General features: G+C 38.6%; 1 protein-coding gene and 1 long non-coding RNA gene across 2 annotated transcripts; one reads left to right on the forward strand and one right to left on the reverse strand.

Moving 5' to 3' along the window:
- Positions 1 to 14,001: 14,001 nt before the first annotated feature.
- On the forward strand, positions 14,002 to 47,008 carry MRPS9 (mitochondrial ribosomal protein S9). The gene is made up of 11 exons (XM_010728066.4): positions 14,002 to 14,191; positions 19,915 to 20,094; positions 28,362 to 28,424; positions 28,524 to 28,554; positions 30,879 to 30,958; positions 37,149 to 37,231; positions 39,987 to 40,062; positions 42,676 to 42,844; positions 44,860 to 44,968; positions 45,799 to 45,968; positions 46,804 to 47,008. The coding sequence occupies exons 1-11, from the start codon at positions 14,108 to 14,110 to the stop codon at positions 46,893 to 46,895; spliced, it is 1,137 nt and encodes a 378-aa protein (XP_010726368.1). The 5' UTR covers positions 14,002 to 14,107; the 3' UTR covers positions 46,896 to 47,008.
- On the reverse strand, positions 46,970 to 57,849 carry LOC146545622 (uncharacterized). Its single transcript, XR_014880702.1, has 2 exons — positions 56,046 to 57,849; positions 46,970 to 53,925 (listed from the first exon to the last, which is right to left on the reverse strand). It is a non-coding gene; the product is annotated as an uncharacterized LOC146545622 (long non-coding RNA).
- Positions 57,850 to 63,258: the final 5,409 nt, after the last annotated feature.

Consider the following 63,258-nt stretch of genomic DNA (forward strand, 5'->3'; position numbering starts at 1 on the left):
TAGCTTGTTTCTTGAGTCTCTGAACAAGCACAGCATAACTGCCTTTCATGTCCAATATCTGCCATTGACTTTGCTTTCAAACATGAAGTTTCCTAGACACCAAAACAAAGCATACTGCACATGTTTAAGAGCTCTGCTTTCATACGTCACAAGCTAGGCAGTTAATTCCCACATATTTCAGTGCTCTGTTAATCCAGAAGAAAGCTACACTTGTCTAAGCCCAAAGGGACTCGTAATTTGTGATTCCTTTTTTTCCATGGGAGTTATGAATTGATCAGACTATAGATATTCAGCCATAGTGTACAAAGAAGTGCAACATACAAAGGGCCAGAAACAGAGAAGGATGAAGAAGGAATCTCATTCTGTCACCAGTGACAACAGGAATCCCACGGGCAGGTAGAGCAGCCATTACTTCTGTCTTCTGCCCTACCCCTGCACTTTATCCTCATTGTATGATACTTAATAGTCCCTGGGTTGCTGTGACAAAACCTTGACTACACCTTCAATTCTGACTTGGAAAAAGTGGGTCAGAATGCACGTGTAACAGATAATATATTGTAACTACAGAAGCAATAAAAAACGCAGAACACACTTGTGCAGTATAATCCCATTAATATATTGCCTCTAAAACCTTAACTTTGGAATTTCCTGCTGTTATTTTAACCATACGGTTTTAGCATTATATTAAAAGTCTTCTGTATAATGCCCAGGATGGGCTCAGCAAACACAGCAGGAACTGAAATATGGGTGTCCATGTTTAGTAGCTTTGACCTCTGCTGTCCAACACTACATATGTTGATCAGGGGAGATGCACTCCATTCCAGCAAGTGTTATATTAATATTTTTGTTGGTTATTTGCCGTAACTACCCTCCCACCCCCCCTTTCTTTCAGAGCATAAAAGGAAGATCAACAAGCCTGAATGATGGTGGATTTCAGTGTTCCTGGACTCAAACTTAAATCAAACTTAAGTGATAAGACCTATTTTGAGCATTAAGACACATATGCATCTGCAGAGGATGGGAGTGAGGTAAAGAAAATATATGCAGCACGGGTGTTAAGGAGAGAAAAACAGTCTCTGCTTTGCTGGTTAGTATTTGGTGCCCTCTTCTGCACTCATGCATATTTTTAAAGTTCTTTACAACTAGAGAGGAGCATCTGTCTGTCGTTCGCTTGTACATAGTTGTGCTTTGCTCATAGGTGCAAGGGGTCATCCTAGCAGATGTCAGCCATCACGGGGATGGGAAAAGTAGAATCTCTGTTTTAGGTGAGAGGTCTGAATTTGTTAATATTGTTGAAATGAAGAGGCTATGAATAGAAATTAAAAAATATTTAACTGAGATTTCTTTTATGACATCTAAATTATTATATTAATAAAAGTAAATGGTATTTTGATTGTGACTGAATAAGAAACATACCGTGTATATGTGGTATATAATCAGTTTAATCACATGCTGAATCCAGGACAATCTCATCCCAACATGTTGTGAAATTACAAATAACATATAGCGCACACAATTCTTCACAGTAATTTAAATGTCACTTTGCTAAATGAACTTGAAGACAGATTTGCACTTCTTGAATGTAGAATCATTTTAATATTAATTTCTATTTTTTCCATTACTGAAAGATAATGTTGTGCTAGAATTTCACATACTTAAATCCAAAAGGCTCACTAATTCTGCTCTCAGCTTTTGAATTTGAAAAGTACCAAAATCAATGGGAAAGCTTGCTAAATATCTTTATTTTTTCACCTTGAACCTCACTGTATCTGCAGATGCAGAAAGCTTTGCAAACATCTTACAGCAATGCCCTACCAGTATGCTACAGTTTGTGCAGCTCATGCTTTCTCTAGAAGTATTAATTTATTTTGAAAAGCGATGATATAAAGATTATCATCATGTCAGGTCATATCTCCTCTGCTGAGAACTGAAGAGAGCAGTATTTAAACCTTAGATGTTATGAACACAACAAGACTCAGCTCCCAGTATATCAGTACACCTGAGCCCCTGACAGAGGGCAGGGGGGCTCAGAAACATTGTCTGAGCAAGAAGCAGAGTAATGTGGTCTGGTTTTACTCTTACAGGTACGCCTGTGTTCCTTCTTACTGCTGGTTGACTTCATGAGAAGAAACCCATCTGACATTTTAAAATTTACTTCCTTGGATACATGGGTTTGAGCAGCTGCTGCTAACCTCCCCTACAGTTTTGAAGCCAGTTTGTTTTCAGTCAAGTTAAACCTTAGAGCCAAAACTGTCAAACTTGGGTGACTACATTCCACATAGAGACAGCAAAGCCTGATTCTTGAGGATGAAAAACATGCAGAATTTGCATCAACTCAGCACCTCCAAAACTCAGGCTGTCCATTTTAGTGAATAAAAAATGCATTCAGTTCCCCAAACATAGATTTCCATTAGAAAAGGCTGGCTAGTGCTTTTTGTTTAGTTTGGCAATGAACTGTCAGACTTACTGACCTGTTTTGCAAACTGAAATCTTCTTTTTTGTCTTTTTTTTCTTTTCACTCTGGGAAAAGAATGGTATGTGTTCAAAGTCATTGCTAGTGTATGTATGCCAGAGGATAAGTAGAGTGGGGAGCGCTTACAGCACTTTGTTTTTTGTAATGTGTTATACTTCTATATCATGTGGACCTGACCTTCCAGCAAAAGGACTTAGTCAGAAGGTCATTGAAATATGGAGTTGCCCTTTGCTTGTATTTGGATAACTCTGATGGATAAAACATTGTTCAGCATTATTCAGGAATGACATCAAATGTTCTGCGTCCATACGCAAAAAAAAAAAAAAAAAAAAAGCAGTCTAGACTGAGAGGAGGCTTTTGACATCTTGTCTTTGTTCTTAATTTTACCAAAAAAAAAAAAAAATCATAGTGAATTCATTATTAATGAAGGCATTTAAAAATGCTAAGCCAAAGCTGCAGTTAGAACTCAAACAACAATGAAGTAACCAGTGAAATGAGGAACATTTGCCTACTTTTACCACCTGACCTGCAGTTTTTGAAGGTGATTAACTGTTGTATGCTCTAATATTAAAAGGATTTTTAAAAGGCATTTTATTGAGAGGATTTCTGATTTAAAGAGGTGCTTCAGAAAGTAATCAGCTGTTTTACTATCCAGTTGAGATAGCTATTTCTCTTCCAGTGTAAGCTCAAGTAACGTTCATATCGGTATAAGCAATGTTATGGCATACAATCTCAGAATAAACTGTGTGGAAAGCAGCTTCTAACACTGCATCATCTACATAGTAAAAATATACACCACAAATAGAACATACAAAGAGAACAAACATATCACAAATAAACTCCCTGGGAGAAACAAGCTTTATCACTACATCATAATCATGTTTCTCTAACCTAATATAACTCAAATAACTCTGATGAGTCAGTTAAGATGATTGGAGAATGAAAACACTTTGGATGTCTTCTTCAGTGTCACACTCTCTGAACTCCAGACCAACTGCCTTGGCCTTTAAGCTGTTTGCCCACTGTCAGAGTGCATCAACTAAAAGGAGCAGAAGGACTTGAATCAGAAGTCACTTCTTTAAAGAGGAGTTGCCTGTCAGTAGGTGAATTTCAGAGGAGCTGGACTTGCCCTGTGCCCATTTGTTTATCGAGGCGTCTTTTAATTGAGTCCGCCCTTGCAGATTTAAGAAGTCTGAAAACAAGGTTCTGAAAAAGCCCTGTTTTATCTCTAACCATCACCTAACACAGCAAGCAGCCAGCAACGTCCTCAGTTCAGAGATCCTGATGAAGCCACTCCAATTTACTAACCTGGCTCAGCACTGAGCCATCAAAACACATCAGCTATACTGTTAAATTATTACACCACTAGAATAGCTCCTGGCACAGTTTTGGTCTGTGCCAACTAGGCCTCTGCCAAGCATAATTCAAGAATTAGCACAGCACTGGCACCACTTTCTGCAGATGTTTTGGATGTGATGGCTCTTTGCTGAACAGTGGAGACTCTACACAGTTGTAAAGCACTTTGTGACAGTTAGCCTCAGTACCAGAAAAGTCATGGGACGTTTGGCCTACCACTGCCAACAGAGTTGGATTCGATGATCCTTATAGGCCCCTTCTAACTGAGGTTATTCTGTGATTCTCTGATTCTGTATCACTGCTTAAGGATCTGCCAACTGAAGGTCTGCTTGGACTTTGCAGAAATTCAGGGTCAGGTGTGAGAAGCTGTTCACCAAAGGTCTGGAGACAGCGAGAAGGTGGGCGCAAGCCACACCATATTCCTTCCTTGCTCTAAGATAGCCAGGGGGCTTTGACATGCCCCTGGAGAACAATCCCAGGGTGCTGGTGTTATTCTGAATTATTTATTGATGAAAATAACATACGAGGTTTTTTTTTTTTTTTTTTTTTTTTTTTTGGTGGCTTCCAGAAATGCAAGGGAAAGCACCATGGAGCATGGGTTTGCAGGCAATATGGAAAACAAAAGGATCTTCCCACTAAGGTGCTCATTTCAGTAGTTGCAGTATTCTGCTGCTGTCTCAACTTCAGCTAAAGAAATATGTGTTTGATAACAAGCGTATACTGTGGCCCAAAGAAAGTAGAATTATGTGCATTAGTGCTATGCAATAAATCTCCTGGATTCATTGTATTTAATTAATCATTGCATAGGGAATTTTTTATTTTAACATCAAGCTACTCCTTAACTATTAGAGCTCGATCCCTGGAGAGAAATATCACTAATTATCCTAATTACCTTATAGTTCAGCTTCTGGAAATTTTGTATTATACATTTGACTTCTGGCATTATAAAATGTGAAGTGCAAAGTACAGTTGATGTGGCTTTCTGGACAACTTAACACTAACATAGTCTACTTCTTTACTTTGCACAATTTTTGTACTTGTAACATGGAATTACACAAACCCTACTCAATCTTCTCTGTTACCAGATGAAGGAAAAACATATGTTTGTTTCAAAAACACATACTTTAAATCATCCCTTTTGTATGGTAAACATCCCAAAACTGTATCCTCAATTTTAAGAAAAAATCCCAATGAAATTCCTGTGTTCATCATTAACATGTAATTTGGTGAACTCTTTTTTCAGGGCTGATGTGCAAAAACATCTCAAACAAAAGTCTTCTGTCTACAGAAACATTCAACTTGGCTAATTTTCTTGTTTATTTTTGAGAGGTAGGAGATATTTCTCTTACAATGGCACTGCCATACCAAGACGGCTCCCAGAAATAATAAGGTATTACATGCTTTCCAAGTAATAATGAGTTCTCTGCGACTGCTTAGTGATAGCCTACTTGGCAAATGAAATATTCAATAAATTCATTTTATGAGTATACTTATTTTCTTATGTTTCCTTCATAAGTTTTTCCAGATATTTACTTGAGGAAAGATAAGAAAAAATAATTGTTCAACATTTTAAGATAATTTTGCCACTTGGATTGCATTGCTGAATTAAATATAATTCCTCTGTATTTTGTATTTATGACATTAAGTTTTGAAACTCTGATTAAGCAACCATCTATGCATTCAAGAAGTTGTTTCCGTGCATTTATGAACAAGAGTTTTTCCTCTAAGTCTCATTTACTTACGTGTTTCAGATACACAGTAAATCTATGCCCACTTTTTGTCTTCTACCTATACGTTCTGATCCTTTGTAGTTTCCTTTCCTGCCATAGGCATCCGTGCTATCATCATCTCCATCCATATTTTGGAATTGTCACTTAAGAGAAAGCCTACTTTGTTAGCTTCCCGTTATACTTTATTCAGATCTGATTCTTTTCTTTGTGTATATTCAACTTCATTTCTTTCAATAACAAATGCTTTAAATATTAACTAAAAGACAGAAATCCTCATTGTTTTGTGTTGGAATTACTCGTAATGTACTATGTACATCACTGCAACAGAATAAATCTAAAAAACAGATTTTGATCTAAATCAAGAAAATCTACCATAAATAATATCATGACAGTTTGTTATCATAGAGTGAGAATATTGCTGTGTCACAAAAGATTCTAGATTTTTCCAAAGACAAATAAAACAGTAGTATTAAAAATAAGAGATGAAATATGGAAAAAGGTTCAAGAATTTGGATTCACTTTCAGCTACCCAAAATACCCAAAATATTCCAGCAATCTTGTATTCATAAAATCCGAAGTATAAAGAAAAGTTTATTTAGGGAAGGTGAATCATCTTCTTAAAAAACTCATTTTGATTCTTTAAAAACATTTGACTTCCATCTGATATAAATTAAGAAACCAGCACAGAATAGGTATAAAAGAGAGGATATTAATTTCAATTTTTATTCTTGTATTTGATTTATGGTTATAATCTTACTTGGGTTAGAATAAGCGAGCATTGAATATGTTGGTGTAAACAGCACATTTTTTAGTGGGATGTTTTCCAGAAAATAATAGAAAATACTATTCCAAACAAGACCATGAGTGCTGAACTTCTTATCACACATTTGAAGCAACCATAGTTTGTGTGGTTTTCTGTTAAACTTTCCATTCTAAGTGTGCATCCTAGGTCTTAACTGTATTCTTAATGAAGACATGTGCTTGTATTTTAAAATACTTTATCTAACCAATGGTAACACAGATAGAAAATGATTTGAAAATAAGCAATTAAAATAAAATGGATCAATTTTCAAACGTCAACCACTTCACTTTTTTTACTCATTTTGATTGTATAACTTGACTGCTAATGCTCTAAACCATAAATGGAAGATAAGACAGATTAGGCATATTGAGTACGAAATCTTGAATCCTTTTAGAAGTCATTTGTGAAGACACAGAAGATCTGATGATACAGGTAAAGGCAATGAATCCAAAGTACATCTTGAAAAATGAAACAGTGTCTTCCAAAGCCATGTAAACTAGTTTAAGCAACTCTACTGAGCTCATCAATGAGATCACCACTGGCTACAGAATCATAGAATCACAAGGTTGGAAAGGACTACAAGATCATCTAGTCCAACCATGCTACCACAAGCACTAAACCATATCTGGTAGCTCCTCATCCAGACGCCTCTTGAACACTGCCAGGGACGGCGACTCCAGCACCTCCCTGGGCAGGCCATTCCAGTGCCTGACCACTCTCTCTCTGAGAGAAAAGTTTTTCCTTATGTCTAATCTAAACCTCCTCTGGTACAACTTGTGGCCATTTCCTCGGGTCCTGTTTGTTGCCTGGGAGAAGAGGCCAAATCCCTCCTCATCACAGTATCCCTTTAGGAAGTTGTAGAGCGCAATGAGGTCTGCCCTGAGCCTCCTCTTCTCCAGACTAAACAGATTATGATGTGATGAATATTTAAGTGACAGGTGAAACACATTTTTCTCCTCTTGAATAAGGTTAAAGATTCTGAAAATATTTTCAAATTTACAACTTAAGCCCTCTGGGCTAATAGTGCTGTGCTGTCTTGTAGTGTATGCAATCTGAAAATGTAACTCAAAGATAACAGAAAAAGTTATGGTAACAAATAATGAAAGGTACTGTAAGGAAAGCTATTCTCTGGTGGCATTTTGGCACAGTAATAATAGCATCATAGTTAAATATAGGACTACAGCTCTGACTAGAGAACACTAAGGAAAACAGAGTTTTGAAAATATATGGTATATTCATATATGAGATAAATTAATAACTCTTTTTCAAGAGGAAGAAAAATTAGAAAAGGAAGAAAAAGAGGAAGAAGAATAAGTTAGACGTCGTATCTCTAAAAACACTACAGCTTTACACATTGGTTTTCCAGTCTTTAGATCTGCGTATCTGCTAACTTCTTTCAGCAGAAAAGTGTAAAAACCCATTTCAATAAATCTCCATAAATAATTAAGGTAACAATTAAACTATGTATCACTTGCAGAAATTTTCAAAGTCGATGTGGCAAAACCACATCTCGTTTTCCCAAGTCTGGTCTTCACTGTGAGGCTCCCTGCTCGAAAGTTACCAAAAGATGTCCAAAAAGTGACCACAGCACTATCCTGAGTGCAGAAATACTTTACCAAATAATTCCATATTTTCTTCCATGCTCTCCAGTGTATTGTCCACTGAAAGAAATAGAACTGGGACAAAGCCCATCACCAGAGAGTTTTCTAATTTATAAGTTAAGCTCAGAATTTCTAAACCGCAGCAAAAACTCCTGATGAAAGCCCTGTTTGCTTCTGTTCTTTTTGTTTGTTTGTTTGTTTGTTTAAGTCTATCCAGAAAACTAGCACTCACAGTCCACTTAATGGGGGACAGTGATATCCTCTCCCAGGAGATATTTAACAAACTTTTTCATGTTGCTTTGCCTTTTACCTAAGTAAACTGAAATGGTTAAATCTGATTTATTTTAACCATATTTTATATTTCAGTACAGTTTGACCTTTGCATGTAACTTATTATAAATGATTGGGTAGGCTTGACCAAAGAGACAAAATGTCTGGAATCCTTTAAAATAAGCTGAAGCCCACTTACCTCTGCAAGGTTCAGGATAATTTGCTGCCAGCCAACCATGTTCAGTTGGGTTTTGACAGCTCATTATAAATGGCACATGAGATATGTCATCAACATGTAAGTAAATCAGCCAGTTTGTGACTATGCCCATAGAAGTTGCAAAGTCCTTTCTCTTTCCCCCAAGCTCTTGCAAACTTTCTCTCCCATTTTGCCTCCTATTTTGTAAGAGAATTATCATAATCTGAGAAATACATTTGCTGCAGATGTTCAGATTTAGGCCGACATACATATTAGATTATCATGTGTAAGGAGATGATTCATGCCGTTTCTACTGATACTTATAATCATCTCAAATACATGTGCTATTTTATGGGTTAGCTCCTGACTGCACCATTCACCCTCTTAAGTTGAAATTCCCAAGCAACTTTAGTAGACAGTGGCTGATAGTTTCTCAAGGCTAGTATACAATGCCTGAAGGCCCACCTATTAATTGCCAGCCCCACTCATGAAGAGCAGAGCACTGCTTCAGGCTAGCTCTTGCACACGTGTGAATGCTGAAGAAGCTTCCTGTGCTTACTTCCCCCTTCAGACCTACTCAAAGAAGGCTACTGCAGACAAAGCTCTTGCGTGGGACTAGTACAGGAAGCATCTTTTTCAAGTGTTCTGCTGGCTGGTTCGTCATATGCTGGCATCTATATCATAGACTGCAGGTAGTGCCTCATTGCTGTAATAACAGAGAAGCCAAAAACATCCCAGCAGTTCCTTTGAGGGAGCACCTGGGGAGGACATCTGTTTTAAGACAGAGACACTTTTTTTTGCTGGACATTTTATAGCCTTCACTTTCTAACATAAAGCATTATTTTCTACCTGAAACACTGTAACAGGTATGAAAACATTTATTCTCTTACTTAGTTGTCTAGCATAAAGGAAAGCTAATGACACGTCATTAACTGGATTCAATACAGACACATAAACTGATACTTTCTGGGAAGAAAACTAGAGCAGAAAACTGACCAGATTATCTTCTTCATTATTTGAATATAGTGGTCAGAAAGTAACAGCATATTTGGTGCTTTTTTTCTTCTTCTTTAATCCAGATTCAGCTTTCAGGTAAACACAGTCTCTTGCCAGATCAGTTTGTGGCCAAGGTGATGACGTCCTCAACAACCTGACCTCCTTGGCAGGGCTAACAGCGTGTAGGAACATGGTGCTCCATGGAATAGCCTGTGGGCACCAACTGCTGCTCTGCACCTGCACCCTGCATGAAATTTCAATTCAGCAGGAAAAATGTGAAGCTGTAGAAAGACAAATCCCAGCTTTAAAAACAAGATGGCACTTGCAGTCTGACAAAGACGTATATGGAGTTCACAACCTCAAATAGCATCCATAAACCATATACAGCTGAATTGTTGGCATCGTCCCAGGAGGGAACACAGTAAGATGCATTTTCTGGTTATCTGGTAAGGTAGGCAGGACTTACAATGTCTACTCCCTATCTGTAAGGGAATCTTGGGAAGTACGTATGATTTGAGAAATTACTGTTTTCTTCCATTTATTCTGAATACGTGCACACAGAAAATCTGTACTTAGAAAAATCAGAAATGAGAAGTTACTGAGAAGGCTCAGTAACGGGAATAACAATACATTTCTATGTGATTAAGAGACAAAACTACTGTTTCTCTGTCTATGGATGAGGGAGATTATTTCTATTTCTGGTTCTATTTCAGGCTGCTCCATCCAGCATCGTAGCTCAGGGAAGGTCTAACCAGAGCTGATGCGATTCAAGCAAGGTCACTCATTCTCTAGGCCAGTGTAAGGCCTCCTTTATTTAGCAGTATAGACACACCTTAAGGATCTAATGTCAGCTCTGACCCTAAGCTGCTTCTAGAATCAGTAGTGACATTTGCCTAAAAGCTCCGATGCAAGCTTTAGTTGAAAGCACAGCTCTAAATGATTCTAATATTGAAAGACTGAATCAGCAACAGTGATAAACATATGGAGGCAAAGCTTATGGTAGACAAATGACAAAGACATTACAGAGTCTAAAAGCACTTGCCAACTAAAAATAGGCCCAGACACTGTATTTGGATCTCTTTGGGCTGATTCTGGCATCCATGTGGAATAAAACAGTCTTCAAATGCCTCCAAATTACATCCATAGAAATTCTCCTACTTTCTGAGAACTGTTTGCAAATTCAATGGGGGTTACTCAAGCACATAAATTATGGTAGAGCTGGAACATAGCGATGCAGAAAGGAATGCTCCCCAAAAAGCTTTGCATTGCTCAAAGATATACATAAGTCGTGAAGGGAAAAAATATAAAAAGAATACTACCACTTGGCCTTTGAAGAAAAGATGAAACAGATTTGGAGCTGTGATACAAACTGTGATGAAGTCAGTGGGATTAGGGCAGCACCTTCTTTGATGAAGAAGGAAAGCTGTCCAAAGGAACAAACTAGGTGCACAGAATTACAAGAAATGATCTCTGGTGATGTCATCCTTACTGCTTCTGTGCTTACTGCAAAGCGTTCTTGCAATAAAATGAAATATGATCCAACTGTATTTGGTGTTTTCATGTAAATTTTATTTTTATATTCAATAAATACCATTGGAATAATGACTCTTGAAACCTCTCACAACAGGCTTGATTGACAGCTCCTTAAGTGCTGTGCCTTTATAGCATAACTTAATTGACAACCCTTAGGTAGCTGGCACATGCAGTCTACAAATTGGAGTGTGATCAGTCTGCATTTGAAGAAATCTAGGTACTATGAAGTAGTTGCTCTTATTATTCATTTTTAAAAGTAAAATTAATGTGTTTTCATTTAAGAAAGCGTGATTTCTGGATATATCAGCTTTAAGCATTTCAATAGTGATGAAAAAGATTAATGCAAAACAATTTCGTTGTCCAAAAGCACACAGATGCCATAAAATATTGGGAACTTACTTAACTGGAACAGAACTAAAATACTACTGAATTATCTGCATTTTTAATATGCATTTTGTTGTGTTTTTTTTTTCCTTTTTTTTTTCTCCAAACACATATCAATCATCTTCTGAAACATGAGGATTTCTGTCAAGCCACAATTCTCCTCTCCAGTGCTCTCCCTAGCCAAATCTCAAGCCATTGTTGAATTCCAAGTGACCAGACCTGGGTTTTTCTAAACTTCCTGGCTCTGAGGAGAAGTCAGAAGTTGCCACTGGTTAAGATCCAAGTGGATGCTTTGCCTAGCACCCTCTGTCACCCACCTGCTTGGTCCCTGGACAAGCCAAAATACTCATCGACTAAGGAAGAAAAGAACAGGTGAAAGAACAGAAGTATTTTCTAAGAACTTGAGAAATCAAAAGCAAATCTACTTTTTTATTTCAGTGGAGCAGAAGTGAAAACAGTAAAATAGTCAGACATCTCTTCAAAAGCACATTTAGATTACAGCATCCCAAAAAGTCTTATTTCTCCTATAACTATTTCTTTGGTCTTCTAAATCATGGAGTCCCTCACTTTCTGCCACAGGCTACCTTGCTTCATTGCATGACAGCATCCTCAGATTACATCCTTGCCCTCATTATCTAGTCCCAAAACAAAATTAGGTAATGTTGTGCAAGCAGCAGTTACCAGCTGCATGATTGTAAGAGTACAATCAACAAGGTATGATAAAGTTCAGTACTTGAACAAATTCCCAGAGTTGATCATTGCCCATCCAGGCTCAAAAAGACATTCCTGGCACAAAGAGACTAAAGATCCACAGAGGGCTTAGCAAAACATCAGGATAGTTTGCATGGATTAGGTAAGCATCTACAGTATGTCAACTAAATATAGAGATAGATAGAGAAACCCTTTGGAATTAGTCTTGGGTAAGTAGATTAAGCATGGTTTTCTTGCATTTCTCCTAAGCTCTGTTTTAATAAACTTGACAGAAGGCTGGGAATGCAGGAGTTGAGCATGTAATTAACTTCCACAACTTCATTTTTATCTTTCAGTGGCTGGTGCCAAGAGTTGATTTTGAGCCGGTAAACACAAACTCACGTCATCTGATTAGGAGTGGCAACCCTTACATCAGAAGGAATCCTTCTGGAACACAAGCCATGCCCACCACAGAAGTCCATTTTCTTCAAAATACCACAAGCAATAACCAGTAATAATTGCCTTTACCAGTAACCTGGTCTTCTGGAGAAGTGTCTTCCACGAACAAAAAGTTCAGGTAAACTCCTTAGCAGCAGTGGGATGGTTGGAAAAATACCTGACCCAAGGATTTCAAAGCAATTTCTCCAAAAGTTTCTTATACTGAAGGTGCAATTTCTAAGGTTTGACCAGTCAAAGAAACACAACACAGTCTTTGTCATTAAATACTTGACTCGACATGTACTGAGGTCTCTTCATCTAATGAATTGTTTTTCATTTGTGAGAACAATTTTACAATCTCAGACTGAAATAATGAACCATATATAGACACTCATGTGCTTGAAAACATGTTTTGGACTGCAGTAGCATTTGGTTTTATTTCCCTGTAGGCGTAGGAAGTAGATAGACTTAAGGCAAGGAGGGAGCTGGATTGACATCAACTAGCTACAAAGTACAGGTAGCCAATATTGTCTAGGCGTCAGTGCTCTTTGGATTTTACTGACAATTAATTCCATGTAGAGAATTAAAGCAGTTTACTCCAGTGGTGTTTTGCTTCTAGGCAGCTGGCAGAGAGGTGATGATTATTTGGCTTGGTGAGGAATGAGGAACTTCTCCATCCCCAAGCAGAGCCAAGCAAGGGGGCAACAAGTGGCAGATGAGACTTGCTATGAACCTTCAAAAGGCCACACCACTCTACCTTTCAGCTCCTTCAGGGGATCAAGTAGGACTGTGACCCCAACCCAACTTCATTTTAGCCTCATTTGGAAAAACAGCTGCTCACCAAGTGCAATCCATAAGCACTGTGTGAATGAGAGCTGGCTGCTGTTCCCGGTGCTTGGTCAGCTGTGCACGGAAGAGAGCCATTTCACCGCTTCCCTTTGGTTCAGTATTCATAGTAGTTGCTCATACGTATCCATGTCAATAAAAATACTGATGGTGTCATTTTCACGGCTGGTGATCTAGGGAATAAATACACCTTTCCAGTTGGTTTCTCCTTGATCTCCCTGCACGAGTCACTTCCCTTGCCCACTACCAGTTTTCTTATACTCTCTTTTAAATCCCTGGAAAGAAATCATACTTACAATCGAGTAGGACGATGCAAAAGCCGCCAGTGGATATTAGAAAAGAAAAACAAACCTGGAGAAGTTGAGATTTGCTTCCAGAACATCCTCTCAAATAATAAGTGCAAAAGTCTAGAAAATAACTTTTTTTTTTTTTTTAAATAAGGATTTTAATTCGTTTCCACTTTTCCTGTGGCATAAACCATAAACCATTTCCTAAACCCCAGCTGCCCCTCCCGACAGCTCCATGCGGTTCCCTCGGGCCCCGTCGCTATCACAGAGAGCAGAGCCCAGAGCTGAGCACACTAAGAAGCTTCACCCGCTCCACATTCACACAAACACCGCACCCGCCAAGCCCCGCCCCTCCGTCCACCTCCCAGCGCTCCTCAGCACCGCCCGCTCACGGCGCGAAACAGCACGCAGGCGCAGCCCCGCCTCATCCTTCCCGCCAATCGCCGGCTCTGGGGCCTAGTGCGGGCTGCGCCGCACGGGGCCGTTCCGTCTGCCGGCGGCGGGTATGGCGGTGGTGGCGGCAGGGCGCGTGTTGCTACTGGGCGGCCGATGGAGCGCAGCGACGGCGTCGGGCGGGCCCAGCGCCCAGGTGAGAGCCACCCGGGCACTGCGTGGAGGCCGAATGGGAGCGGGAAGCCTGAGCCGCGCGGGAGCCTGCGTGCGTTCGCCCCGCTGAGAGAGCTCGGGAGCTGCAGGGGTTGGTTGCAGTACAGCCGCTTCCGCCGGGCTGCGTTTGTTTTTCGTCCTGAAGTTAAAAGTGTAGGGGAGGCTTGGTGTAGTTTGTGTGCGGACAGAACAAGCAGGGCCGGGCCGTAGCCCATAGCTATCCACAAAAACAGAGCAGTGTGAGAGTCGCGGGTAATTAACAAACAACGTTATGTTTGGTAAGCGGGTGAGTGGTTATGGAATCTCTGAATCCCTGCAGTGTGGAGGGAATTGCTCTCCAGAAATGAGGTAGCTCCTGTTTGAGCAGAACAAACCACTTGTTCTGGTAGACACTGGTTTTCAGCTGCTGTCAGTACAGCGGGCAGCCGTGGTGTTGCAGCAGTATTGGATATATGCATTCCAGCATTTATCCAATTTGTTCAAAGGCAAGCTGGTAACAATCCCAAGTGCCAAACCATGTGAGCTGAGGATCTATTTGGTGACTGAACGAAACCCATAGTAGCAGGAGAGAAATGCAGTAAGTAAATAAGAGGTAATGTTAGAAGGAGCAATTGGAGCTATTTTATACTGCTGAATTGTAGATGAGCTTTATGTATAAGGGTTGAAGACCTGGGTGGTTCCTTATGCAGCAGGCAGAAATACACTGAAGTTGCCTGAGGACTGAGAAAAAAGCTGAAGAAGTTTTAGTGCTTCATCATAGTTCTCATTTGGAGGAATTTGCTTGGTTTTGGTTATCCTACATCAAGTTATGACTGACAGTGGTGTGGCATTTCTGGGCAGGCACCTGCTTGAAAACTCTGTACCGTAAGTGAGGAAATAGTCTTGAAGAAGTGACTATAGAAGGCAGGGCTGGAAGGAGCCTTCGCTGATGACCTGTCTAATTCTCTCTGCCAAAGGTGGGATCTGTACCTGAGCTATAAACTTATCATCCTGTTCACAAATATCTGACCTAAAGGGTGCAAAAGGAACTAAGGGGACACGGGGCACAGACAGTTTGAAAGGTTCTTATGTTGTTAACCTAAAGAACAGTTTGGTGAGGGTGTTCTGAGTGTGAAGCATTTACATGAGTACAGAAAGCACCTCATGGAACTCAGAATAAAATTCCCAGTGAATGCTATCAAGAGTCTATATTGAAAAATGGTCTGACTTTGTTTCTTTCTATCACTCCTGTTGTGGTTGTGTAGTTTTTTTTTTTTTCTTAGCAGAAGAGTTCAGAGTACCATGTGGGCTCTTGCTTTTGGTCAAGTCTGGCACTGTGTATGAATTTCTGTGGATCGTATATGTACTGATATCAGAAATATAATACCTCTTTGTCCTGCAGAGAACGTAAAACCAGAATGTGTGACCTCCATGTGTATAAGAACAAATCTCCAGCACAGTCTGGCTTCAAAAAATGGCTGGGCACGAAGCAGAGATTGGTTGTAACACTGTGGATGTTAGACTACTTATCAAACTGCTGTGCTTGAGAAATGGTTTGTCATAGTATATTGGCCTCAGTATTTTGGGAGATTTTGGAACAGCATGCTAAGAATGGAGTAGCTTTTTGTGCAATTGCTAGCCAAGGTAGAGTTGAAAAGCCTGCTGGTGTTTTATAGTTTATACCTGAAAACCATTGGATCTAAATGCTTGCCCCCATTACGCAGGTTTGATTTTTACCTTACATCTCTACATTTATTTCCATAGTATGCAGTACGAGCAAAGCCTAATACATAGGTTTGGTCAAATAAGCAAAAGAAGTAGATTCTGTGGGTGGGAGAGATGTGGTTTTGGTTACCTTGAAGAGAGAATTCAATTAGGGAGAAGCTTATTCTGATTAAATACTTTGGCAAGTCTTTTATTAAAGTAATATAAAATTACTTTAGTGTGTTTAATGACATCTTGTAATACTTCCTGACGTGTTTCACAAAATGCTTATTAAAACACAAACCTGATACTGATTTACTTATTTAATTTGTAGGCCAACTGGAATCTGAGACTTTGTAAATGTTATTTGAATAAATGAATTAAAACACTTTGTAAAACATCACACTTGAAAGCAAAAAGCTCACATGCTCATTTTGTATGATAACTACATATTTCATGCTTTGTTTTGTGCAAGGCATGACTGAAGGACTGCTGTTTGCATCTTGCTTGACTATGCTACCAGTAACTGAAGCTATGGACACAGGGCAGCTCTATTCCTGCATGCAGTTGTGGTTATACAGCTCTAACCGTGCATCTGTCAAACTCCAAGACATTTCTCCTCATGTTCAGATGGAATCTACTGTGTTCCAGATTCTGCCTGTTGTCTCTGGTTGCTGGGCACCACAAGATAGAGCCTGGCCCCATCCACTTGATACCTGCCCTTTAGATATTTATAAGCTTCGATAAGATGCCTTCTATCTCAGGTCTCTCAGACATTCCTCATAAGGGAGATGCTCTAAGCCTCTGATCATCTTTGTAGCACTTTTTTTTTTTTGCCCTTAACATAGAATCACAGAATCATCAGGTTAGAAGAGATGTTAAAGATCATTGAGTCCAATTGCAACCTACCCATACTACCCTAACTCTAACAAACCTCCACTGAAGCATGTCCCACATCCAAAACACCACATCCAAATGGATTTTAAACACATCCAGGGATGGTGACTCAACCACCTCCCTGGGGAGCCTATTCCAGTGCTTAACGACCCTTTCTGTAAAGAAGTGTTTCCTGATATCCAACCTAAACTTACCCTGGCTCAACTTAAGGCCATTTCCCCTCGTCCCAGTGAGAAGAGACCAGCCCCGCTCTTGCTGTAAGCACCTTTCAGATATTGGAAGAGAGCAATAAGGTCTCCCCTCAACGTCCTCTTCCCCAGACCAAACAGCCCCAGTTCCTTCAGTCTCTCCTCACAGGGCACATTCTCCAAGCCCTTCACCAGCCTTGTTGCCCTTCTTTGGACCTGCTCCAGCAGCTCAATGCCCTTTCTGTAGTGAGGTGCCCAAAACTGAACACAGTACTTGAGGTGAGGCCTCACCAGTGCCAAACAAAGGGGCAGGATGACTTCCCTGATCCTGCTCACCACGCTCACCAGTGAAGCCAAATCCATGGGACGGTAGTTAAAAAACAACAACGAACCAAACAAACAAAAAAAAGCCCCCCCCAGAAATAAAAACAAACAACAACTCCTGGTTACATCTCTTAGGGCAGTCAACTTGGAGTTGTCTGAAAATTGTTTTTTATTGTGGGGTTTTTTTGGGGATTTTTTTTTTGGAAGCAGATTTTACATAAGCTAATTTTTCTATATGTTTACCGTCTCCCAGGAAAATAAGTATATGCGAAACTGTCTTAATGCTGGGTTGTTTGGGGAGGAGTTGATCAGGAGCTGTGTCCAGAAGTAAAGGCTTTCCATTCTCTCCTACTCTGCTAGAACTGCCTACTATTTCAGGAGTACTGGCAGTAACCTGTGTTATTTAAAAGTGGTGAGGTTGCTGTCTGCAGTAATGCTCCATGAAATGTGTAACGAGTAAATGCAAACCTCTGTAGTTTCCTCTGGAAAGTTGAGGAGTACACTTTTTTGTTTGACAGAAATGCCAGAAGCATCTGGTGCTACTTTGCAGTTCTTGCCTGTATTGCCCATGAAATAGTGCTCTTATCCCAGAAGAGGTTCCCAATACAATAGATACTGATTTGCATAAGAGGCTGTTTTCTAATTATGAACAGTTTGTGTGTCCAGGGACTTTTGATTAGTGATGAATTGAAACTAGGGAAGAATATGAATAGCTTGAGGGAAGGAGGACAAAAATGAGAAAATTACAATAGAAATTGACAGGAGTAAGATGAAAGCAGTCTTTTTAAAGCGTCCTGTTTAAAGCATAGGAGAGAGAAAGCAATTTTGGGCTGAGCAATATGGAATCATGTGTTCATTAACAAGAATTACAAGTAATTAATTACTATTACAACAAGTAAGAGGATGAATTGAATTCTTTCCTGAGGAGTGACTAGGAGAAGAGTAGTAATATGCAAAGAAACCTTATTGCTTTCTTAGGATGCCACCAGAGCCTTGTTGGTGGAAGCTGTATATTTAAAATCCTTATATATATGTAAACATAATCTCACAGAAAACATTCCTTATTTATTTTTCTAAAGGAGCAAACCAGATTTGACATTGTATATGATGCTTATAAACCATGGAGAAAATAAGGCAACAGCACTCTGCCATGGAGCTGTTTTTAAACCTTCTGAGGCCAGTGCACACTTATGTGTGTTTATGTCTTTGTGGTTGTAGCCAGGCTTGAAGATTGCTACTGTATTCATATTAGTTTTAGGAAGAAAACGTTTTAAGCTATTTATATTAGCTTAACTTGGAATGATCAAATCAGTCAAAATGGTCAGCATGTCCAAATTGTGATTTACAGAAGGCTGTTTCTGTGACTGAGAGGATGTTGAGTTGTTTTGGTTGCTAGGTCTATTCTGTTCTTCATAGTAAGGCTACTAATTCACTTTGTTATACGTGTTTGGGTTTTAATGTTTCATGAAAGGTAGACTGAGGCTGCAGCATCAGAAGTGGAGAGAGTTTAATTACTTGCTGAAAGAAATTAAGGTAAAGTGGAGGACTCTTCTACTTTCTTCCACTTCACCCACCTCCTGTTAGCTTTGGCACTCAGGAGAGCCAGTTTGGAATCTCTTGCACTAGCTCAGCAGAGAGCTCCCTGCTCTTTGGCAGGGCACAGAAATTTCAGTATTCTGCCAGAGCCATAGAGCTGCAGAGAACTTTGTTTCTCCAAAGCTGACATTAACAAAATAATGCACGCTACTGGCACTACGCTGAAACTGGAACATTGCAGCCCTGTCAATGAAACTCCTGTTCCTCTGGCAGAAGGCTTAATTGAAATTAGTCATCGTAGTTTCTGATCGTCTTGATTAAAAGAAAAGCTTATCTGTCAGTCTTTGTGGGAGACAAATATGTGTCCCTGGAGTTTTGATTCCTGAGCTGGAGCCATGCTCATCAGTAGCTGCTGCTGAGTATCATCCTGCTTTGTTTCCTCATCATTCTACCAGAAGCAGTGAACCTTTTGGCACTGAGCAAGGAAGGAGTAATTCATACTTTTCCAGAATATCTAGCAGTGGTTGTCACTGTGCCACAGGACACAGGGTAACGAACACGTTTCCAAAAGCTGTTAGAAGGCTGCCTTGGAGATTCTTTTCATACTTCGTTATGGAGTGCCTTTAGGTGAATGCAAAACCTGCTTATGTGCTGATAGATATATGTACAAATGAAGACTGCATCAATGCTGTGTTTCGCTTTTGCTGGATGTTCCCAATATGTAATGCTACATTTCTTTCCATCAGAAAAATCTGACTAAATTAAAAAACAAACAAACAAAAAAACCTTAAAAGGCAGATGCAAAAATACAGATATTGTCAGTAAGAGGAAAAGTGTTTGTCCAAATTGATTGTGATGTGTGAAAATGTTCAACTTTTAGAATGTTTTTCTGTTCTTGGGTATTAAACAATTGAAAGAAAATGGTTTCATGAGTGTAACTGCATTTGCTAATTTATTATAGTAGTCTGTTATAAGTAAGCAGTAAGCACGACTTGTTTTTTTTTACTGTTGATGTTATTTAAAGCTCACCATGCTAAAAATATAAAAATAAATCTCGCTTCTTTTCTGTTTTTGTTAGACACTGAGGCTAATCTATACCACCACAGCTGCATGGAGGAAAAACATAGCAGCCTCAGGACCTGAGAAATACACAGAGGCATTTATTAAGAAACAAATTGAAGAGTTCGACCTAGGAAAGAGACATTTAGCCAACATGATGGGAGAGGATCCAGAAACTTTTACCCAAGAGGATATTGATGTAAGTGCGGTTGCTCTGTTGGAGAAGTAATTTACTGTAGAGTTTCAGATATTGAAAGCACTTTACTTCAGCATGAGCCCCTCAGCTCTCTGTGATTTTTAATCAAACTGTCAGAATAAGAAAGACTACTACTGTATGTTGCAAACATTGCAACTGTGACTGTGAATAGACATCCTACTCATGCTACCATGTGAGGTCAGACATCACAGTACAGAGCTGCGTATACCATATCTTGCTAAAGCACAGTGGGTTCTTTTTAAAAGTACTAATGGATAATCCCCTTGATCTGAGGTTATAAGAGGCCCTGCAAAGGTTTGTGTAGCTCTTTGGAACATTTAACAACAATTTGACCTGCTGTGTATATTTAGGTTGGGTTTTCTTGTGTGATACTCTGGTTGCTGGTAATGCCAATTAAGTTTTATAGGATGTTTTGCAAGTAACCCCCTGGTTTAGCTTAGAGATTCTAATAAAGACCTGCATCTAGGGCTCATATTAGTATCTCAAAACATATTATTTTATTGCCATTCTCTCTGACAGCTGATAGGTGGGTGGCCTCTTCTTTCTCTGTGCCATTTAACTTATGTATAGATACGCTGTCTTTCACATAAATAAATAAATAAAAATTGACATCCAACTAGGACTTCACTTCCATCATTTCTATCTTATTTTACCACACATCGGAGGTAGTGAAGAGAAATGTCATTTGGTGACATTCTGTTGTAGGTGAAGCTGCGTGCTGCTTTTTCTGCACAGCAGCAACACTATTACTAAAGCCGTGGCAGCACAGCATATCAGTGGTGCCCCTAGGGTAGATGTTGTGTGTGCTGGAAGAGGTATACGTGGTTTTGTTTTTTCCAGGGGAAGGGGATTGTTTTGCTCGCATGGTTTTGTCACCTTTCTCTGGCAAATTCTGTTAGCATCGCTGTTTCTGTGTAAGAGGTCTTGATAGCCTGCTTATGCCAAGAAAGAACTACACCCGTAGGTGGTGATGCAGGGTGATTTCAACTGCGTTTGACAGAGAGACTTCAAAATGAAGTTCATAAAATTTCTCTGAGAATAGATGACAAGGTAGAAAAGAATGAAGTTTAATGGCCTGCTGAGAAAAAGGTTGAGATGAGACTTGGGTCTCATGAGGTATCAGAAAATTCATAAGGGAAACTTGTCTTCAAGTCAGAAATCATAGGAAATCAAGCTCTATGAGTACAAAGCTTAACTACCTTAATGGTAGTTAAAGTCTTATCAACAGTGAAGATTATCAATGAAGGAGGCATTTGGATTAGAAGTAATAGTGTCCTGCTTTACACTGGCTTTCTTGCTTTTCAGCAAATTACAGATTTCCTTTCTCTGCATTTTTCTGATTTTTTTTTCCTACCTTTAATGATGCTTATGTTACAGGAAAGTAATTAAAGAGTATTCTTGCGCAAATCTGCCACTACAAAGGCCTCTCACTCTACTACAGTATCATAGAGTCTTTAGAGTTGAAAGGGACCTATAAATGTCATCTAGCCCAGCTCCCTGCAATGGGCAGGAACACCTGCAGATAGATCAGGTTGCTCAGAGCCCGGTCCAGCCTTACCTTGAATGTCTCCAAGGATGGGGCTTCCACTACCTCTCCAGGCAACCTGTGCCAGTGCCTCACCACTCTTATTGTATTAAAAAAAAAAAAAAAAAAAAGCCTATTCCTTATGTGCAATGTAAACTTCCCTTCTTCAGTTGGAAACTACTCCCCCTTGTCCCATCACAGCAGACTCTGCTGAAGAGTCTGTACCTTTCTTTCTTATAGCCTCCCTTTAGGTACTGAAGGGCTGCTCTTGGGTCTCTTCAGAGCCTTCTTCTCCAGGTTGAACAGCCCCAGCTCTCACAGGCTGTCCTTGAAGGGGAGGTGTTCCATTCCTTGGATCATTTTTGTGTCCCTCCTCTGGATGCAATCCAAGAGGTTCACATCTCTCCTGTACAGAGGACTCCATATCAGGATGCAGTACTCCAGGTGAGGCCTCATCAGCACAGAGTAGAGGGGCACCTCCCTCAGCTTACTGGCCACACTACTTTTGATGCAGCCTAGGATACAGTTGGCTTTCTGGGCTGTGAGGGTGCATTACTGGCTCACATCCAGCTTGCTATCCACCTGTACTTCCAGGTTGTTCTTGTCAGGGCTGTGCTCCATCCTTACATCCCCCAGCTTGTAGCGATTGCAGGGGTTGCTACAACTCAGGTGCAAGACCTTGCACTCGGATATATTGAACCTCATGAGGTTCACCTGGGCACACTGCTTGTATTTGGCTAGGTCCCTCTGAATGGCATGCCATCCCTCTGGTGTGTTGACCACACCACACAGCTTGGTGTTTTCTGCAAACTTGCTGAGGGTGCACTTGATCCACTGTCAGCATCATTGATGAGGATCTTAAGAGCACTGCTTGCAGTACTGACCCCCAAGGGACATCACTCGTCACCAATTACCAACTAGACATGGAGCCATTCTCCACCACTCTTTGGGTACGGTCTCACAACCTATTCCTTGTCCATTGAACAGCCCACCCATCAAATCCATATTGATTCCATTTGGAGAGAAGGATGTTATGGGGCACAGTGTCAAAGGTCTTAGTAAAATCTGGATAGATGATATCAGTGGCTCACTGTGCTGCTGCTCCTGATAGTTTAGTTAGTTTGCCTGAGAGGTTAAGGGTGGTAAGTGCATTAACTTTCCTTCTCTTGATAGAGTCTAGAGGAAAGGCTGTCAGGCAGCAAGGCTGGAAGTGGAAAATGAACATGTATAGGTAGCAATTTCTTCTGTATGAATCTACAGCACTGTGATCGCTTGCACAAAATTAACTGAGCTCTATAATTAGTAAATGCAGTGCATGTGGCAAGTATGTGACTGCTTTGCAGACTCTATTTCTGAAAAGATGAAGAAGTGAATCCAAAAGTGCAGTGTTTTGTTTAGTGATACTAAGTATCTGTGGTGCATATTTAATTTCTCCATGTTACATCAGGTGTTGGAAAATACTTAGTGTATAATAGTGTCTGCTATGCATAATTAAATTACTGTTATAAAAATATAAAAGCTGCTTAAGCACTGGCAGGAGAATTACCAAGCTTTACATTTTAAACAGTAATAATTCTTACTGATGAGTGCTTACGTACCTCCATGTCTTCTACTGTTAATCAGGCTGTGCTGTGTAGTTCAAAAGTAGGCATCATAGGATTCTGTCCTTCGCTGGAGTTTTAGGTGTAGTTTAATAGAAGCTAAACCTTGTGAAGTTTTAAACCGGCAAATAAGTTGACTTACTTGTTAATCCTCCTCCTGGATGTTGTGGAAGCAGAATTGCCTCTTATTGATGCTTTTATTTAGGAATGAAAAGTTAAGCTGTGCATTACAACTTTATTTCTGGAGGGGAAAAAAAAAAATCCAGCAAATTGATGTATAACTCTGCAGAAGTCTACGAATTGCTTTTTAATTGGTATTATAGACCTCGCTCTGAAGCTGAGATGTTTTATTCTCCTATGTGTGAATATGTGGTATGAGGTTTCTCTAATTGATTTGCTTTGCCCATTCCATTTGATGTATCATTTTTCACAATATTTCATAATTTGTGCTCATTTCTAATGAACAGAGTCGTTAGGACAGGCATGTCTAAGTGCAACTGACAGCTAACATTAGGTGCCAGATGCAGTTTATAAAGCTATGTAGAACTGCAGAGAACAGTTTAAATAAATTAGCACCTGTACATTAGTCTCACTTGCTGGTAATTTATAAGCGAATCAGTAGAGATGACATTTAGGTACGTCATTGATCAAGTTAACAGCTGCATACCCACTGCCCAGCTGGGATACCTAATTAATAGAGATTGCAGTCCTGACCTACTGCTTTTCCCTGATTGAGTCTGTAATCCTTTTATTTTTGATTTAACTTCCTTACGATTATAGTAAACAGCCCACTTTCATTTTCCACTGTCAGTTCTGTGATATTCCACTTTAAAGACCAGAAACCTAAGTAAGATTAATATAAGAAAAGCATCTTAATCTCCTTGACCTATTTATATGATATGTCAGTATTTTTATTATTCACTTCTGTGCAATCACTAAATGCTCTCTGAGATACGAGTTCATCAGGAACTTTCCCCATAAGTTAGTAAAACTTGAAGGCTAGAAATGTGTTAATTTTCTTCTGCTATCTGCCATATGACCTAGTAGGTTGTTGTGATGAAGACAGTTGGAAAAATTTTAGACTAAAATAGAACCTTCTTCCTAAGTATATTCAGTTGCATATATATTGTTGCAAAAGTACCAGTAAGGTTGTTCACAATGAAAACGTTGTACAAATGAGAAGCTTCATTCCTTAGAGGGTATAGTTTCTTAATTTCTTTCAATGAGTCTCAATGACTTCACTAATGGGTAAAAAAAAAAAGAAAAGTGATATTTAGCTGTGTTTCAAAATGGCTCAGAGCATCTGATTTCCAAGTAACCTTCAAATTTTAGCAACTCAGATTGTGAGAAATAAGTGAATATTAACATATGTGAAATGTCAGGAACGTTACTCAGAACCAAATATGTTTCTGAACTTTCGTTTAGCTGCAAGAACATGATGACCAGTGTTGTCCTTACCAGAAATACTGGATCTGTATTTTTTTAAAGTAGTTGAAATAGAATACTTTTTTCCAACTTAACTGGAAATTCTCCATATTAGATGCTGAAAACTTTTAAAGAATACTGCTAATATTGTTAAGAGTCATTCCAGCAAACATGTAAGTTTGAGAAGTGGTGAAGCTCAGTGCTTAAGTAATGTGGTTCAAGACCTGGAGATTTTCAGCAGAGTCCAGGTTTTAGAAGAATGGTGGATCTCATGTGAGGAGTAGAAGCCAGAAAGCTTCTGCTCAGATTTTCTGTTTAAATGCTATGGCATGAAGTGTCACTTCTCAACTCAGCATTCTGATTACTGGAACTATTTAAAAGAGAATGTGCTGTATTCTTCAGCCCTCTATACCAAAGAGGATGTTGTTCTGAGTTAACTATCTTTACACAGGATTTGAGCAATGAAAACCAGGGCGGGATGTTTTGTATTTTAGCTATGCAGTCAAGAAAAGTGTGTGGGAAGACACTTGGGCAGGGTGAATTTGCCCTGCCAAAGCTCTCTCTCCTCTACATGGGTAATTTACAGGTTGGACTGGCTCACTGTCTCTGCTCAACCTCATTATGACTCCCATCAGCTCTGTCTGATTAAAGTATCAAATTCTTAATTTCTCAAGTTATTGACAAAATAATAAAAGTAAGAAGAACAAAACAAACAACCTTTACTGACCCAATGGAACCTCTTTAACTCAAAACTATAATCTCTGACTTTCAGATAGTGAACAAAACTTTGGCTTGCAGGCAGAAAAGGCAAAAAGAATCAGGAGTCAGCACATGCAACGTACACAATAAAGGGGGAAGATGAAGGTGGAACAGATACACTGAATTTGCAAAACACACTACATACAGTGTTGGGCAGCTTATTTAATAAATTCTTTTGCATGTAATTTGTTTGCAGGACTGCCAGGTACAATTTTTTTTTTTTAATATGGATAGAGGCTTGTTCTCATTATGCCTACTGGCTTGAATTCAGACTGGAAGGGAAATACATTATGGTCCTATAGCAGTATCCTGAGTCATCTGATATCTCCACAAGTCCTGATAAAGTGGGATTCCTTTCCTTTGGTAAAAAATGTTAAGTTCATCAACATGGTGTAAGAAATATCTGAAGTAAACCATCTTAATACTAGAGTGTTAATGATGAGCTTTTGAGAGTGTGACTGCAGAGATTGTTTTATTTCCCAAAAAAATGACAACAGTGTGGTTTAACAAATTTGAAGTAGCAGCCCAGAATCTGTGGAGGTTGGAGTGGGATTAATGAACATTACCTACCTGAAATGAAAGCTGTTCTTGGTCAAGTTCAGTAAAAATTGAGGACGCAGGTATTTAACAAGAAGAAACTCCTCTGAATAAAGGACAACAAGACTTCATCTGGAGTCTTTTGCATCCCACTAGAGTTCCTAACAGTTTGTAAAGACAAATATCTCTCCTTGATTAAATTCCCATTAAAAGGGAGAATGCAGTAAGACTCTTCGTTTTGACAGGGGAAAAAAACAACAACAACAACAAAACAGGGAATCTGCAAAGTAGAAAAATTGTTCCTTGGCTATTTGTGTGGAGAGATGAAGTAGATGTTAAAATTACTTAATGCAGGGTTTGTTTATGGTTTAGCCTGAAAGACATGATTATACAGTTGCAATGTAAGATACATTTTCAAGAAATAATATATCTCAGATGACAGTCGCTCTTCCTTCTAAATGGTGGATTGTTATAAAGCTTTTATTAAGGTGCTGTAGTTACAGTAACTGTTTTGATTGGGATTCTGTAATACAGACGCTTGTATAAAGTCTACCTCTTAAATACACAGTCAGTCTCAGAATCCTGTAATCGATTCTTTTAATATATTATATAATGTGTTTGTTTAACATCATTTGGCTCACAGCGGATTTCTCTATTGTCATCATAATTAATCCCCATTTGTTCATAAATAGGTGTTCACCTACTGTGTGTATGCATAAAATGCCCATTGACTAACAAATGGGAATACAGTAGTCACTAAGAGAAACAAAATTACCATTTCATAAAATCAGGTTAAGCCTTTTGTTTGCTTCGGAATTCTCAAAATTTCTGTTCAGAATACCAGTAGGGGATTAATGAAAGTAATAGGTTAGGTCCTTTTACACTCTCTGCGTATTAAATCCGTTGAAGCACTGACAAACTGCTCCATATCCGTGGAAAAAATTATCAGCAAATAATAGCCCTTAGGTTGCCTAATGGACATTCTTCTTAGGATAAGTTATTTTAACTGAGATTCAATTGTAATTCTGCTTTTCCTTACTGCCTAACCAATATACAAATGAGTCTACAGACAGAGATTTATTCAGTCTATGTTATCAAACAAAAGATTTCTATCTCAAGTTCTGCTACCCGCTGTGTGAAGTTTGCCATGCTTGCCAGAGCTCTGCATCTGGGGGGTTTTGATGGTTAGCTTTGCCTTTTTAGTTTTCAAAACAAATGGAAATAAACAGCCGTCATGTTTAATAAGTTTTCCTTCCTTGGAGATCTTCTAAAGCCACCTGGACATGGCTCTGGGCAGCCTCCTCTGGGTGGCCCTGCCTGAGCTGGGGTTGGACCAGTTGATCTCCACAGGTCTCTTCCAACTCCAGCATTTCTGTAAATAAAGCAAAAATGCACACGTGTTTCAGTTGCATTGAAAAGGGATGGCAAGATGATATTGAGCAGATACATCCCTTTAGATTTAACCCTGCTTTGCTGTCCATTTTGCCAGAATGATTTGGAATTTTATTGGAGGCAAATAATCGTGACTTTATATATCACGGGAATAGCAGAATGTTGGTGAAGTAAAAGCAAATGATGCATCTTGTGCTGTTATTAATAAGAACCGTGGTAGTCTACAAGCGTATGATATAATTTTCTAAATTGTTATAGCAAACCCTTAGGTATCTTTAAGGTGAGATAATGAACCTTTTAAAAAAAGGAAAACAGGCTTGAGGAGTCTGCCTTCTCTGCACTAGTAGTTCAATTTCAGGAAAGATTGCAGTGATTCACAGTTGTTTGAAAATGCAACATTCAATGAAATGCTTTATTAAGTCATGTAAAATATCTTCTATTGCCACAAGCACTGCTTTAGGACTTCAGGAAACTGAGTCTGTACAAACTGAGGTTCCAAATGTGCAAACCTATGCTGTGTCCAGTTGTTTTATATTTGAATAAATAAAATGTTCATGTCTCTTAGTAGGCACTATTAACAAGTACTGATAGTTTCAGAAAGATGAATTAAATGTTTTAGTTTCCTGCATTTGTTTAGGTTTCCTGTATTTATTTTCGTGTAATTGCAGCATTCCAAGATTTAGGAAAACAGTGTTGCATTTACTTGTTAGAAAGGTAGCTTTGCACTTGAATAGCTCTGGTAAGTGATGACGAATGTATATTGCAAAAACCAAAACTTTGCAGAAGATTCACTCATTCTGATGTATTGTATTGCAACTGTGACAATGAGATTTTACTTTTCCCGAGGATTCCTGAGGAAATTTTTTTTCAGCACAGCAGATACGCGGTAATCTTTGTTACTGACGTGCTCATATGTGTGCAGCAGTTCTATTTTATCTACAACAAAGAACCTAAGTAGTGTTTTGATGCTGCTTTTATGGAAAAATTACATATGTGATCTCTGTTTTCAGAGAGCTATTGCCTATCTCTTTCCTTCGGGCTTATTCGACAAACGAGCCAGACCAATGATGAAGGTAGGATTTTTTGTTGCCTTTTTGAATAACTGTAGCATGGCATTTCAAGTAACTCTTTTCCTTTTGATGATACCGGTTTGTTTATTTATTTATTTGCAGCATCCCACTGAAATTTTTCCAGAACAGAGGAGTAAGTGTTCATGATTATTTATTTACTTACTTATAAGTATTACAAGTTTGTCGTGTGCTTAAAATGCCTTTCATAGATTTAGTCTTGTGAGGAACAATGGGTGTGTTTTGGGGGTTGGGGAGTTACTAATGAGCAGTGCAAAAGCTGATCTAGTACTATAGCTTTTTGGTAAAACAAAAAGATAATTCTGGATTCTGGTCCTTTCAGGCACTTGTGAACTGACTATAGATAAATGTTTTTCTCTGTTTAAAAATAAACAGTATGTAGAATGACGTGCAGAGACCGCTGAAGTTACAGGAAAACCTTTTGTTGTATTCAGTAGCTTTTTTGACAGTGCTGTCTATCACAGCCATAAAATATTCGTTAATGCTATTTTAAACCAAAAGCTTTCTTACTGACTTTGGTGCTGTAGAAGCAGAGAAATTAAGGCTTGTAATTGTCATTTGAGGGAGCAGAGAGTGGTGTGAGGGTAAACTCACCCCATTATGTCCTATTTTTTACCTGAAAGTCGTGACTCCGCATTTAATCCATATTCTTTGGTTTTCCTTCCTGAGGCACCAGAAGTCTTGGTTGTATCAGTGACATGGCAGTGTGTTGCTCGGTGAGAACCTGATTGAAGTCACCCAATTAATTTTATAAAGAATACTTAAAAGATATTGCTGTTCGTTGCTGTTCGTTTTATTTTCCTGACATTTAAAATGAACTAGTAGCACGGGTATGGAATTCTTTACTCACTGAACTATTAAGTCATACACACACACACACACACACACACACACACTTCTGAGTACCAGCAAAATCCTACTGTTTTCTTTCCTTCCTTTTACTGTACCTGGAGTCAGTAGATTCTTGATGCTTTTGGGGTTTTGTGTGTCTTCTAGAAAGGTGTCACTTTGCCAGAAATCATGGGATGTCAGCTATCAAGTATTGTGCATTAATATCTAACTAACCCCTTACATGAAATACAAAGTAGAAGGCAGAAGGATAAGACACTTAATCATGCTATTTTAAAATCCAGGAGTTGTTTATGGCAGAACTAAGCTACTACTGTGATCTTTCAGGGCCAAAGAATTCACTGAGTTGCTAACTCTGCCCTAAGAAGTGTATGAGCTAATTAATATGAATCTACATGTCTTAAAAATAGCACTTTTTAGTATACTTTTTTAAAAGGCAGTGTTGCCTGACTGTCTGTTCATTGTGTCATTAAGAATTTTAAGTACAAAGCCATAAATTTATCCTTCAGAATGTGTCCTGGATAGTCATTTCTACTAAATATGCCTTCGTAGCCACGTAAATGGAAATTCATATGTTCCCTAGTAGTATGTGTGGGTAAAAGACCCCTCTATTTTTTGTCTTTGTAAAATTTGCACCTTTGCATTGCACTTCTGTTGTATTCTTACTTAATGTTCGAATGCAGTGCATAGCATCCTTATCCAGCATTACCCATCCAAGACAGGTTCATGGAGTCTTATCTTTGTCTGTAGCTTATACACTGCTTCCTGTGAACTTTACTGGATAAAATATCTGGAAATTTCTTTGCAGTTTAGTTTTTAAAAAGCTCGCAGGTATTTATTTTTGTTAGTTTTCTTTATTTGGAAGAGACAGGTGTCGTGTTAAGACGCTTACATTTGGTAATCTGTTATTTTTTCTTAGGTTGAAATTCATGTCTGTAAATAGCCTTTTTTTAATGGACAAAAATAAACTGGATGCGCTGAATTGAATGTTTTGTTCCTGTACTAATTATAAACCATAGCATCAGTCTTCTGTTTTAATATACCCCAAAGGCATCAACCTGAACAAATCTTAAAATCTCCCTAAGTTCTGAAGTTAAGTGCGTTACCTGCAAAAAATAATAGTACAAATACTTGGTTTGATTTAGATATGTTGTGCTAATAAATAATGTGCTCTGCATTTAAAGCATTGTTTTCCAGAGCAGTTGATCTTTAGTCTTTTACAGTCATTATGAGGATTTCAATTCTCTCGGTTTCTACTTATTTCTCAAGTGGATACTTGCATCTGTAATGCCAACAGTACAGTCTTTTGAAGTTTTTTTTAAGACATGCATGTGAAATTTCCTCACGTTAAAAGAGATACTTAGAAGTATTATATTACATCACTATAATTACAGCTAGAGATTGCTTTTTAACAAGGTAGTCTAAATCATTGCATTTCCAGACAATTTGAATACCTATGAAATGTCTTTGCTCTCTGATACTTAAAAAGGTAATCAGTATTACGAAAGAGGTTTATAACTGCAATTAAATCCAAAGATTTTTTTTTAGTGTGTGTGTATTGCTTTCTTGTCTAACCATGCTTTTCATTAGAAATCCAGTGGGGAGAAGATGGCCGTCCATTTCACTTTCTCTTTTACACTGGCAAGCAGTCGTATTACTCATTAATGCATGTAAGTACATTACAATCTATAGTAAATAATGTTAGTTCCAAGTCAAGTACATGTTATTCTAGAGATGCACGTCAGGAGCTCCTACTTTATTTTCACAGGAGGCCATATAACCACTGAAGATAGATGCAACGTGTATTTTTGTCATAATGTCTGTTATTAGGAGTGTTTTAATGTCACGCTTAGGAGAATAGAGTACATAGCAGTTGCTGCTTAATTTTTGATTTATTTTTCAGTCTTGGCTGAGATCTGCATCTGAATAGTCTGAACGCTTTCTTGTAGGCTGTACCCACTTAGTAGCATAAGGATAGTAGTGGAGAATGCACAGACAACAAAAACAGCTAGTCTTAGAAAAAACATCGTAGGATAAAATTGGGGAAAAAAAAAAAAAAAGTTGTTTTTTTTTCCCTTGAAGGGCAAGCTAGAGGAAACGTTATTTGTGCTGACATTTAGTGTGAAGAAAATTTGCATTTAAACTGCTTAATTGATTTTTTTTGAGACTGTTTCATTCATGCAAACTTGAGGCTTTTTTCTGATTAGCATGGTTCCAGGAGTAAAAGATCTGCATCTGTTTACCTTTATGATAGAAGCTTTATCTGAACATAACAAGGCCCCAAGTCCCAACATGGGTTATGAATAGGCACTTCATGTCTGTGACCATCAGTAGGGCAAACATTATCTGTCTTTTTAGAAGTGTTTATAAAGATGTGCATGTTTCTTATGTGTACTTAGAGAAGACGAAAGCAATGCTGCCGTATGCCAAAGAATTTAATTCCACAGTCATTTTGGATTTTTTTCCACGTTTGACAGTCTTAAAAAAACAATTCTGTGATTAGTCTGTTCTCCAAAGAAAAAAAAATGTTATTGAAGTCAGTGCGTAGGTCTATGGGATATGTAGTGTTTTCATTAGAATTATCTGGTGTTTGTGTTCTGTGCACCCAAAGGACAAAATCCCCACTTGTCAGGTACATTTATTTCTTTAGGAGAATAAAAACCAGCTCCCCCTACTCTTTTCCTCCTTTTTTTTTTTTTTTTTTGTTTTGTTGTTGACCTTGGGCAAATGAGCTTCTTGCCCTGGCAGAAATGAAATGAATGATAAATGTAGAGTGTGTCTTTGCTGAGTAATGGAGCTGCAGCATAGGCTTTCCACAGAGGTTTTCTCCTGCACAGCCTGAGGCAGCCCGAGGACCCCTGCTGTTCATTTAAATAGGTATGTCAAATCTGCCTCGAAACGCCGCTGGTTTGATCTGTGGTAATATTTGTGAAGGTTCCATATGGACTTGAGCCCCCTGCAGTGCTAAGAAATAATGTACAACGCTTCATGGTGCAGACGCAAATTTTCTCTGAAAAGGGATGCAGTGCTGCGTTTTAGCTGTCGGAGAGGATGATGGAGCTGACGCGCTAGGCCTGTCAACTTGTTACACGGATGGGTTGCACGCAGCGAGGCTGTGGAAAATCTGTGCCTTTTAACTTTTCTACTTAATCACGGTTGTAGCATTGCCTTTAGACTGTATGCTACATTAATTCTCTTCCTGCCTTCTGCCTTTCATCCCAAGTTTCACGGAAAAAAAGTAAAGCATGCAGGTCTTGTAGAGGAGCCTTATCAAACAGCTGTCATCTGACAAGCCATTTGCATTTGTTTTGGCTGAAACAGAGCAACCCAAGGGCAAGATGTTTTGTTGCATTCCATCATAATGAAGAAATTACAAATTTTACAAGGAGCACAAGTTTATTTTTAGCTCTTGTGAGTAGTTAGAGTATGCAAGATTGCCTTGGAAAGCTCAAAGAGAATAGTGTGCATCTTGTTTCTAACGGTGGCAGCCACCTTCAAACAAAACCTCTTTGACAAACACAGATTTCATTAGTATAGGATATTTAAGTGCTGGAGTATTCTTAGAATGTTTCTGAATATCTTCATTAAATAGACTTCAATAAGCCTGAATTAAGTGAGATTTAAGATTGGTGGGTTGTTTTTTTTTTTAATCAGCCAAATTAAAGAAGAAATCTGCATGAAATTCCCGGTGTTGTTTTAACCTCTTATTAGGCTAATATGTATTTAAGAAAATGTATTTTTAAATCTCAAAGCTAATTAATCTGGCTAGGAAAAAAAAGGGGTTGTGTATTAATACCGTCTGGTTTAAGTGATCAATTCCATTTGAGGATGTCCTTTAAATTGCTACATTAAGTCTAATAAATCGGATAAACATAATGTTTAGCTTGAAATTGTGTGCTGTTAATTACTGCATAGACTCCTGCAGAATTTCACTTTTATTAATTTTCAGTGGCATCAGTGTTAACAGCATTGTTTATGTAGTTAATGCTAGTAAATAATATTATCCACTTAGTGAAATTAGAAATAGTGTGTATTCACATGTTATAACAGCCAATATATGCGTTGCTATGACTTGAATATTAAATGAACTTTCATAAAGGTTATTCGCTTTATATTCCATCGTTGCCTTTGTTCTGCCTGTTGAATAAAGTTTAGCTGTAGGGAAAGAACAGTTTCTTTTTCTTCAGACAGATGAAAAATTCTTACTGCATGAAACAGATTCACAAATGTTTGGTAGTATGTTTGATCATCATTTAACTTGAAAGTTTTTCAGAGAGGATGTGGTCATATTTTTGTAATGTGTAGAGTAAGAGACAACGGGCTCTTCGTATAATTCTGTATGCAGCAAAATAGTAATTTTATATAACTGCTTCTTTTTTAGAAATATCAGAAATAGTAGGTAATGCATATAATAGCATTTTAACTCTTAAAAAAAACCTACGTGCTGAAGTGAAAAAACATAAGCAAAAAGGCAAAATGCAATGTAAAAATGTTACGGACTTTGCAAAAACCAACGTATTACAATTTAGTGCTGTAATAGGTATTTTCCATTTAAAACAACAACACAAAAGCACATTGTCTTCTGGGTTTCCATTTGCTAATTTCTTTCTAAAATTTTATACAGGATAAAATAATATTATTCTTATTTTAAAAGGCTGCATCCTTACATGGATCTGAAATTTGATCCTTCTCTTAGATAGGGAAGCAGTTCAGTTCGTAGCCAATCTTGTAAAATCAGCTATTTTGATTGTGTAATAGCTGAGTTTACAAGACACACAGATGTGTACATTCATGAATTGGACTATTGAATCCTGAAGTGATTGGTAAGATCTTCACCTGCCAGCTTTGGAAATGCAAGCGTGCCTTCAAGGCGCTTTCTTTAGCCTTTGGGGAGTGAAGATTTGTCAGATAAATTATTGGGCATTACACACAATTCCTGATTTTTGCAAAGAATCACCCACATGCTTTACTGCACACGTGAGTGGTTCTTTTAGTCTGTTGACTCTGTCTCTATACAGAGATTAAACACTTGCATTCATTTTTTTTCAATACTTCAGAGCAAAATTCTATGTCATAAGAGATTCAAATTGACTTTTGTTACTGATTTGTTTTGCACATCAAAGTATTTTAAAATATTTTTTTAATTTCAGTGGAAATTAGCACTGTAGGTTAGCCAAAGCATTTTAAAGAGATCATCTTAATTCCTGCAAGTGCACGTTTTAAGCATGCTCTGGTTGGGAGCACCTATGGAGTGTCTTAAGGAAAGATCTCACTCTTTTAACAATTGTGACGTTTTATTTTTTGGTTAGAACAATGAATTTCTGAGTCTAAAAACTGCTGGGTGGCAACCAATGCCTCGTTTTATTTACGTATGTATATCAGTAGCATTTTTAAAGAGCTGTGATATAGTTGTGCATATATATATATGCACCAACAAAAGCCTAACACAACTATATCACAGCTCTTTAAAAATGCTACTGATATACATACGTAAATAATATATATATACATATATATATATATATATATATTTTTTTTTTCAGTAAAAAAATCTATCCCAATAAAACTAACCCCATTTAAAATATATGCAGAAGTGTCATGAACATGATGGAAGTTGGTGAGTAGGCAGAGCTGACTTCTTTGCCAGATAGGATGGTGACACTACATGCCTTGCAAGAGATAAGCAGAGAGGCTGGCACATGAATGTGCCATGTATGTATTTGTGATGACCCAGCCCACTATGGAGGTTGGAGCTAGATGATCTTTTAAAGTCCTTCCAACCTATAATTCTGTATGTATGAGCTAATAATCCATTTCCCTGTTTGATTGTCTGACAAGTCTTCTCAACGTCCAAACTATCTTCTCCATGCCTCATTTGATGACTGCCACCTACGGGAGCTCATAGAGCTCACTGGAATCTAAAACCCCTGTTCCAGTCAGTTCTCTGCAGATACCTGCAGCCAAAACTTTTCTGTCCTTCTTTTCCCTACCTGGAGCAGAAGGTTCCATCCTGGTTCTTGTTCGTGTGAAATGACAAATGTGTGCCAAATCTCTTGATGTCAGGCACACGTCATGCCCGCTAAGCCAAACCATGTGTCTGCTTTTCCTGTATAAAAAAATAATTATTTCAGCGTAGCAGTCTGCTTGGAAGTGGAGCTAAGTTAAGTTTATTAGAGCTGGTGTGAAATGAATCTTGCCCAAAGTGGTGCTACCATACCTTGTTATCTTAGAGATATGTATTTCTGAGGAGTGGGAATCCTTGAAGTTATGATTTGTTATGCTCTATTATATATTGTTCCATCTATGTGAAGATAAATGGGCTTTTTTTAATTGAGAAATTTTCCTAGTTCCTCCCTAAAACAGTTATCTCTGTCAAAATTGAAGGATTTCTTCGAGGCATGCTACTGTAATATGTGAGTTCTTGTGCCGTCTGAAGAAGTGGAAGTTCAGGATTTTGTACTGCGGAGTTATTAAAAAATACTGTTGTTTCACAATCCTGTTAAAAATATTGCCTATGATCTGCATCTCAGGCCTCGGAATAGTCTTCCTTTAAATGCTTTGTATACAGCTCAGATACCAATCATTTCTTAGTTCATATGTTTTCAGTGCACATTTTTAGTCAGTGTGCAGGTGTTTTTATTAGTGGATAAATCAACTTGAACAGTAGATGCTTATAACTCTAAGCAGGATGGTGTTTTTTTTGTGTGTGTTTTTAACGACTGTAAACTTGCAGAAATTTCATTGCATCCTGATGCAAATCACAATATTACTTATGTTGAGAATAGAATTGCAATGTTAATTTTTGACAGTACATAGTTTTCTCACATTTCTTTTCCCGATCTGTTCTTTTGTAAGATAAGTATGTAGAATTGATTACAAGCTTTGTGTTTTCACATCTTACTGGAAGTAAATGATTTGGCATACATTAACTTGTTGTAGTACAAAAGTTCTTTTTCTTCAGTATTATTTGTAATTATTTCTCAGAATATTAACTTGTGATTTAAATCCTCTTTGTAATTCAAAGTACTGGATGTAGTATTTTAGAACAGAATATTTTGAAAGTTTCTGAACTGAAGAAAAGTGAAAATACTTCATTAAAACATGACTCCTGTAATATTTTCAGTATGGCTTTTTGAATATTTTTGCTTTCGGTTTTCTGAAGCTGTAAATCACTGTCACAGCAACATGGTTTGGAAATGCGTAGCTGTGAATCGCAAGGAAACTGTTCTGAAAGAAAAGTTGTGCAAAAAATTCAGAGGCGGTATATATCTGTAATGTTTGAAAGAACAGAAATTCTGATTTGGATAAATGTATGAAAATGTAGAACGGTGTCCCTGTGAGTGTGCCACGGTAACAGGGAATTCTGGTTGATACAAACCACTGTTAAAACTGACGATCTAAATGTACAAAAATGTTGCTAAATGAAATAATCTGTGATTTTAAATGTTCTCGCTTGTTTGAAGAAGCTGAAACGCGGATGCTCTAATGAAATCATTGTGCTTTATGTTTTGGAGACACATCCGTTATACAGATGTAGCTGTTTTACTGTATATATTTGAAAATTTTTGTTCCAGCCCTGTGTTATAAGAGGGCAACAAACACTGAAGAAAAACAGCAGAAAAAAACAGAATTCAATATTAGCTACATTGAACCACATATGAAAATATTATATGTACTGACTAAATGTTCACCAGTTTAGCTTGAATGTAACTGTATTTTTTTTTTTTTATCTCATTTGTTAGAGCTCTGCTTGTTTGTCTTGAATTCTGGGTGTTTGGACAGTGAAAGCATAGACTTTGTTATTAAAATGCATTTAATGTTGAATGGGAAATGCATTTCATTATTCTGCTTATATTTTAGGAAACATATGAAAAACTACTAAATGTTCAGAAACATCAAGACCAACTGGCTGCTCAAGGCATTTCTCCACAGAAGGAGAAAAAGTAAGTTTCCAGTTGGAATGGATCTTAATTTTCTTGAAATGCTTTGGTTGTTTTGGCTACTACAATGTGTAGTTCCCCCATCCTACCCAAATACATTTTCAGACTTCTTTCCAATTACTTGGCTAACATTTGTATGCTAATTTCAGGTTTAAAAGTCTGTCTGTAATCCATATGTGTGGAGCACTCATTGCTTACTCATGAAGTTGGTGAACTCCCAGCTATTTCTCTTGCTCTTTAATATTTCTCTCTTTCCAATGTTCTGTCCTCTATAAAACTTCTGCAATCATGGAATTATAGAATGGCTTAGGTTGGAAGGGACCTTAAGGATCAAGATCCAACCCCCCTGCCACATGCAAGGCCACCAACTCCCCATTTAATATTGGACCAGGCTGCCCAGGGCCCCATCCAACCTGGCCTTGAACACCTCCAGGGGTGGGGCATCCACAACCTCTCTGGTCCAGCACCTCACTACTCTCTTGAACGTGCATCTTGAAAATATTTAGAGGGTATTCAGGGTTGTTTGTGTTTGTGTAAAGTTTTCTAATTATTTCTTCATTAATGATTTTTGAAAGGGTGGTAAACTCTTTGAGAAAACAAGGCCTTTGTAAATACTAAATAAATTGCTTGATTCTTGGAAAAATCTGAAGACCAAAGCTGAGTTTTGTAATAGTCTTTCATTAATTACAATTCTTGAGTATTTTTACTTACCAGTACCTCTTTGAAGACTATCAAAATCCTTTGTTATTTTTCCTTTAAAGGCTTTGAACATCTAGCTTGTCAAAACCATAGTCATTTTATAAAAGTTTATTTGTTTGAGTTTGTGTAAATATCACCATTACTAGGAATTGAATAAGATTCTCTTCTTTAACTTTTCTGATAAGCACAGCAAGTTCTTCAGCTTGCCTCTATCCACTGGGTGGAGAAGTTATATATGTATTTATGTATATTAACCAGAACAAGTTGTGGAGACTGCTGTGGTTGGTTTCTCCATGTGTACGGTTCTTTGAAATGAGTGCATGCTTTAATAACTACTTGCTTCTCTTAAGCTGTGTTCTTGCTTTTGGATACAGCTAGGAAGCCTTATTTCAGTGTGGGTTTTTTTGGTATGATTACTCTTTTTTCAGTGTCCTAATTGTTTTCTTTGTTCTTGCTCTGCATTTTCTGGCCAGATGTGTGTGGTTTTAATTGCACATCATGTTGGCTTGTCTTTTTTTTCAGCCATTTGTTTGAGGAAGAGAAAGTGTTAACTTGTTGAGATAATTTTTTTTCTTAAATAAAAGTTACTTAAGAAGTTAACGTTTCTTCATGGTGCCTGTATAGCATCCTATGAGCCACAGTATGTTTTATCATAGATTCATGTTTGTTTCTAAACAGATGAGAACAAGTGAATTTAACTGCTTGGTGTATACTGCTGAAAAATAACCTAACTCCTTACAGAGCTCAGATGGTGGATTTACTGATGTGAAAAATGACTTAAAGGTAGTGAGGGTTGAAAGTGTGGTTTGTTTTTATCCCCTCCTTCCATTATGTTTATAAAAGCTCTGAGAGTTTAAAGGATTTAAGGGATGTGGTTCTTCCTCTGAGATTAGCCTGGATAATTTATCTCCTCAAGGTAGGTAGGAGAGGGAGGGGAAATCTTTATTTTTTCCAGAAAACAATCTATCATGAACACACTGTAATATTAACTGAAGGATTGGAAGCTGACCTTGAAACACTTAAGCTTATAACTTTTCATATATTTAAAATAAATAAATCACTGATTTCACTGGAAGTAACTATTTGTAAATATATGTACTGTATACTTGAGTTTATCAGAATTGGACACTTCTTTAAATGCCTATTGAAACCAGCATTGTTTCGAAGTAAGCATTTCTTTTGACTTTGAAAAACTTTAGAAACATACTTTATAAGTAGTATTCAAAATCACCTTGAGTAGGAATGGTTTTCTGAATCAGAACTTGTTTGTTAAGATAATTTCTTTTAAAAAACAAAACAGAAAACCACAGAAAAACCCCAACCTACAGATGTGAGAAAGCTGCTGCTACTGCTTTGCCTTAAATTTACTAGGAAACTTTGGCACTGCATTGTCTTTGTGTGATACTTGTTTCCCAAAGACTTGTTGCAAGCTTTTTTGTTTGTGTTAACATCTGCATATGAGGCTGTTTTCTTAAAAAAATCTGTGCAATTGCTATCATTTCAGTACAGTTACTGTACTGAGCATATCAAGATTGCATAGTCAGTAAGATATGGTATGTTGTTACTTTGACCATGGTTACTGCTAATGGAGTTCTGGTATTGAACCAGTCAACTGAAGAGCACAGACAAAATTTTGATGCTTCAGATTTTTTTACTTTTTTTTAAACATCTTGCCTTTTATTTTTTTCTTTATTGTTTGTAAGCCAGACTTTTCTTAGCAGAGAGTTAAAACTAAAAACCAATGTAAACTAAATTTTAAGTTGTGGAGTAGATAGCTTACTTTTACAAGATTACTCCTGCTCTGTATCAGACTTCAGTAATATGAAAAACACAGGTGAAATACGTAATTTTGATACATTCAGTATGTGAAGTTACCCTTCCTTTCAAAATATCTCTTCAAATCAACATAGGCCTTACTCTGTTTACTATGGGAATGTGATCTGTATTCATTTGTGATGGAAAATGTGTTTCTGAACTAAGACTGTAAGTGTGGTCCTTTGTGATGCAACTCTAATTGCTTAGTTAATTAAAGGGAGAATATATGTGATATTTTTAACAGAAACCTGGTTGGCAGCAGATGGGTGACTAAGACGGAATTGGAAGGAATGTTGTTAGAAAAACTGTCAGATGATGATGTAAGTAATTAATCTTTCTAATCTTAAAGAGGCTTGTGTCTTCAAAACACGGACTCTGTGCATTTTTTTTATTTTAAAAGATACTACATAGAGGCAGGTGTTCTTTAAAAGATTTGTCAGCCTTCCTATGAAAATAGATATGCTTATAGCACTATCCCAGTGATTTCATGTTGATTTAAAATGTTCCTTTTTTTTTTTTTTTTTAATGTACCACAGTATAGAACAATTAAGGGTTTTCTAACCCTGACTTAAAGCTAACATAGCTTAGTTTTTCTTCTGGTAGCATTGTGAGGCCTAGAGTAGAAGCACTCCTCGTCTAATTGTGTTGTCAGGGATTGAGCACAGTGACAACTATAATAGAAATTCTAATTACAGATGAAAAAATGGGACTAGACCCTTTCACCTCTTCTCTACAACAAAGATGGGAAACACAATGGATTTGTATGTGTTAAATGATAAACCCTTGGAGAATGTTTGGCATAATATTCCTAAGTGATAGAAAAGTAACAGAGAAAGATGGTCAGAAATAAGAATTCATTTTCTTAGTGGTTGGCTACAGAATCAAATATCAGAAACAAGTTATAATGCTACACAGATCTGTGGTGTGATCCAGGATAGCTCCTTAGTTATCTTTATATGAAGTATGGGAGAAGAGAGGAAATTTTTTGTAGTTTTCCCAGTATCAGTAGATTGTATCACTTCATTTGATCACAAATTCAGAGTACTTCTTTACATTGCATCTTAGTTTTTTATTCAGAGCTTTTTAAACAGCATTAGGTTTTGTAACAACCGTGTGACTGAACAACTTCAGGTTTGTTTTGGAAGTTCAAGCTTGAATATGATAGTACCAGAAAATAAAACACGAATTATCTGAGCATTTCAAGTATTTTTTTTAAACCTACAGTGTTCCTGAATCTCTTTTGGACAGTGTCATTACAAAAATAGTATGACAGTAGCAAAGATGCTCCTTGCTCATTTGTCATACAGAACAGTAACACGTGATAGCTGGCTGTGTATGGGCGAAGTTAAAGGTCTTCAGCAGATTCATTTCCTCAAGTCTGAGTTTTGAAATTGCTGTTGTAAATCTCCATTCTGGTACACCAAGGAGATTTCAACTATCTTGCTTCTAATAGAAGTAGTTACAAGCTCAGTGTTTTCAGTAGCTTCTGCATTTGGGATGGTTGGTTTTGTTCTTAGAGTCCCAGAAACTGATCTGCTTGTACAACCAGTCAGTTCGGTGTTCTTCACTGGTTGGTTTTTGCACACAGCACATCTGTAAAGGTTGTGCAGAAGATGGGTGGGAAAAAAAAGACCTGTTATGTTTTGGCCTCTTGAATGTAAAACCACAAAGTCTCAGCCCATCGCACGACCACTGATGTTTAAATGTATTTGAAACACCTAAGAATGAGCTGCTAGTGTTACCTGCTCAAATTCTTTTATTTTGCCACTGCAAAGAAGTTTTCTGTGGTGTGTGCTTTATTAGACAAAATCATAACTATTGATTTTTTTTTAATTCATACTGTGCACGTGAAAAAAACTCTTGGGAGCTTTCTTCACCTGCAGCCTGTGTAATACTTAAACCTTAGTATATTCATATTCCTGATCTTCAAAGTCTTTACCACAGATCTGTGTCAGATCATAAGGTAGAAATTGCTTTTTGGGTGATGTCAGAGCTCCAGAGTCTGTTGCTAGATTACAAAAAATAATAATAATAATAATAATAATTTTGTGCTGAAAATTCTGGAAACAGAATTAAAAAAAATACTTTAATAAGAAGTTGTAAGTAAAGGAAGTTTCAAGAATAAAGATCCAGTGTCCATATGAAAAATCCATTTTAGAAGATGGCATACCTTCATGCTCTGTGACTGGCTATCTGGTGCTCTTGCCAGTAACGCTTCTTAACAGGACATCCCAGCTTTTAGCACAAACGGGTTAACACAGTGGTGTTTACTCTTTAATCACATGTTGAAGAACTTTGGAGGGGGTGTAAGGGGGAAAGAGAACCACACAGTGGCAAAGGATAATTTATCTCAAGAGGTTGCCCTTTAAGTCAAGTATCTCTTGAATTTTTAAATAGCTTGATTGTTAGGTTTTAAAGGAAATCATAAACATTAAAGTAACTCAGCTTGAACAGCCAAAGATAGATAGATAGGTATTTCCTGTATGTATTATGAAATATAATCATTTAAGAGGTTCAGTTTAGTGAAATAAAATTACTTCCAAGTGAATGAATGTGCTGACTTACTGAAAATGAAGTGAAAATCTTTTTCTTTTGCCATTATAATAATAATAAAAGAACGAAGACCCCCTCAATGTTTTCTTTTTAAAAGTGTGATGAACTTCATTCTAATACAGTAATCCTGTATTATGAAGGGGTTGGTTATACTTTGAATTAATGCTTCATTGTTGCCTGAAGAAAGAACTAGGTATCTTTAGTCACACAGAAAATGATGCATCTGGATGCTGTTCTTAAATCAGCATGTAGGTGCAGAAGTGTCATCTTGTCAGAAATCATCAATAAAAGTGAAGTAGAAAGATCAAGTATGTAAAAATAGAAAGTTTTAGCAAATGCAATTACACTTGCATCCTTTAATGAAGTCTTGTTGTCTACAGTACTCAAGGTTTATTCGACTCTTAGAAAAATTGATGACGTTGCCATGCAGTGACATCGAGGAGAATTATATTAAAAAGTTTTCCAAAGAAATTGCTGTGCAGTTGCAAAAAGTATCTGTTGAGCCCTTGAAGTATGATGAGCAAGGAGTGGCCTTCAGCACTGGTGAAGGTAATAACTTCAAGTTGGTTGGTGCAGATTTGTTTTCTTCACACTATGTTCTTCACACTGTGTTCTTTATAATGTGAATGTGTGCATGACACTGTTTGACTGCTTCGTTTTATATACTTACATGTATATTGGATATGTAATTGTTAATTATGTACTAAAACACTGAGTTATGATAAAGCTTGCTAACAAAGTCAGAGTTTTTGGCACAGTGTATCAACTGTGAGATCTGAGACCTTTGCAGAGAGGACCTCGTTGTTCAACACATGCAATAAAAAAAATAATTTACTGTGAAGAGTTGTCTGTTGACTGTAATGGAGAGAGGGCTGAGAGGAGCACAAACACACAGAGAGAGTTCCGTGGCTGTAACAGCATTGGTGCTTTGTACAAAAATGGTGTGCTTAGAGCTACAAGTAAGTTTTAGCATGGCTTGTGTAGGTGGTTCATCAAATGAGAATTTTGAAGATACAAAGAATAAGTAGCAGAGCGTTTCAGTGTACACAAACAGCTGAGGAAAATGCACAGAATTAGGAAACTTAATTTTTCAAACAAGTTGGTAGCTGGCATTATGAGACAGAGGCAGGAATCAGTCACTGGTGCTGGGACAGAGATGATATTGGAGAAGAGCCAAGAGTGATTGTCTGGAAAAACTATATAGCAACAACATAGATAGGAATGCCTGAAGACTTTCTGGACAAATCATACGCAGATCTGTGCATTCACATACGTATTTCATTTTGTACTTTTAAAAGGGATGAGTATTCTTAACTGGGCTGGAGCACCTCACCTGTGATAAAAGGTTGAGGGAAGGAATTGTTTAGCTTGGAGAAGAGAAGGTTGTGGAGAAACCTCACTGTGATTTTCCAGTCACTGAAAGGAGCTTACAGACAGACAGGGGACAGACTTTTCATGTGGGTTGATAGTGTTAGGACAAGAGAGAATAGATTTAAACTGAAAGAGAAGTTTAGATTAGGTGTTAGGAAGAAGTTCTTCACTCCGGGTGCCGTGGAACAGACTGTTCAGAGAAATTGTAGATGCTCCATCCCTGGAGGTATTAAAGGCCAGGCTATGGGTTCCTGGGCAGTCTGATCTTCTGGTTGGCAACCCTGCCCACGTCAGGGAGGTTGGAACCAGATGATGTTTGAGGTTTCTTTCAACACAAGCCATGCTACAACTTTATGAACTTGAGAACCAGAATGGCTGGCAAACTGTTTTCATTGAGTTGACTTCAAGATGACATGATAACAAAGGAGTGTGAAAGAGCCAAACTGGAATTTAATCCACACTGTTTTTTTCGTGGTGTCTTCAGAATAGTAGTTGCTGTATTTATGCAAGCCATCTTATTTAAGAAAAGCCATCATAATACATTCAAGAAGAGTCTTGTTGTGTCCCATCATCCCTCTAAATTAAGCAAAATGTCTAATTTCTTTCATTATAACAATTATTGTTTCCTTTGTGCTACATGTTCTGAGGCTTAAGAGTAGAGTTTATGTTTTAACAGGAACGTGAATTGCAACTAGTAATTTCAGAGGAAACAATGTTAAATGTTGCACAGGCATTGCTTGTATCAGTGTAGATAGTGTTAACCTTTTCCATGTGAATATTTTTAAACTTCTTTATTTGATTTTTTTGTGTCAAATCATTAGAAGTCATTAGAGTTTGAAATTGTGCATAGCAGTTGAGCAAGCAGTTAATTTTTGCATATGTTGACCTCGCCAGGTCCAGAAAGTGTCCCGACCTTCTGAACTTATGCGAGGTAGACTGTAAACTCAACTCCACATCAGTTCACTTTTTTTCCCACCCCTAATAGTATTGATCAAAATATATTTAAAACTGATTGTTCATTGTTTGTATTTACTCCTCCTCCCCTTCATCCCCATTTTTGTTGTTGTTGCTGCATCAGCCTCCGAAATGAAACGTCTGGTACTGTATGGAAGTGTAAAGATCAGCTTGACTTCTTGGGTACTTGAAATTCTTTATAAAATTAAAGGCACATAACAGATTGTTCTTTATTTAAGGTGTAAGAAAAACATCAAGAGCTACTGCAGTAGTTTATGGCAGTGGGACTGGAAAAATTACAGTGAATGGAATAGATGTTTTACATTACTTCCCAGTCCTGCAGGACAGGTGAGAGCACAATGAAATTGTGTATTTCTAATGTACTGAAAACATTCCACCAGAAGTAATGCTATACAATTATGTTTCAGTTCTATATTCTAGAGATGGTGCTATGATCTTTTCTTTTTATTTTTATGTATTACTGCCTATTTTATGAAGATTAGTCTATTTTCCTCCTGCTTTTCAGGAGTCAGTAATGTAGGAACTGATTGGCAAACCTTGTTTTCTTCCTTATTTCCCTTTCTGCAGGGGTGCAGAAACAAAGAGCACGAATTTTGGTTGCTTTAGAAAGGACTTGCAGTTTAATTTAAAGAAATAATAATTAAAAAAGAAAGGTATTGAAGGGTTTCCTGAGAGATTTGCACATTATATTCATGTGTAATTACTCAGTAATATAGTGGAAGCAAACAAGGTGGGAAACTTCATATATTGGTTCAGATTTTGAATGATGTGCACAGCTTGCTATAGAGAAGACTTCTCAAAAAGGATAGAAACCTTTCTTTGTCGACCTTTTGGTAAACCTTTGGTTTCTGAGCTGATTGAGAGAGTGCTCACTTGTAATATCCAGATCTTGGCATCCACAGATAATTAGCAAGACAAGATTAATTGCAAAACTGAACTTCAAGTACTTAACATTGACAGTTTGAAAATTATCCTTGCTGCTAATTCCGTATTGATCTCTTTTATTTCAGTGAGACCTCAGGGATGTAAATACCTTTCTAAATATCTATTTGAAAGTTAACTGTTTTGGTGTATAATGTGATAGGAAATGTACACAACGACTTTATATACAACTTAAATTCATAATATGAGTATTATTTTTTTATTTTTATTTTTAGAGAACAGTTGTTGTTCCCTTTCCAGTTTCTAGACAGAATTGGAAAGCATGATACAACTTGCACAGTCTCTGGTGGAGGAAGATCATCACAGGCTGGAGCAATACGTTTAGCCACTGCAAAAGCCTTGCGAAGTTTTGTCACTGAAAAAGAGGTGGAATTTATGAGACAAGGTAGGAATGGATTTCAGTGTTTCCCAGTGTGTTTCTAGTTTAAGTGAATTAATACAAGAGTAATTAAGGAGCGGATTGTGCAAATTTGAATAAATAATCCCAGTGGAACCTTGTATGGTGTATGAATGGGCTCTGACTTCATGAATTGTTTTCTTTTTTTTCCTAGCGTCCTTTGTTCCAGGAATATGAATATACAGAATTATGAACAGGGAACTTTTAACTGTGCTCTTTCCAAACTAGTAGAGATTACCTTTGTTTATTATTGGCAAAACAGTTAATATTTTTTCCACTCTGTTGCCATCAGCAGATGTAAAGCTCTGTTTGTGCTAGTGTTTTTGCAGCAAGATTCTCTGATTATAATTGTTCAGTATCGACAAGTGAGATTTGCTGGGAACTCTTGTAAACTGATATTTTAACGAGTCTGGTACCTTTAAGGAGATCAGCATAATTCTGAACAGAGTGCACAAGATCCCTTGTGATATAGGAAATAAAATACTAGAACTTCAGTAGTGCACATATATAATTTGTAAATGAATGAATATATTTAATTGAGGTGCTTGCTCAAAAATCTTCTACAGATAGGAGTGTGCAATTTAGAAAGTTAGAGACCACTGCTCCAAAGGCTTAAACAAAGTCTGTAATAGGATGTCATGGAATTTCTTAATGGTCCATAAAGTAAAATGTGGAGAAAGTTCAGTTACCAAAGAAACTGAACTGGAGAGACTTATGAAATGGATCCATTTCAGCTTGTTTTACACAGGTTTATCCTTGTAGGTGCTGAAATTCATGTACAAACTAATAACAGTAAACAAGTGGGTGCTTCTCTGTTTTGTAGCTGGGCTGCTGACAGTTGATCCACGTGTGAGGGAGCGGAAGAAGCCTGGTCAAGAGGGAGCACGACGAAAGTTCACCTGGAAAAAGCGATAAGTCTGAGTATTTCAAGGAAGGCAGAATGCTCCAAGAATTTCAAAGCATAGCAAATTACGATTTAAAACTGTTGGATAATATATTTAATAATAAAGACTTTTTACAGTTAAAAATAGCGTGTTCTCTACTTAAGAATCAACAAATACGTTTCGTAAAATTTATTTTAAATCATTGAAAATTGTCACACGATTTGTTGAAATAACAAATTCTGAATGCCAGCTTTCTAGCTCTATTGAAGTCAGTAACAGTTTATGAAACTGTTGGTGGATTGTAAATTTTTGAAAAATGAACCTGCTCACTTAGTGACTCAGCTATCAAAGTTCTGGGATTAGGCAGCTCCTAAACAGGTGTTGGCTGAGTGTTGAAGTGCCTTCCTTTTTGCATCTCAGGTATCTGAGGATAAGTGATCCACATAACTCAACCTAAGCTGTGGTGGAGTTGAGGAACTGCTTAGAATGACGCTGACAGCTGTTGAGGGGATATTGATAGAGAAACATTCACGGAGGCTAACTTCTGATGGTGGAAACTGCCTCCAGGATACTCCCCAGGGTTAAGGAGGAAGTGATTCATATTAAGCATCTAATTTTAGGTGCTCTGAATCACCCTCTGGAGGAGTGAGGATTTTTTTTCTTCCATCAAATGCAAAAAGAGCTGGTGGGGTTAGGCTGAAGTTAATCTTCTCCACCCTTTCAAATCTCAGGGGATCCGATCAAAGAGGGATGTTCTGAATATGGCTAATGCACAGAGATAGCATTGGACTCTTTGCCAAATCCAGTCAGAATTTTCTTTTTTTAAAATCAGAAGCAGGAGGTGATGACAGTGCAGCCCACCTCCTGTCTATAATTGTACCCTGCCAAAATAGATTAGCACAAAATTTTGGTTTGTTTCCATCTTCCTTCCTGAGACAGAGGTCAAATACATACAGCTTCCAGGAAAAGCATATCCTTCATCTTTCCCATACGAAGTAGGCTACAGTGGAAAAGAAAACAATGTTCATCAAGCCAGGGGAAAGCAGACAAGAAATACCTCTCGGTAGCTCTAACAACAGGGCCCTCTCTAAGTTTTTCTGAGTATGATGAGAACACAGCCCTTCCTCGTGTTTGCTGTAGATACCAAAATATTACACCTCAGTGATACAGAAGTTGCTAGCAGAGCATGGAAGCTGATAAATAACCGAGTGATCCGTATTGGGCCGTTGTTTTCCCAAAGTGCCATTCAAGAGGCAGCAGCAAACACAGATCTCTTGGACTGAGTAAAAGAGAGCAGGGTGTATCCTTGACAGGTGTGTTCCTGATTGCTTCCATAGAGCCACTTCACTCATATTTGTTTATTGAGAATGCTCAGTAAACTTGGGCATGATTTCTCTCTAGAGTCACTGATAGGTTTCACATCACTAAAGTAGTTGATCTCATTCAAAATATGTGATTTATTCAAGCTGAATTTAACAGCTGAGACAATTCACCTGATTCTTTGAAAAGCAAGTTGAGGCTAAATGAGGCGTGTTTTACAGTAGTGAAAATGGAAAATGCTTTAACTAGCCTTTCTGCTAATTTAATTCCAAATTGTTAACGTATTGCATGATAATGTGACTTTTATTAAATGCATTCAGTAAATACCCATTCTAAGACAGGAATGTAAGGATTCTTTTGATGTGAATACCAAGTGTTTACATTGCACACCATGTGCTAACGTACACACCAAAGTGTGTGAACCTAAAGGTTCTAGCTGCAAATAAAAAATAATAAGAGAATAAGAGACAAGAATCCTGCGTTTTAAAGACAAATGAGTATGTCAAATCATTTTTCATCTACCTACCTAAGTATCAGGCAGTCAAGCTATAAGAGTGACATACTTAAAACGTGAAAATGTTTTCTGACTGCAGGCAATAAGGAGGAAATAAGCAGCCTATACTTTCTGGTCATTGCATCCTGTGGTTCGTATGGATTTGATTGTTTTTTTTTTCCTCTCCACCACACTGATGTTTTGCTTTGGGGTAAACTACCAAAGTTGGCTCCAAGTCCAACAGAATGTATCAGTGCAATTGATTTCTAGTAGTTTATCTTCTGACTGGTTCCCACAGTACAGAGAAACTATTTGATTTGTATTGGTGCTGCTGTTTTACCACAAGATGGAGCAGTTTGCAACCTAATGAAAGTAGCTGCTCTCAGAAGTGCTGTGTACGCACTTGGAAAATAAATGATGAAGGATCTTCCCTATAAATACTGATTTCTATAGCTACAGGTTAATATAAAAACAATGGAATTGGGTTTTTAAAGTGTAGATTCGTATTTCAAGGGTTTTTTTTTTGTGCTGATAAGGGATATAAATTTGAGTGCAAAATAATACATGTGAGAGAATGCTGTTTTTTAGAAATCTAATTTCAGTGACTAAAATTGGAGAGTTTTGATGTTATTCCGGTAGTGCGTAGCCATAATCTTGATATGTTGTGGAACTGCTGACATAATGTGAAAGCTGAGAAAATTTATCCTTAAACAAACTAACAGCATCTTATGTGAGTTTTTCCTCAAAGCTTGTGTATAAGTTATGGTTCAGTCTCTTCAAAGCCTATAATTGGAGGAGACCTCGTTCTGACCTTCCAGTACTTGATGGGAGCTTATAAGCAGGAGAGGGACCGACTTTTTACACGGGCTGTGAGGGTTGTGTTTGATAAAAAAGGGAAATGGCTTTAAACTAAAAGAAGGGAGATTTAGGTTAAATGTTAGGCTGAAATTCTTCACTGAGAGGGCGGTGAGGCGCTGGCACAGCTGCCCAGAGAAGCTGTGGTGCCCCATCCCTGGAAGCGCTCAAGGCCAGGTTGGATGGGGCCCTGGGCAGCCTGAGCTGGTGGGGGGCAGCCCTGCCCATGGCAGGGGGTGGGGCTGGGTGGGCTGTGAGGTCCCTTCCAACCCAAACCGTTCTGTGATAAAAGAGCGGGGAATACTTGTACTATTTCTTTCTAGATTTCTGTCTGAAAGCCGTGAGCAGCGAATGATGGTCAAAATACAGAGGATGCCATAATAGTGCATGGGAAAAATAGACTGTCGTTGAAAAGTGAAGCTAGCAGCCCTTTTATTTCACTTCATTTAATACTTATTTTCTTTGGGAAGTATTTAATGATGATACACAATGAACTATATACATATTGTTCAAGTCATCAGCATCATATTTATTATTATTATTATTTTCCTGTTTCAGTATTAAATAGAAATCAACCTAAACAGAAAATCATGAGAAGATCATTTTCTTTGTGAATGTCACAGATGCTGTGATGAATTAATTCATTCACTCTTGATTTATCTATACTGTTGTTGTTCCTGGATATTTTGATCTTTTAGAGAAATGAATACTTGCAAGTTGGTAGAACTACAATTAAGAGCAGTTTAACTTTAGGCATTATAAAACTGCATATCAATTTCTGGCAATTTATCTGAATATTTATTACGTATATGAGTAGAATGAAATTGCCAATTGGTATTTCATCTGTACAATTTGTTTAATAAAATCCTCACATCCATAGAAGTTTCCACACTACCCTATGTTATTTTATGTAGACTCAGAACTGAAATTGGAAGCAAAAGTGTTTAGGCGCTGCTAGCACTCAGCAGTCATCAGCTGTATGTATTCACTAGCCATCCTGCAAACACATGTGGGTGCACATCACTGCCATGTACCTGCCCACATAACAGGAACAGCGTGAGAAGAGAAAAGCATGCAAACAAATAGGGGATAACAGGTTTAGGCTTCACATTTTTTAGCACCTCTTCTTAAGCCCTCTGTGTTCACCTTCGCTGTTGGTTTTCAGCATGAAATGATGGAGTCTTTCCCACTGGGCAGTTCCAATCCCAGCTGCTCTTTCTTTCCTAGATACCAACCAGGATGTTCCTGGGGGCCTCCTTGGAGGAAGTCTATAGTTTAACAAACTAAATCTTTATGGATTTCAGAATGTGTGTGGACCTTCCTTTAGTGTTTCAAGGGATGTCATGTTCAGATGGTGACAATAGCAAACTAATAAGTTATGTAAGTGGAATGATGTGTGTGCTTACAGGCTGGGTGTGATCCTGAACAGGCCACAGCATCCCCAAAACAATTTCAGCAAAGCAGACTGTTGAGTCCAAGAGAACTGTTGCCCATGAACACTTTCCCCTGCTATCTGCTCTTTCTTATAAGACGAGATGATGTGTGATGATGCCAAGACAAAACTGACTGTTTAACTCTATACCAGGGTAGAAGTGATTCCAAAACCTCAAACCTTGTCTTGGCACAGTTATTTTAGGTTCCAGAGAGGACTTGCAGGACTGAGGTTGGTGGCATCTCTTGAACTTTGACCTTACATCTCTTGGATCTTGGATGCTGTGTGACATACAGGCAGTGGTGGCAGCTGTAACACCTTTTAGGTGGTGTAATATCAACAGGTTTTTTTTTTGTCTCTATGTGTGTTCATATAATATGACAAGTTTTAGACAGAATCAGTGTGCAAAGCAAGAGGGTATGAGTTATTCACTGTCAACACTAATGTGGTATGAACATTATACACAGGGAAAAAAAAAAAAAAAGGTCATTGCTTTCTAAAGGACCTTGTAACCACTTTTCAGGCTTAGTTCCATGTGTTCATCTGCTCACAGAATCATAGAATAACTCAGATTGGAAAAGACCTTAAAGATCATCAAGTCCAACCACAACCTAAATATGCTCTCCTAACTCTAGCCACTAAAATCCTCACTGAGGGTGCAGGAACACAAATACACAAAGCTATGACGTGCATACTGAAATTACTGTTTGAAAGAAAAATCTGCTTTATTCAACTTCTTTCTAAAAAGGAGAATTTGAGCACACACTTATGCAGCATTCTCTCATCGTGTCCAAAATCATAGGACAGCTGAGCTGCCTGGATCTTTCAGTTCTGTGCTTCAGCTGCCTCCCGTATGAGACCTGAGTTGCCACGTCCCCATCCCAGTGAGCAGCTTTAGTAGTGGCTGAGGAAACCCCCACCAGTGGTTACTGCAGTGGCAGTAGAGCTCTCTGGTAGCCATTACTTCTAGAACTGATGAGAGATGTGGGCTCTAACATCACCTGTGGGCATCCTCGCAGGGTTTCTTAATCTGGAGAAGAGCAAATCTGAGGCCTGTCCCAAATTCCTCCCGATGTTAACTATGCACTCCGTTTGATTGCAGAGGTTAAGCAAAGGACATGCTTCAAGGCTGGAGAACTCATTTGTGCTCGAGTGGTGAAGGATGCTTAATGATTTTATTTGACTGAGGCAAAATGAGGAAGGAAAACGATGTTTAGAGAAATTCCTTAGAGAAACATTTGCTTCTTTGTTTCTATAACAGATTACCAGGTGATCTCTGCCTTATCTCACTACAGCGAGTTGATGTGTGCTGGTGGATTTGGTGTTGATGGGCTGAATGTGCAGAGCATTTACGTCTCCCCTCTGGGAGATTCACAGGGTGCCACCGACCAGAAAGATGTGGAAGATCTGTCTGTGATCAGACACAAAAAGCAGGCATGAGGCTTGCCCTCAGGCTCCGCTGGTCCCAGCCCTGCACTTGGCACCAGAAGATGCTGAGCCTCTTCCAGGCAACAGTGCAGCCCACTTTAAATGCCATCATCCACCTGTAAAAAGGATAATCATGTGCTGCCATAAATTTCTTTTTACCTCAAGGAACTTGTCATTTACATACAGAATGTGTTACTTCGGCGTCAAGGCTCTCAAATGTTCAACATCATCAAAATCAACCAGTCAAGACTTTACCCATTGCCTGAGTTTGGCATAAATCTGATTGGCTTCTTTTGTACAGTGCCAATTTAGGAACCAATTATGTATTTTAATGGTCATGAAAACAGCTCCTCTTTGGTCATTGTAGTAGATTACAGATTGTAGTCTGACATCACTCAACTGTGTAGCAAATTGTCAGAAAATGAAAACTCCTATTAGAACACTTACAAATCTCTGTTTCAAAATGACTACTTAGCAACCATCACAGCATCTTTATAGAAATGTCAGTACCCTCGTTACATCTGTACCTTTCGTTCATTTCTTTCCCCCTTTCCAATTTTCTCCCAGCATCTTGCAGCTTGCCTATTATTTGGATGTATAATTAGAAATCCATTATTATGTTTTATGGAGATGTAAAGAGTAGGAAGAAAGCTGCATAACTACTTTTTACATAGAGCATGCAAATTATCCACCTTGTGTATTTTGGCTCTGAATGTTCAGCAGATGTAGTTTCATTTCCCTTGGATCTCTGTTTATCCATTTTTATTGCTAGTCATCAAGTATAGAGCAGAAAAATCAAAATAGGAGGGGGCAGGGAACTTCCCATAGAAGCAGCTTAGCGCACCCCGCCTGCAGAATGGTATCAACATTAATGTGCTTCACCTACACAAGTGCTGTGCATGGCCATTATTTATAACGTATGGTCTTGAAAACCCTAGGAGTAATAAACATAGCATGAGAAAACGGTCGAAACTGACAAATCTGAATAGCTGGGAAAGTGCTTTGAAGGATATGATTTAAAGTGTTCTATCCAGACAGTATGCATACTAAAAGAGGATACAGAATGGGGCTTTGACTGCATCTCACATCTCAGGATGAGCAAAATATCTGTTCTGAGCCTGATTCTTCCAGATGACATTTCTTCTGGTTTTGCACACCTAAAATATCCAGCCGTTCGGTACACTCAGGAACTCAGGTGGGGGACATTGGTAGTGGGCATGGTGGTGATGGGTTGATGTTCGGACTAGAGGATCTGAGTGGAGTTGATCTTCAGATGCCTACTGGACTGATAGGGATGTGTGAAAGTGGCTCTTGGAGGGAGTGTGAAAGTATAAAGTATAAAACAATCCTTATTTTAGTAGAGGGAGGAGGTGGGAGGAAGTTTCCAGTGTTTGAGCTGATGCTGGCGTCAAAGGAAAGGAATTTCCTTACTGGAGGTGTGATGCAGATATGGGACCAGAATTACAGCTGCACTCATAATGCACGTTCCTGTCCGAGGCTTCGGTGGCCCAACTGAGCTTTCCAGTCATTACACTGCAAAATATAGGAGGGCAAAGTGCATTTAATAGGTATGCATTTAACAAAATAAAAAAAAACATGTAATTTTTTCTGAATACTATTTCATCTAACTCCTTAAGTCAATGGCTGGGAAAAAAAAAAAAGACACAACTCATCTACTGTATATAGATTTTTTTCTCCAGAGTTATCACTCTGTATTGCTGCTGGCCTTGCTTAACTTTTAATTTCACGTATCTGGCAAAATAATACTTTGCCAAGAGTACCAACCTATTTTAGTCATGGTAAAAGTAGGAAATAGATCTTGATCAACCTAGTGTTACCATTTAATGATTAAGTAGTATTTGACCGAGGTATTATATACATATAATTAATATATACATATAGGCATATAGGTATTATATGAATACATTATATGCATTAGAACTAGAAAAGATGATTGATATCATTTCTTTTTTCCCACCATAATTAATTCTGATAATCTGAACATTTTAGGGAAACCATAGAGCTGTAAAGACTGAAGTAATTTAGAGCTACAGTTAAGAATTTCCTATGGCACTGACTAGGATATAGGAAATAGCTGGTCCTGCTCTCTTACAGATCTTGTGTATGACGGTAGAGAAATTGCTCACAGCCTGACCGTGAGCTGTTGGAGGTTGGTAAAGCTCAAGCCATGTGAGTGCAGTTGCACTGTATGCCCGTTTAGCACTTGGTCTTTTTGACTGTCCATCTGTTCTCGGCATTGGTGAGGCCACATTACAAGTACTGTGTTCAGTTCTGGGCCCTTCAGTACAAGAAAGACATTGAGGCCCTGGAGTGAGTCCAGAGAAGGGCATCAGAGCTGTGAGGGGTCTGGAGCACAAATCTTATGGGGAGCGGCTGAGGGAACTGTGGTTGTTCAGCCTGGAGAAGAGGAGGCTCAGGGGAGACCTCACTGCACTCCACACTGAACTGAAAGGAGGTTGTGGTGAGGTGGGGGTTGGCCTCTTCTCCTGGGTAACAGAGATGGGATGAGAGGGAATGGCTTTAAGTTTTGCCAGGGGAGGTTCAGATTGGATATTAGGAATTATTTCTTTTCAGAAAGAGCAGTGAGGTAGTGAGGCACAGGCTGCCCAGGGAGGTGTGCAGTCACTGTCCCTGGAGGCGTTCAATAAACAAGTGGATGTGGCACTGAGGGACGTGGTCAGTGGGCATGGTGGGGGTGGGCTGGCAGTTGGACTGGGTGATCTGAGAAGTTTTTTCCAGCCTTAACGATTCTATGATTCTATGGCTGTGTCCAAGCTTCCTATAGCAAATCCAAATAAGAGTATCATAGAATCAGAATCATAGAATCATAGAATGGCCTGGGTTGAAAAGGACCACAAAGATCATCTAGTTTCAACCCCCCTGCTGTGTGCAGGGTCACCAACCACCAGACCAGGCTGCCCAGAGCCACATCCAGCCTGGCCTTGAATGCCTCCAGGGATGGGGCATCCACAACCTCCTTGGGTTGATGCATGTTGATGCCTGGCACTATCCCTGACCTTACCTGTCCTTCCCTGCAGCCTGTGACATGCTACTGTTCTCACAGTGTATCCTGAGACAAGCTTTTTCACCACTGTAGCAGTGCTGGTGGCACTGGATGTCTCAAGATGCTGCTCACAGTGAGCTACACTGCTTTCCTCTTTGCTCCAAGCTGGCCACCAGCCCTCCAAGGGCTTTAGGGAACTTAATATAGGTACATGAATGTCATCTGTTGGTCAAAACTGGCCTGTGGCTTTTTGGCATTGTAGATAAAATTGTGTTGTTTCTAGGGTGAGAGCCTGGGCTTGGGCCATAGAAAGGAGAGACAGTCAGATGTCTTGTTTCTGCTGTTGCAAGCGAGACTGGAGAGGTGCAATGAGTGATTACTTCTTTGTGGTGAAACAAGCCCTTCCTCAAGACAAGAGACATTCTTCTGGACCTGCTCACCAGCTCTATATGAGCTGAGTGGCTAAAGAATGAGTAGACCATGTCTGTGCAAATATATATATTTTTTTTATCTCAGACAAGGAGGGCTACCATAACATTTCATCTTCCTTTGAAGGAGGGAGTGGAACCTGGAGGTATTGGGGTTGTTGCTCACGTGTTGCCATGGCTAACAGCAGCCTTATCCTAACCTCAGCCAGGGCCTCAGGTCAGTTCAATCAGGTACAGATCAGAAGGACTCCAGCTGAACTCCAACTCTGTTATGGGTTGTGTCTTGCAGGTTCAACAGCTGTAGAAACATTTTAATCACAAGTTTAAGAAGATGTAGCTTTAGATACATCCATGGAGTTTATCTGTTGAGGAAGCAGGTGCCGATTTTCCATAGTTACTTTTAAGAGCCAAATTGTGCTTGACTGCTGATTTTTAGTTTTAAGGCAATATTGAGAATGTAAAAACCCTTCTTTTCTTTCTTTTTTTTTTTTTTTTTAATTCGATCCAGCTGGAGCTTGTACTTCTTTAACTTTTTTCTTTTATTATTTAAAATCCTTAATTATCTGAGACAAAATTGGTAAGGAAATCTGCAGAATCTAGGGATTCCACAGAGCTCTCTCTATAAACACTCAGGCTATTCACTGGTGCCAAATAGACATGTGCCAACTCTGAAACACCCACCCACTCTCTCCTTCTGCCGCAGCAAACTAATAAGCACATTGATTACATTCATTTAAAGAAAAGCACTGCTCTTTTAATCTTTACATTCCCTATACTTTAGATTTCTGATTACGAGAGATATCCTGTTTATCACACTTTGCATGGTGAAAAAGCTACTTGACACACCTCAACGCACTAGATATTTTAAAAGAATATTTTAGAGGATACCAGCGAGTGGTAGTAGGAGATAATTATCATTTCCTGCAAGCTGTTGTTGTGCTATTCGCAAGATGAACGAGAGGTCTCTTAAATGTGATTTTTGTAAAGGTCCCTTAAATGCCTTCAATTCCCCTAAACAAAAATGTTCACATGCAGTTCTTCTCTTGCTTTCCCCTCTTCTCCCCACCCTTCCAACTCCAAAATCTAGAACTTTGTTAGAGTAATACAGATACATATAGGTATGCACGTAAACGCATAAATGCAAACAAAAAATAAGTACCCTATCTGTGTATCATACATAGAATCACGGAATCATAGAAAGGTTTGGGTTGGAAGGGACCTCACAGCCCACCCAGCCCCAACCCCTGCCATGGGCTGGGCCGCCCCCCATCAGCTCAGGCTGCCCAGGGCCCCATCCAACCTGGCCTTGAGCGATGAGGCACCCGCAGCTGCTCTGAGCAAAGCGTAAGCCAATTTCATCTCTTCAAAGCAGCAGTTCTCAACTTTTTAAAATTTAAAATCTGGCAACAATTGACCCAAGTTAGGAGTAAAAACCTTGACAAATGTAACGTGCATGCTTATGCATGTATCTATGCCCACAGACAAACACGCTTATCCCGAGCGGAGCTCTGTGCGAAGGGCCCTCCGGCTCCATCAGCCATTCATCTGTCTGCAATTGAGATCTCCCTAGAGAAGGATCACAGGAGACGACTCTTGACCTCTGCAAATATGTGCTGACCACGATTACACAGCCTGGGCTCCTCTTTGCCTCTGAAGGGTAATTCAGCAACGCTTCCTCAGCCCAGCTGTCCTAGTTTCTCTGAGGTGTACTATTTCTCCACAGCAGCAGCATTGCAATTGTATCATTAACATTAGAAGCATTTGTTGGTAATAATTGACAGAATCTAATGTTAGCCTGCTGTTGTTAACAGGGATTTCAGAAAGGAGCCAGGAAGGGCTGGACAAAGAGTCCCCATGGAAATGTGCTGAATAGAGTGGACCTGGGAAAAAGTAAAAAGCTGTTGATTTAATAAAAGTAGACGAAGAAGGGCACTTCTGAAAGTGGTCTGAAGTAGGAGTGGCCTTCATGGAGTGATCTTCAGTATCGGGGATTCTGAGCTCTCTATGCTGAGTGCTGTTGTCCATGGAACGTAGAGACCTGCACGTCTGTAAGAGCAGTTTCCGTAATGCAAATAACCCGTGTTGTATGAGCTCCTAAAACCATTTCTGTTCATTAATCACCTGGAGTGAACCCTTTAGGACTGAAGTCCTGTCTTCACACTACGCAGTTGTATCTCTATGGCTGAAGTTGGGTGGGTGTTCCCGCAGCTCCTCATTCTTCACGTTATTTCCTGTCTGTATTTCTGGGTGTATCTGTATGTCCTCAGTTATGGACTCAGTTTAGTAGTTTCCTTTAATACAGCTGTTTATAACCAGCCAAAAACTTGTATGATTCTAGAAAGGTATCTTTTTGCCCTTAGCCCTGTTGACCTATTAATTAATAGATTGAATTTTCTACTTAAATTCAGCTAAAGATAGATATCAGAGTAAAACTACTCACTTTTTTTTTTTTTTTAATCTATATTGTTATTGTATATATGTACATTCTCAATAGCTATTCTGGTAGACTTTTAAAGGTGGCATTTACAAAGAATTCTTCCTAATATTTTGACTGCTAACCATTTTTTCCCCCTCAAAATAGCTTTCCTAATAGAACAATTCAGAAAAAGCACTATCATCATATCATAATGTACTGTGACAAGGACTGTTCAGCTTTACGTTTTGTTTAATGTATTCTCAGCTCTTCACTGTGGATGGCAAGGGTGACTTAAGTAGATGAAAGGAAAAAAATACTCGGGACGAATTCTAGCAAATCCTGTCTTCCTGTTTTCCACCTGTTTTTAAGACACGTGTTTCTGTCTGGCATCTTCCCGCTAAAGTCTCCTATGATTCACCTTGGCACAATTTCCATAAACTTTCCAAGATAATCTTGAGATAATCTCTGTCCTTGGAAAGAATGGGACAACCAGCTAGCAGAAAAACCAAAAATATGCAGAAATCATGGCTCACAGTTTTTAATAGTTGTATTTGTTTTTTTATATTTTGTGTAAAACATAGTTTGTTTCCGGAAACTTAGTTTTGTTGTTGTCTAAATATGAACTGTTTTGTTATGGGTTTGGATCCATGCCACAAATAAGGAACTAAAGAACACCCTAAATTTTCAAGTGCTGACGAGGAGCCCTCTAAAGGACTCAGTAGAAATTGAAAAGCGTTGAATGGAAAGGCATTTTTTCTGAGTCCAAAGGCCTTAATATAGTTAAGAAAATATCTGTATGCTGTAGGACCTTGTTCCTCTTCCTACATATTTTTCTTGCTGTTCCTTCTCCTTGCTGAGACATCTGACTATAGTAGTCCTTACAGAGAGGATTCCCAAAAGGGCTGAAACCTTTAAAATCTTAGTGCTTATGCATTTTCTTGTCTTGACAGAACAATATGAAACAGTTGACCTTGCTAGAGAAATTTCATTAATGCTAAACAAGATGGCACTTGTACTGGGTGTTGGTCAGGAGCTGTCTGAGGCACTTTCTGAAATACTGTGAAGCAGTAAAAAAAAAAGGCAATTGAAAAAAATTTGTTGCCAGCCAAATAATGGTTCTTGTTTTAATGTGAATTTGTGGGTCAATTACTGTGCATATTAAAAAGGAAGAAATAAAATGCTGTACGTCTCAGATGTTCACCTTCTTCCTCCTGCCCAGGAAGAGCCACCGTCCCTGGAGGAGTTCCAGAACCGTGTGGATGTGGCTCTGAGGGACGTGGTCAGTGGGCGTGGTGGGGGTGAGTGGGCATGGTGGGGGTGGGCTGATGGTTGAACTGGGTGATCTGAGAGGTCTTTTCCAACCTTAATGATTCTGTGATACTTACAACTCTTTGTAGCTGGGTTTCGCAAAGGTAACACCCTGCTTTGAGCAGAGTTTTCCTTGTCTGCTCACCAGCTAACTTCAGTTTTCCCTTGTGCTTCCTCCAGATGGATAATTCTGGAGAGGAGGAACAATCTCATAAATAGGCTTATTCTCCCTTCTGCATTGCTTTTTTTCCATGATGTGCTGGTTGCTGTGCCTTTTTCCCAACACATCGGAGCTTTATAGACTGGAGTGCCATCCACAGCACACTTCCTGTCCTGGAGATTGTGTTCAACACAGATGGTTCTTTATTGCTAAGTGTATGTGAGATCTAAATTGAATGTGCTCTCTTGTCTAATATTTAACAAAGCACATTTAGTTAATGACTAATGTTTCATTATTGCAGGAAGCTTTTAGTACCAAAAGGTTAAGTGGTTCATTTGAATATTGCCCGAATATCTTTGCCCTGTCAGGGTTTTTTTTCTGAAGTTAATTTGCTATTGTTGTGATCATGTCTGACAAGTGCTGGCTAGAAGCGAAGGCAGGTTATGGGGATCCATTTCCATGACATAATTTCACTGGTGTTTAGCAAGCTGGATTTTAGCTGAGCAGCTAATTTGCATGGACTCTTATTCAGGGATGAAAAGCCAGTTTTGAGCATAGGCCATCTTCCACTGGGAGTTATTTGCATCTGAGGCAAAGGATTCCAGAGGAAGTGATAAAAAAAGTGGGCAAAATTAATGGAGCCAGGAGAGGTTAATGGAGCTACCAGCAGAGACTTACTGTATATTCACACACATAGAAGAGGAGGTTTAGGTTTTGTTAAATATAAAATTGTAGTGGCTGAGTACCAGTAAAGTACGCGGAAATGAGTTTCTGCTACACTGATATTAATGATATAAACTCTTGTTCTGTGGTCATAAAAACAGAAAATATTCATTTCCCATAATAAAAAGTCCCCTTTGCTACTTAGCTAGTGCTGAACAGGTTAGGCTGCCAGGCAAAGTGTGTGCATCTAAAACAAAGAAACCTATTCTGAACACAGTAGCGAGTGCACATCTTGAGACAAGGCCCTATGTTGTATTTAAATGCACAGAGAGCAGCACTCCTTCACATCCTCAGTACCATTTCTGTAGACACCATGAAAGAGGTGGCCCAAAGGGATGCGTAGGGTGCAGGACATTCTTCTTCTGCTGCAGAGTGATGGAAAATGAAATGATTCATTTTGATAGACACCTTGAAAGGCAGAGTATGACCATGATGCACGAGGAACTTAAAAAAAGGATGCTGCGTCCAGCTTTCTGTTTATTGAAACTAAAGATACTAGAGACGACATAAATGACAGCCTGTGCACCATTCCTGGCTGTATTTCAGAGGACCAGCGTGGAGGCTGTGTAATGGGGGATGGCAAGTCGTGTGCTCAGGGATGCAGCAATGCACCCACAGGGGCAGCAGATGCTCCAGTATGCCGGCAGCAAGGTGTGAGAGCACGTCCTAATATGCAGGGGGCAGTCAGATGATGCTTCGCTGACATCAGGAGCAGAGCTGGAATCTGTCTGCTCCACAGATCTGATAAAATGTTTGCCCACAGGCAAACTCCGACACGTTTGGACAGAGGAGGAATCGCTAAGTTTGTGTCCAAAACTGATGTTTTCACACCTCTGCAGGTCCTTGCAACGCTCAGCTCTGTGTACCCTTCAGAAAAAAATGTTTCTGCTTTGAGTCTCATACTCAGAGAAAAATTTCCTCAGAAAATCAGTCTTTTTTTTTTTTTTTTTACTTTTTCAACCCAAAGCTGTTGAAGAAGACCCCAAAAGTCTTTAACACTTCCTCTGAATGCAAGCAGACTCTCTCCTTGCAATATTACCCATCCTTGACCTCACATTCATTGAAAATACAGAACTTTGCAATGCTGAGTTGCTATTTATAGTTGGTTATTATAATATAGTTCCATAAAAGTACTCCTCTGGGATCTGGATCAATGTAATGGTCTTCAAAGAGTCCTTTTGTTTTCAAAGTTGTGTACTTACATCTTGACGCAAATGCAGTTTTCTACCATTCCTGAGTTTATCCAAAGCTTGCTAAATGTGTTTTAATTTCTACGATTTATGTACTCAGGATGTTGATGTACTAAACTCAAAACTATTAAAAGAAAATTAAACTGACAAAGCTGCTGGCGCAATTGCCTTTTAAAAATGTATGGAACTGGCCTGTTTGGCTGAATAATTGTTAGAGCAGTGCCTTATTTTCAGCTGTGATGGAACTGTTTCCTTCTCATGTCTGGTATGATGCTATGCTTTGGTTCTAAGAGAAAAACAACGCTGATAACACACTGATGTTTATGATTGCTGCTAAGCAGTGCTGTGCAGAGCCAAGGCCATTCCCAGTGAAGGGTCCAAGGAGCTGGGAAGGGACAGAATCAGGATAGCTGACTTAGACTGGCCAAAGGGATATTCCATACCATATGACATCATGAGGAAGGAGTTTTGAAGGGTGTGGAGTGCATCTCTCTCTGTTCCACTGCTCAGGGGCTAGCTGGGCTCTGACTGGGGGATGGTGAGCAATTGCTTGTGCATCACTTGTTATATACATTCATATATAGACATATATGTATATAGTCATAACCATTATCTTTTCCCTTTCCTCTATCTTAGTAAATAGTTTTATCTCAACCCATACGCTCCACTTTGTTTTCCTGATTCTCTCCCCCCATCCCACTGGGAAGGGGGGAATGAGCAAACAATTGTGTGGTGCTCAGCCACCTGCTGGGTTAAACCATAACAAGCAGTGAGTTCTACTGAACGGAAGGTGTGAACAGCACAGATTTCTACAGCACCTGTCCTGGTAGATAAAATACGTCTACCAGGAGGCCCTTCATCTTATAAGTAACCACCAAAGAATGGAGGGGAAGGAAAAATTGTCTGAAGACAGTACTGGGAAATGTAAATAAGTTTCAGAAGTGTTAGTGCTGTAAATAGGGAAATCTTGTCCTTACCTGTGCATAAGCTGCTGGCAGATTCCCATGTCCCCACACCAGTCTCTAGGCAAAGTTAAGCTCCAAGCCCTACCTGGCTAGCAGCAGTTCCCAAAGCCCAAGAGCCCACACCATCTCTCACATAGAACAATTGCTGAACGAAAATGCACACTGACAGCAGGCCAGGGCTCAGTCACACTGAAGAACTAATGGGAATCATCTGTTGTCTGCATAGATCTAAAAACCAAACTTATCCATATGAAATGCCACAAGCTGCCTTAAGTGGCTAACTCCATCATGAAGCCAAGTCATCTTTTTCTTCTAAGGGAGAATCCTGCTAATCTTTTGCAAGAAGGAAATTGAAAAAGATGGGTGATGAAGTGAAGCTATTATGCAGGTTGTCACAAGGTCAGTTAATACTTGCTGCTCACATGGCTTCCACCAGTGCAGTCACACTTAATTTTCCAATTATAACTGCTATGCCTACTGGTGAGGTAGCTATTATTAGGTTATTCTTGCCCCATCTAATTCTGGAGTCTTAATTATATTTTTCCTTCTGCCTTTTGATACAGGTGCAGTGATTAGATGGTATTAAGTCTGTTTCATATTTATTAAGGAGACATGTTATTATCTTTTTTGTATATATCTGAACCAAGAAAT

The sequence above is a fragment of the Meleagris gallopavo genome, chromosome 1 (genome assembly GCF_905368555.1).
Source record: "Meleagris gallopavo chromosome 1, MGAL_WU_HG_1.1, whole genome shotgun sequence".
NCBI lineage: Eukaryota > Metazoa > Chordata > Aves > Galliformes > Phasianidae > Meleagris > Meleagris gallopavo.

Coding starts and splice junctions, on each gene's coding strand:
- MRPS9 (XM_010728066.4), top strand. CDS start 14,108: ATGGCGGTGGTGGCGGCAGGGCGCGTGTTGCTACTGGGCGGCCGATGG. Junction 20,095..28,361: donor TTACCCAAGAGGATATTGAT/GTAAGTGCGGTT, acceptor CTCTGTTTTCAG/AGAGCTATTGCCTATCTCTT. Junction 28,425..28,523: donor GAGCCAGACCAATGATGAAG/GTAGGATTTTTT, acceptor ATTTATTTGCAG/CATCCCACTGAAATTTTTCC.